Consider the following 72,089-nt stretch of genomic DNA (forward strand, 5'->3'; position numbering starts at 1 on the left):
CAGCAAGACAGAGTAAACAAGCAGACCTGGAAATCTGTTGTCTAGTTGCACAAAATCTCTGTGAAGTATAAGAACAGAAAAACTAATCTTTCTCTTGAATGAGGACATCATGAAAAGATTTGTCCTACAACCTGCCTTCTTTGGAATCTACAGCTGAAACTGAATAAAATGCACTCCTATCATCTTAAAGGGCAAATTGATCTCCCAAGCCTTCCAACCTAGCATTTGGGAAATGCCAAATGATGATGATTGCTGCCAGAAAATTGGGATGGACTTCTTGGAGAGGTTCTATGCTCCCCTTTTCCAATCTTCCTAGTTTTCAAGGGACTAAAATGGTTTAGTTGTGACCTAGCTCAGATAGATTCAAGGAACTTTCAATGGTGTCTCCAGGTCCACTGACCTAACTAAATGTTATTTGCAAAAGAAAATCCTGTTTGGAAGGAAGTATGGGCAATTCATGCTTTAAACATAGGTTATCAGGGACCTTCTATTACACCAAGTAAGTTAAGCTGGGAATTTTTGCACTTGCTTGAAATTCAAGTTATAAATGACCACATATCTGGTAAAAGTGATAAAAGGGTTGAAAAAAGGTGAGTTTTAAATGAAACCGTGTAGATATTTTCTGAGAACTAAACACCCTTAGAACCTCAGGTTTCATGGGGCCTCCAAGCTCATTTAGTTCAAACTGTACATCCAATTGCTCCAAATCATCTTGGATAATGTTTAGTAGGCAGGCTTCTCTTCCCATTGAGGAACACAAGTTCATCTGTAGGACGTCTACAGTTTACATATTACCCAGAATTCAGCCTTACTCAATAAAGAGAATGCTACCACACTAAGTCTTGATCATTTAGTTAAAAGAACAGAAAACTAGTCAGTTTAAATCCTTTTTTAAAGACTTTATTGGAGGGAAGTGTAGGTTTCACGGGACTAGGAGGACATTCATGGTTTCCCTCTCTTCCCTTTCCTCATTGTCTACAGTCTCTGATTCTCTCTACAATTAGCAACTCTCTATTGCTTTTTCAGCTTCTACTTAATGACTTTTTGGGTTTAATAGTGGACACCTTTTAAAAAAACAATTTATCCTTATTTTTGTCATCATACCCTATCTTCTCTGTGGAGAACCAGCCATGGTGATTGATTTGGCAATGGACCTGATGTGTCCAGAGCCACCAAGGTATAATGAGATTTTCACAGAGACTTCTAAGATAGAGACCTGAATGGGGAGAGCATCTTAGGCTGGAGTTGCCAACACCACCCTACCTCTGTGAAGCCCAGACAAATGCCATCACAGCAGATAGAACAAAGGGATAAAAAGAAGCTAAACTGAAATGGCCATTTTTGCAACCTGAATCCCAGCTATACATACGCGCAACCACTCCTGCTCTTCAGTTTCATGAGCCAATAACTTTCTTTCTTGCTTAAGTCATTTATGAATCAGGTGCTCTGTCATGCATAACCCCCAAAGTCCCAAACTGATAGAGCTGGGATAGATCAGTAGGATTCCCACTGAGCCATCCCCACTCCTCCACAGGACTTTGTGGCTCTAGTCTTCTGATTAGCCTAGTTAAGAAGGGCAAAGTTGTGGACAAGTGGACCTTAACACAGTATGTAGGACTATTCTTTTCAGATCTAAAGGTGGGGCAGAGGGAGACGAAATAATTAACCTTTTGCATTTATATTCATTAATTAGTCTTTGATCTGATAATTAGCCTAATCATATTTTTGTCTTGTCATTAAGGTCATGAACTTCAAAATATAAAGCATAATATGCAGCAATTACTTTCAATTTCATAAATGCCTGTGATATTTTCATATGCAAGTGTAATGGAAATTTAGAAAATGACTATTTCATTGTTATCTGTTATGGGCATGCTAACAACATTTAAAATTTTTTTAAGTATGTTGATTTTAACTTTAAACTTGAAGAAAATAGTGGCTTAGAGGTTTAAATTTGTCATAAATTAAAAATGTATTATCATATTTCATTACGAGAATATTTAACCCAATTCCTTGATTTAAAAATATCTGCATTTTAATGCTATGATGCAAATAATCCTTCCCTAAACCTCTTATTTTAAGATATCCAATTTATTTCATCAAAAAATAATGATATTCAGGCTCAGAACATATGAGCTCAGAATATATGATATTCACATATACAGAACTGACTTTATACCTCTATATTATATTTACCCCTTAGCTTAAATGGGGTAAGTAAATGAGGTGGTATATGTAAAGCAAATAATAGATACTCAATGCTATTTACCAGCTGTTATTTAAGGTAACAAATAATTGTCCTTCATAACACATTCATAATTCATAAATGTTCATTACCTACAAGTTGTCAACATTGCCATACATCTTCTATAGCTATAAAGTTAAATTACATTTTTTCATGAATTGAAATGTTAATGTCCCATTAGAGCTACTAAAAATGTCTCTTTCTGCCACTAATTGGCATTGTGACCACAGATAAACACTTAACCAATGTGAGTTTTACTTCTGCATTTGTAAAATGACAAGACTGGACAGCCCTAGGTGAATTTAGGGTCCCTTCCAGTTCTACCATTCTTCTCTGTGAAGCTCATAATTCAGTTAAGTGGCTATGTTATACATGTAAATTTGGGCGTGATGATATCCTGATTCTAAATGAGTCCATGTTCTTCTCAGAAGAATAACTGCTGCAATTTAAAACAAGTCTCCCAAACAAATATCAGCCTCAGGGAAAAGAAGACAGAGAAAATAGCACAAGAGTTCATATGCTCAGGTTTTGTAACTTGGGAAATCTCTAAAAATTTTATCTAAAAATTTGAAGATGAATTTGGTGACATAAAGAGAGTTTTAAAAAAGTGTGTTGTACATGGATGGAACTGGAAAGCATTATGCTGAGGAAAATAGGCCAGGTGCTGAAAGACAAATACCATATGATCTCACCTTTAACAGGAAGCTAAACAACAAAACAAACAAGCAAGCAGAATAAAAACAAAGACACTGAAATAGAGAACAGGGGGACAGTGAGCAGAAGGGAGAGGGGAGGGAATTTCAGGGGAAAAAGGGGAGGGATTTGGAGGAACAAATAGGAAGGACACAGGGATGAGAACTAACAGGGGTGGAAATGGGAGGGAGGTGGGGAGCAAGGGGCGGGGGAGGCTGGGATGGGAGAAATAGACAAAAAAACTCTACGTGAAAAATAACTAAATAAAATTTTTTTTAAAAGTGTGTTGCAGGGGATGACAGAAACTTATCCATTAGGTTTGCAATTTACTGCTCCACACACAAAGTTCCAAGTCCAAGTTGTCTTAGTTATTAGAAATCCTAATGACTGGTATACTTCTATTTTTCTGAAACTACAAAACAGACTTATCTAATTAACCATCCCTTTCCTATTTATTTTGAAACCAGCCACACATTCCTTGGCCTCTTCATATACAAATGATGCCAACTCCTATGCAGTTCCACAGAATTCTTATACAGTTCTCATTCTGCTCATTTTTTAAAAAATCTTTCCACTTATTACCTCATAAATGTTGGACATTTCAGAAATAATGATCCCATCAGAAAGAGGTGTCTACATGTTTGTCCACAAGGCACTGGAGAAAAAAATTTAAAAGATGCCTTCACACAAAATTAGAAAAAAAAAGTACACAAATTTCTAATGGACAGCAACAGAAGAAAATGCTGCATGTGAAGAGCCAAGACTCCCTCTAACAGATGGCAGGCAGTGCACGCTGCTGGCTGGGCAGTGTGCAGAGGCTTGCTCCATTGCAAATGCAGAAACAATAAAAATGCTTATTGATTTTTTGAAGAGATCTGTAATTAAGTGTGGCATTCTAACAGATGAAGGTATACCAAGGCACACAGATAGGCTTTAAGGGGTCTTCAACTGAGATACTATTAAATTGATACACGTCATTCCTAGAATGGCAAAACTTCAAGAGCTCCAACTTGTGTGTGTGCACATTTGTGTGTTCACATCTGTGAGTATAAAACATATGCACAATTAGATCTAAAGTTTTAAGTGGTATGTGCCCACCTGAAATTTTGTTGAGTTTAGAAAAGCAAAGGTCACAACCCTTACATTAAGTTGCTGTGGGCAAGCAAGAAAAATACCCACCCATTAAGACCCAGGTCTCACTGTTAAGGGTGGAGTTGAGCAATGCCCTCTGAATGCCTTCAAGTCAACATTATCTATGACAGAAGCAAGATTATTTAACGGTAGCGACAAATGTCAAAAACAAACTGTGCCTGGCGTTTTGACAAGGTACTATTGAAAGAAAACCACTTTTTCAGCACTTGTGTAACCAAGGAGGAGAACTTGACAACAATGTTCTGAGGTCTTGTAATAGGATTTGTAGGCTGCTTGGTGGTTTCCTCCTGACACACATGAAAGAAGTAGGCAAGTGGTGGGAATCCAAAATGCTGAGGCCTAAAGAAAAGAACTGACACGTTAGAAATCAGGTACCTTATGGCTAATTAAAATGTAATTCTTCATTAGGAAATTGCACTCTCACAGAGGTGACACTGTAAAGTATGAGAACAGAGCCATCATCCCTAGGCAAAAATAAGATACTAAAACCTAGCTCCTATTTCCCACGTCCTTCCTTTCCTCTGGTGTCTTCATGCCATCCTGCAGCACCTTGCCTTTCCCTTCCTGGAAAACACCCCAGCTGCACCTGGCCAAACCTCCAACCCACCAATCAATTACTCAAGATAAAAACTAGCCAGTTTGCTACTGTACCTCCTTAGGAACCTGCTCCATTAACTAAACCTGAAGAGAGAAGCTGTGTATAGTGGATTCATGCACTAAACTTTCTTTCATTTTGACAGAATCATTAGAAAAGTACCCTAATGCAAAGGAAATGCTAATGTACTGCCTCATACCCATACTCTGAAGTGAAGAAATAGGGGAAAGGAAGAAACTAATATTTCATTGATGTCCATTTACACATTGCATTTAATGTTAACAGGCCTCAAAGAAAGGTGATCATGTATCTCCATTTTACAGATGAAAAACTGAAGGTTAAAAAGCTTGGGAGACTTCTCCAGGATCCCAGTGTTCAAGTTAGAGCTGTCTGATCCCAGCGCTCTTTCCCGACTGCCACACTTCAGGACCACATTGTCATCAGCCTCGGAACATTATTTTTCAGTGAAAGTCTGATAATGATGTTAATAAGGGTAATGTGACGAACTGTGGTAATGAGGCAGTCTCAGTTTGTAGGCTTCCTGAATCTTAGGCACCCTGCCTAAGTGGAAGTATATCTGCTTCTAGGCTTCATGGGAGTCACTTAAATCCCCAAAGAGAAGTAAATCCCTGCTGTTAAGTCCTACCTCCCACCACTTTCTCCCCTGCAATCTTTACTACTTCCAGACTGAACCACAGATTCTTCAATACATTTACCTGTCTTTGTGGTTTTCCTGTCCATCCCATGCCAAAGAGAAATGCCCTTAGGTCCTCAAGCTGAGTCTGATTCTTCCTTCAAACCCAGCCAAGTACCTGTGCCCAACCTTTCAGAGGCCTTTCATGCCCACCACATTAGCATCTGTTCTTCCTCTTACAGACAGTACCATCTATACAACCCATTTGCATGGATCCCACAAGGCCCATACTTATGTATTACAGGGCACATCGAAAACTATACCAACCAGCACAATAATTCACAGATTTCTCTCACATTGAACTTTTAAAAGGTCAGAAGTCAAAACCTGTTCAAAGAATTTATCTCCTTATGTTCTGTCAGATTTCCATATGGGACTGTGCCTATGGAAGCTGCAGCAGAACATCTGTTATTGAGAGGCTTGAAGTCCAAGTCCAAGCATTCGCTGAGGGCTGAAGTCATTAGGCTATTTCAAAGAAGGCTTATATTAACTCTTGAAAGAACCCAGATTCCAAAGTGAAGTAACATATTAAACATGTCTATGAAGTCAAGTGTGCATTCACATCGGCAATACCTATAGTGCTAAGTCAACTTAGTTGAAATAATGGCTTTAGAAATATGCTGGAAATGCATATAAAGAACCACGTGCAGGAACTTGCAGACAGTACTATGTGGTAGAAAGTCCTAGGCCTTTGGAGTGAAGTCATAACAGGGTTTGAAACCTGGTCCTGCCATTCAGAGAAACAGGGACACTGGCAGCTGTAAACTGGCCAACATCTGCAGGAGTGTGGCAAAGATGTTCATGGGAGACACAATGACAAAGCTTGAATCATTCCTGCCCCCTCACTTCTCCTTTCAGATGATGAAAAAAGACAAAAGCAAACACTTTTCTTCTTTCCCACATTTCAAGGATTTGAATACAGAGTTTGTATTTTATGTATTTTAAAGACTGTACTTTTAATTTACCACCAAAAACTATATTTTATTTTCTTAAAGTGGTGTTCACTATGAATCACCTAGGAGGAAGAATATTCTGGTAGTAAAGAGAGTGCTACAAAACACTTCATTCCAACTGTGTTAGCCCGTGATATTAGCAGTGATAGCCCGTACTTGGTGCTCCTGCCCCTCAGAAGAGGCCTCACACATCCCAGTCCCCTTGCAGTTAATTGGGGCCATAAGACCAGAATTAATCCTAACAAACTTTTAAGGATCACTAGTTTATTTTTTCTGGGATAAAAAGCTGAACCTGACTTAACTTCATTATATATTTTATATATACCTTGGAAGGAGTTGCTTCAACATATACTGCTTTGCTTTCTCTTGCACAGGCATATTGACACACACTAGGTCTCAGGCATAGAAAATCTCACTAAGATCTGTCTTTAAACACAACTTTAAACTTCATCTGCCATGTGCCAGTCTGCATGCTTCCCAGGCCGAGTGTGCAGAGACTGCGCAGCAGCTGCATCCAGCTGATCCTAAGATGAAGGGGAAGCACTTTGTCTGTCTACAATGTCCTGCTGGAAATTCTCAAGCTTTTATAAAAGCAGAAAGACTTGTTTCAAAACAGAACTGCTACCATCATACTTTGGTTGAGCAGACATTCCTGGAAAATCTAGGAGTGACATGTGATCACTCCTATCAAGGGAACAGAAATGCATTTTGTTCAATAGCAGAAATTCCCAGGTAATGTATTTTAGAAACTTCTAAAACAAACAGATACAGCCCTTGAATTCCTTCTTTCCTTTGTCTACTCAATTGCTCACCACAGTGAAATCGGTCCATGATCACATTCTATAAAAGTTTCCTCAAGAAATGTTTCTGGAAGAGACAAATCTTGAAAATGGAACAATCTCATGGAAACACAGCAGAGCTGGATGCATTTGTTCTCAGAACGGTAATAAAACAGGACTGTTTTTATTTATTTATTTTTAAATATTTTATTTATTTATCTTTAGAAGGGAAGGGAAGGAGAGAGGGAGAGAAACATCAATGTATGATTGCGTTGCATGCGTCCCCTGCTGGGAACTGGCCTGCAACCCAGGCATGTGCCCTGACTGGGAATCGAACCGCGATTGTCTGGTTCACAGGCCCACGCTCAATCCACTGAGCTACACCAGCCAGGGCCTAAAACAGGACTGTTTTTAAAAGGCAATACTTTTCTTAACAGGATGCTCATTACTTTTGAAGCACACCTTTGGGGAAGCCACAGGACATCAGTAGTCACAAATCCTGGCATGGGAAAGCAGAATAGGACACAGTTGTACGAGCACAGAATTTCAATGTGGAATCAAAACTGCACCTTGTTTGTGACACCATTAAAGTCCTAGAGGAGAGCATTGGCAGGAAAATCTCAGATATTTCACGCAGCAACATTTTTACTGATATGGCCCCTAGAGCAAGGAATATAAAGGAAAGAATAAACAAATGGGATCTCATCAAAATAAAAAGCTTCTGCATGGCTAAAGAAAACAGTATTAAAATAAAAAGACAACCAACTGTATGGGAAAACATATTTGCCAATGATACCTCAGACAAAGGTTTAATCTCCAAAATATACAAAGAACTCACATGACTCCACTCTAAGAAGACAAGCAACCCAATTAAAAAGTGGGCAAAGGACTTGAACAGACACTTCTCCAAGGAGGACATATAGAGGATCCAGAGACACATGAAAAGATGCTCAATATTGCTAGCTATCAGAGAGATGCAAATTAAAACCACAATGAAATACCACTTTACACCAGTCAGAACGGTTATCTTAAACAAAGCAACAAACAACAAATGTTGGAGAGGTTGTGGGGAAAAGGGGACCCTAGTTCACTGTTGGTGGGATTGCAGACTGGTACAACCATTATGGAAAACAGTATGGAATTTTCTCAGAAAAATAAAAATGGACCTGCCTTTTGACCCAGCAATTCCACTGCTAGGAGTATATCCTAAGAACCCTAAAAAACCAATTCAAAAGAACCTATGCACCCCAGTGTTCATAGTAGTACAATTTACAATAGCCAAGAGTTGGAAGCAACCTAGGTGCCCGTCAGTAAATGAATGGATCAAAAAATTGTGGTACATATACACAATGAAATTCTATGCAGCAGAAAGAAAGGAGCCCCTACCCTTTGCAACAGCATGGATGGAACTGGAGGACATTACGCTGAGTGAAATAAGCCAAGTGTTGAAAGACAAATGCCATATGATCTCACCTTTAACAGGAAGCTAAACAATAAAACAAACGAGCAAGCAAAATAAAAACAAAGACACTGAAATAGAGAACAGGGGGACAGAGACAAGAGTGGAGAGGGGAGGGAATTTCAGGGAGAAAAGGGGAAGGATTTACAGGAACTAGTATAAAGGAAACATGGACAACTAAGGGGGTGGAAATTGGGAGGGAGGTAGAGAGCACAGGAGAGGGGGTGGGTTGGGATGGGAGTAAAAGACAGAAAACTGTATTTGAAAAAAATTTTAAATAAATAAAATATTTTTCTAAAAACTGCACCTTGTTGATGAAAATCCTCAGAGATGTACCAGAGAAACAGTGAGAGGGAAAATTGTCCATATATGGTGATCGTTTTGACACACAGCTCATCAATAGCCCAGTCTTTCTCAGGCACATCATTATCTATCAAATCTGCCAAATTTGATATTTAACAATATTGTCTTCAGAACAGCTGACATACCCTGGAAAGTCTGTGTTGTAAATCACAAAGAAAAATGACAGGTTTCGCAGATTCCATCAGTGATAAAAAAAGAAAAGAGGCATACATAAAAAACAGACACTATACTTCCTGGCACAATGAACTCAATGAACTAAATGTATTTCAAGGGAGAAAAATCTCTATGCCCCAATTTTTACTGAATCCAAGTAAGAAACCATAGACTTCCTCTATTTACCTGAGCTCTCAACTAAACTATGTTTCTGAAATGTAAAGACAAATGATCAGGCAGATGACACGATTATGTGGTATAAAATAATGGTGGGGAAGGCTGAATCAGGGCAACAGACTAGTCAAGCTGTAGCTCCTGTCTCCTTCCCAAATCCATAGAAAAAAAACGCAAGAAAATAGATTTTTAAAAAGAAGTCCACAACTGTTGGGAACCACTCTCCCTGGTTTCAGGAGCTCTAACTGTCCCCCATGGATAAGTCTGAGTGAGCCTTATCCAGACTGTGAGCCACTAAGGAGACAAAGCTTATCTCCCTGGCAGGAGCACTGCTTCTGCTTCATCCATCTCTGGCCCCCAATGCTTGGTCAGTTAGTCAATGATGAGTAATACCCCTCAAGGGAGGGCAACCTATGCCAGACACAATCTCTTGGGCAGTCTTCAAGGAAGGACTCGGGGGGGCTGCAACAAAGAGGGAGTGATGGACCCTTGCTCCCTGGCTATTCTGATATAGCCTAAGTCCCCATTTCCATCTGGGAGAAGTGCTTCCTGGCTCTAATCCACTTAAGCCTAAAAACTTATGATGGGGAAGGCAGTGTAGTCCTCTGCTGGCTAGAATGGGATCCAGGGTGACTGGGCATAAGAAAGAATTCACAAAGTTCTGTGAAGCCTGCTTTGCTAAGAGCATTTTCATTCATATGATAAGGGTCCGAGCAGGAAACGAGTGTCTCCCAAAGTTTTTACAACCCCCTTACCTGACAGACACTGACTCAGATTAAGCCCTCAGATTTCTTTGAAATGTTACCTACTGTTTGATCCTTGCTGTCTGACATTGATTGATGAGCTTTACCTGCATTCCTGTGTATTACAAACCTATAAAAGCCATTGAGGAAGGGGTTCTTGGTCCTTCTCTGAGAGATTGACCACCTTTCCTCCACAAGCAGATCATGTCTTGGTAGTTTCACTTTCATCCGTGGCAGACGAGGGGACTTGCACGCAAAGTTTCCCCCATACACAACTATTCTGCCAAATATGGAAAAGTATCCTCCATTGATTTGACACTACGAGAAATCCCTGAAAGCAAGAAAACATTGAGAGCAGATAGATGGAGAGAAACTGAAGCCCAAAACACTCACAAGAAGACTTGCTAAATGTCCCTTGATTGTCCCTTGAAACCAGGGACATTCAAAGCTGAAAGGTGGTTGATGCCCAGAGCTGGAAATGACAAAAGCAAATGATCTGACAGGTTTGAGCAGCCTCCGGCAGAAGCAACTATCTGGTCAACTTCTCACACTTCTACTGACCCACCTTGGACTCAGCAGACAATATAGTATCTGCCTGCAGATGCGAGTGTAAGTGTGAGCATTAGGTCAAAGGGGATGGCAGTGTGCCCAAGGCAAACCAGGGAGCCTTCACATCCAGAAATAAGACTGTTCTGGTTCATCTTTCCCTTCCCTACAATCATTCTTTAAAAGAGTGTAGAAATCTAGAAGAATACCTCAGAAGATACAAGAATGACAACATACTTCCACACTAACAAAAAAAAGAGAAATCTTAGAAATTAAATTTGTGATCAATGAAATTAAAAATTCAACTCATGGTCTGAACAATGAATGGATAAAGTTGAAGAGCAACTTCTGGAGCCAGAAGATCCACTTAAGTAATCCCTAGAATGTGGCACAACAGAGAAAAGCTAAGGGATAGACAGAAAAAAGAAATAAAAGTCCAAAGATCTCTTGAATAAAGAAATTTTAGAAGGACAAAAGGTGAACAAAGGAATAATAAAAGCAAAGACAAAAATTTAATTGCCCAGAATTAAAGAGATGTCTGACCAAACAGGATTAACAGGAAAAGATCTACTCCTAAACAATCTATGGGAAAATTTCAGAACACAATGAAAAAACCCTAAAAATAAATAAAAGGATGTGACTAGAAACTGTAATGAAAACCCCAACACAGGCATACCTCATTTTATTGTACTTCACTTTATTGTGCTTTACAGATGCTGAATTTTCATCAACACTGAGGCAAGACCCTCTACCAGCAAAAAGATTATGACTTGCTGAAGAGCTATAATGGTTAGCATTTTTTTAGCAAAAAAGCATTTTTAAAGTAAAGCTGGCACCATTTTTAAACATGATGCTATTGCACACTTCACAGACTACAGTCTAGTATAAACATAACTTATAAGTACTGAGAAACCAAAATATTCACGTGACTTACTCTGATACTGGCTTTATTATGGTGGTTGGGAACCAAACCCATAATGCCTGCAAGGTATGCCTGTACAATCAAGGCATCTAGATAAGTATATTTCATTTAAACGGTCATGAGACTATAGATGAGACCCTTCCATCTGACCTCTGGATCATCCCAAGAAATACTTGTACTGGTATTCACAGTTAGTAATACAGGCCTTTGAACTCCACTCCACTGCTGTTCATCTCCATCCACTTCAGTAAACTATAAAAACAGTTATGACCACTCCCTGGACCTCAAGATCTGGAAATGCTGCACTGAATTCTTCTGTGACTATAGAACTCCAAACCTATCACCCTTCCTATTAAAGAGGTTTTTAATCTTAAGACTTGCTGCCCTTTTACCTCACCCTATTCTTTCATGCTGTCAGATCAGCTCTGCTGATTCAACTTCCTTCTCCAATTTGCCTGAATCCCACAATAAATGTCTTGATCTTCAGTTGGATCCTCCACTAATTTTTCACATAGCCTTGCGCCACATCTACCAAGGAATGAATCCCCAACTACAACCTATCAACTTCAACACAATTGGCCTAAATTCCTCAGTTACTGAGCCCACTTAGACAGGCACAGTCTTATCAATTGGCTCCAAATTGATCTGATCTCTAGTTTCACTTAGGAGGTTTCATCTGATGGCCTCAAAACTGTACGGCAATTCTTTCATCTCTATTCATTTCCTGTGTCCTTTCTTCACAGATGTTGTCCAAATCTCCACCATTCTTTCAAAATCTCTAGCTACCCCCAGTTCCTCTCACTCACAAAAAATGAGTATATCAGCCTTTTCTTAAATATATTTTGTAAGCTATTAATTTATAAGGTAAAACAGTTTAGAAAAAGCATTTTCAACATAAAACACCAGATACTGATGCAGATCCTGGCCGGCAGGATCCATGTGTTATGGCCATGAGACAAATACACACAGACTACAGAAATCCTGTGGAGAAAAAGGGATGGCATGGTCACCCTTTGAGAGAGCAAGAGGGCCCCGGCCCCTGCCTGGACAGGCTTTAATTGCTTCTCTGGGTACATTACATCAAGGAGGGTCCTCATTTACTATGCACAGGTTCCTGCAGGTGATTACCTTTTACGGATAACAAAGGAAAGAATGTTGCTAATTATTTTGAAGAGAAGGATGTTACATACCAAGGGGAAAAGTGGTTGAACCAGTTACACTCCATACTTGGGAGGTTTAGCACAGACTTCAGGAAGTTACAGTAAGCACTTTTGCCTCAATGCAGGGTGAAGGAGTTTTAGCAAGAGCAAGTCTCACAGGTACAACACAGGCCTGATTCCCCACAGGAAAACTTCTCTGTGAGTGTGGTCCTGTGTGCCACGTACTCCCTACTGGTTCTCCATGTGGGTGCTAAGCTACAGTTCCACACCATGGGAAACGGTTCCCTACAAGATATCACCTCCTTTATCTCTAAGGTTAATTATTCCAATGGTACTTCCTGCTATCAGTTAGCTTTTGCTTGAAACTCTCTCCTGCTTTAGCTTCATCCATAGCACTCTTCTGTTTTTCCTCTTACTCCTGACCATGCCTCCTTTATTTCCTTCACCAGTTCTTCTGCCAACAAGCCAGTATGGCTCAGATCTCGTCTCTTTTCACTGTAACATGCGCCCTACATTTATTTTTGCCAAATGCTGATAACTCAAATACCTAACTTGTTATGACTCATCTTTACCAGATGTCTCCTACATATCTCAACTTCAACATAAACTCAACTCAATAACTTTACCCATTCACCTACTTCTCTGCATACTTCTTTCGTCTTTATGGAAATACCAGTAGGAAATACCTACTTTCCCAAGAAAGAAAAATTAAGTTACCTTTGATAGTTCTTTATCCTTAACCTTCACATTCAAGTCACTAAGTTCAGATGATTCAATCCAAAATTTAGCTCAATGTGTCTCTCATTCTTTGTTTCCAAAGTCACTACTCTCTCACCCTTCACCTTTCCTTACATGTATCTACACCAGTAATTGGCAACGTGAAATGCACATTAGAATCACCTGGGGAACTTCTGTAACTCCAAGACTCTCAATTATATGAGAGTCTCTGGGGATTTGAGCTGGGAATCTGTATAGGTTCCCATATGATTCAAAGATGCAGCCAGATTTAAGAATCTTCTCAAATTGAAGACATAAGTCCACAGATTGAAAGTGCATAATAAATACCAAGCAAGAAAACTAAAAACAAACCTACAATTTAAAGTGGAAATGAATAACCTTGGAAATAAAAAGGAAATCATATGAAGTTCTTGGAGAGAAAAGAAAAACTATCTACAAAGGGAAGAAAATCACACCAATAGTAGACTTGTCATTTGCAACATTAAATGACAAGACAAAGAGTTAAAAATCTTCAAAGTGATGGCAGTAGAGAAGATGCTGTGAACCTAGAATTCTTTGGCCTGCTAAACTGTTCCTCAAGAATGAAATACTGGACTTCCAGCCAAGATAGAGACATAGGTAGACATACTGTGCCTCCTCACACAATCAAAATAAGGACAAATATAATTTAGAAACAAAAAACAACCAGTGTTGACAGAATATTGAACTGTATGGAAGTCCAACAACCAAAGAGTTAAAGTAGACACATGTTGGGAACCGCCCTGCCTGGTTTCAGGAGCTGTAAACCCCCAATGGCTAAGGCTGAGTGAGTGACCTTCAGACTATAAGCCACTTAAGGAGACAAAGCTTATTTTCCTGGCAGGAGCACCACTTCTGCTCCTTCATCCATAACTGGCCCCCAATGCTTGATTAGTTAGCCAATGATGGGTAAGATTCCCCAAGGGGGGGAACGACCTAAGACAGGCATGATCACACAGAGGCACCAGGGAAGGACCTGGAGTGGGGGGGGCTATAGTGAAAGGGTGTGATGGACCCTCGCCCGTTTGACAAAGCCTGACTCCCCTGAGTCCATGAGAAGTCTCTGAAAATTCCTTGGCTATCTGCCTCCTCTGCCCGACTTAAGCCTGAAACAATGACAGAGGGCGGTGCAACCCTGTGCCAGAAAGGGCAAGCTCCCTAGGTGATCAGGCCTGAGAAAGGATAGGTAAAATCCTGTGAAGCCTGCTTTGCTATGAATGCTCTTAATTAAATGATAAATGTCCGAGCAGGAAATAAGTTTGTTTCCCAAAGTTTTGTAGCCTCTTAGCTGATAGATCCTGACCAGAAGAAGCACTAATAGTTCTTTGTATGCTATCTACTGTTTGATCCGTACTGCCTGACAATGATTAATGAGCTGTACCTGTAGTCCTGCACAAATTAGACCCAATAAAAGCCTGTCTAGGCAAGGGTCTGGGCTCTCTCCCCTTGAGAGAGTAGCCATGCTGTCCCTTTTCTTCCACAGGACTTGGTAGTCCATGTGAATTTGTCTCATGTCTCATTCATGATGCCACAGGCACTGCGGGCCAGTGCATGCATCAGCTGGCACCCAGAACAGGGACCTGAGGATTCGGGACCTGCTTCAACCCAAAGGGTACGAGCCATCGTTATGGACAACACACCAACTTGGTGGGAGTTTGTGCACCTCAGCCCAGGTACAGGCTGACAACCCTAAGTGCTTTTCAGGAATGTTGTAGGGTGTGTTGGATTACAGAGGAATGGGGTTTTCTTCCTAGGTCGCCCTCTCCTGGGACCACTTTATGACTGTACCTTCTTTAGTAAGCAGGAGCCTTGGTCCCTCTCCCAAGCATTTGCTAATTAGGTTTAGGTTTGGGAGAATAAGAAAAGACTTTCCCTTTATCAGCTTTAAGAACAGTAACTAGTTACAAGGCTACCTACAAGCATATCAGCAAATTGTTTCTTTCAAGCCGCTTCGATTTTTCTCTCCATCTGCCTGCATAAGGAAAAGCGGATAGTGAATGAGTATTTCGGTTTCGACCAGACTCTGCAGATCGCTTTCCAGAAGATTTAGTGTTAGTCCTAGGTTTTATATGAGAGCTTTTGGCATTTGCGGAGCTCCGAAGACAAAAGGCACTTCTTCCCCTCAGCTCGAGAAATCGAGTGTTCCTACCTGAGTTGGAACCTCGCAAGGGTGTCTGGGATCAATTCCCGAGATGTACAGGGGCCTTACAGGGACCTCCAACACCACCTAATCTAACTTCTGGCTCATCCAGGGAATTGCAACATGATGGTTGGTCGCCTAGAGCCTCAAGCCCCCCTCGCAGTCTTAAACACTTTTGAGGGAGAACCTGAAAACCATAAGTGGGGTAGGGGTTTGGGGAAAGTCCACCCCCTTCCTGACTGTCTTACACCAACAGCACCTTTCTGACCTACTATAAGAAGTAGCTATTCTTTTCACTAGCAAGAATTAGGATTTAAAGGTGCAGATGGAGTGAAAGCAAAACTAAAACTAGTTTGGTAATTGCCACACTTGTGGTGGGAAGAATTTCAGAAAAAAGTAATTTATTTGTTATGAAATTTTTTTAAAGGTTTCTAAGAGTCCTCAACCAGGGGGAACAAGCTTTCTAAAGGACTACGAACAATGTTTTAAGCTAGTTCAGCAGTTATGGGGATGCTGAATGTCTCCCTGATAAGGGATCTTTAGACTTAGTTATTTAGGAAAAAGTTGGGCAGAAGTTGAAATTGCACCAAGTGGTGTGGGTAAGATTCTAAGGTTAATGTCTCACTCTCTCTTTTAGAGGATTTAATTTGAAAATACTGGTTTGCTTGAATTTTGTTTTTTAGTTTTAAAAGGAATGGCTCGGTTTCAGAATATTTTGCTAAACCTCAGGTAAATAGAATAAGATCTCTAATGTTCTTACAGCATAAGGATTCTATTCAGAAAGAATTTAAATTGATGGTTTAAAGAAGGAAAAAAGATCTCACTTCCCTCAGACACTAAAAAGCACAGGAAGGAAAATAATGAGAAAACGTGTCTTTTAACCACTCTAAATCCTCCTTCTGGAGGCCCAGAGACTGCTTTAGTCCTAAGAACAAGGCGTGTGGAGCTTAGCATCTCCCCACTTGCAGTAATCAATAAGAATTCATACAAAAGCAAAGGTATTTGCCAATGGAGAAAAAACTTTCTAAAAGTTATGAATGTGTTCATAAGTTTGTCAATCTAAAGCTTGATAAAAGTGAGATAGGGAGTGTGATGTGTTAAAGAAATATTAAAAATCTTCCATGTTTATGCCAGAGCCGTGACCCTTTATTGCAAAAATGAAATTTAGTTGTACTATCTCCTGGGGAGAACTAGCCCTTCTCCACAGAAGACTAAGTACCACTTTTTAACTCAGTACCTGTAAATTACTCAGTACTGATTATTTCCTTGGGGAAGAACTGACTATTTTCCCAGAAGAAACAATTAGTCAGTCGAGTCACAAAACGCCCTTGGTGTGTAACCATTTTTCAAATTATAAAAGAATGCCCTAATTGCCAAGCCCTTAGCAAGGGACCCCCATTTATAGGAATTAATCCTCAAAAAGTTTGGTAAACAGATGTCACTCATTATACTCTCTTTAGAAAATTCAAATATGTTCATATTTCTATTGATACCAACTTGATGCCCTACATGCATCTGCTTTAACAAGAGAATCTGCTAAAAATATACAAGCCCATTGGCTTGGGGCCTTTAGTCATTTAGGGTAGCCTCAACAAATTAAAACTGATAATGGCCCTGGATACCTTGCCCATTCTGCTCGAGTTTTTTTTTCAGTGTTGGAATATCCAACATAAAACAGGAATTATTTTACAGTCCAACTGATCAAGCATTTGGGGGCCAGTTATGGGAAAAGGAGCAGAAGCAGAGCTCCTGCCAGGAGATAAGCTTTGTCTCCTTAGTGGCTGATGGTCCGAAGGTTGCTCACTCAGCCTTAGCCATGGGGGGTTTACAGCTCCTGAAACCAGGCAGGGGAGTTCCCAACAGACACTGTTTCTATAACTTTAATGTTGGCGGTTCCCTACATTCATCCAGACTGGTAGGAGGGGTGGAGCAGCGCGGAGAGGGGTCGCAGGAAACCGGTAGCTAGCAGATCCCAAGTGCACAAGACAGCAGCTGGCAAACCCCAGGCGGTCCCACATTTATGGGCAGATAAACCAAGTGAAACTGGGGTGCGAGACAGACTGAGCAACCCAGGGTCCCAGCACCAGGAAATAAAACCTCAAAGCACTGACTGAAAACACTTGTGGGGTTGAGGTGCAGAGAGAAACTCCCAGCCTCACAGCCGAGTTCACTGGAGGGTCCTAGAATGTACACAAACCCACCCACCTGGGAACCAGCACCAGAAAGGCCCGATTTGCTTGGGGGAAGCAGGGAAAGGGACTGAAATCCAGCAGAGAGCAGAGCAAGCGCCATTGTTCCCTCTCAGACCCCTTACCCACATACAGCGTCACAACCCAGCAACTGGGTTGCCCTGCCCAGGTGAACACTTAAGGCTCGACCTCTCACTACGTAACAGGCACGTCGAGACAAAAAAAAAAAAAATGAAAGAACAGATCAAAGCAAAATATACTAAGCAATAAAAAGATAGCCAACCTATTAGATGCAGAGTTCAAAACACTGGTAACCAGGATGCTCAACCAGAATTGGTTGAATTTGGTTGAAAATTAGATGAAAAAAATGAAGGCTACACTAAGTGAAATAAAGAAAAATGTACAAGGAATCAATAGTGATGGGAAGGAAACTGAGACTCAACTCAATGGAGTGGACCAGAAGGAAGAAAGAAACAACCAACCAAACAGAAGAAAATAAAGAAACAAGAATTCAAAAAAATGAGGAGAGGCTTAGGAACCTCCAGGACATCTTTGAACATTCCAACATCCGAACTATAGGGATACCAGAAGGAAAAGGGAAAGAGCAAGTGGAAATCTTATTTGAACAAATAATAAAGGAGAATTGCCCCAATCTGGAAAAGAAAATAGACTTCCAGGAAATCCAGGAAGCTCAGAAAGTCCCAAAGAAGTTGGACCCAAGAAGGAACACACCAAGGCACATCATAATTACATTAGCCAAGATTAAAATGAAGGAGAGAATCCTAGAAGCAGCAAGAGATAAGGGGACAGTTACCTACAAAGGAGTGCCCATCAGACTGTCAGCTGATTTCTCAAGAGAGACCTTACAGGCAAGAAGGGGCTGGAAAGAAGTATTCCAAGTCATGAAATCCAAAGACCTACATCCAAGATTGCTCTATCCAGCAAAGCTTTCATTTAGAATGGAAGGACAGATAAAATGTTCCTCAGATAAGATCAAATTCAAAGAATTCATCATCACCAAGCTATTATTATATGAAATGTTAAAGGGACTTACCTAAGAAAAAGAAGATAAAAAGATGAACAGTGAAAGGACAGCAAACGCACAGTTATTAAGAACCACACCTAAAACAAAAGCAAGCTAAGAGGACAGCTAGATCAGGAGCAGAACCATAGAAATGAAGATCACATGGAGGGTTAGCAACAGGGGAGTGGGAGGAGAAGGGGGGAGAAGGTACAGAAAATAAGCAGCATAGACGGTAGGTAGAAAATAGGGGGGAGGGCAAGAATAGTAGGAGAAATATATAATCTAAAGAACTTGAGACATGTGGTCATAAACTAAAGGGGGGGAATGGTGGGGGAGGGGTGTGCAGGGTGGAAGGGAATGAAGGGGGGAAATAGAACTATAATGGCATAATTAATAAAATATATTTTTTAAAATAAATAAATAAATTACAAAAAAAAAAGATCAAATTCAAGGAGTTCATCATCACCAAACCCTTATTATATGAAATGTTAAAGGGACTTATCTAAGAAAAAGAAGATAAAAATCATTTACAGTGAAATGACAGCAAACTCACAATTATTAACAGCCACACTGAAAACAAAAACAAGAACAAACTAAGCCAACAACTAGAACAGGAACAGGACCACAGAAGTGGAGATGGCATGGAGGGTTAGCAACAGGGGAGTGGGAGGAGGAGAGAGGGGGAAAAGGTACAGAGAATAAGCAGCATAGATGGTAGGTAGAAAATAGACAGGTAGAGGGTAAGAATAGTATGGGAAATGTAGAAGCCAAAGAACTTATATGTATGACCCATGGACATAAACTAAAGTGGGAGAATGCTCGTGGCAGGGGTGTGCAAGGCAGAGGGGAATAAAATGGGGTAAATGGCACAACTGTAATAGCATAATCAATAAAATATATTTAAAAATAAAATAAAGAATGAAATACCATTATTTTGTCATGTATAATGTATACCCACATTTTTGTGTGCATTATACACAAGATTATTATATCCATTATTTTACCCATGGTAGGCAATCATTATACCCATGTATAATGCGCACCCTTATTTTCCCCTCAAAAATTTGGACAAAAATGTGAGCACTGTACATGGCAAAATATGGTAGACTTTTTCAGACACATGAATGTAAGACTCTACTTTTCAAAAACCACCAGTGAAAGAATTGCCTTACAAACAATATACTTCATTATGCAGGTAAGTGAGCCAAGAAAACCAGAGAGGTATTTAAAAATGTTGAACAAGTCTGGATTCTATCTAGAAAATGCAAGATGTGTGAAGTCTATGCACCACTCAGGTTTCAACAACATTAGAGATGTTAAAATAGTTCATCACAATATTTTATAGGAATATTAGCAGGGTTTTGGCTAGTTAATTTTAATTGTATTCTTGTGTTTTTGTAGAATTTAGTCTCAGTTTCAACCCCCTGATTTCTATAACTTAAAATAATAAAGCAAGAAAGCACTGCCAGTGTAACAATATTAAAACATTTTACTACTTACTTTCACTGCAAAATAAAGATGTAATAATTTATATACTTATAAAAATATCAAAACAATGTTGTTTTTGATATTTTCACATTTTCTAGATAATCTAAAAATAATTTAAGAACACTCAAAATGACATCATTCAATTCCTGTAATACTAAACGTAATATCCTTCCATATCTTAGTAAATTCAACCATAAATGTTAATATCAATTAAATGAATTCTCAGGACTATATTCTACAACTTAACATGAAAAAGAGAAAGACTCTTAACCAAGAATATAATTATATATTTAATACACTTTGCTTTTAACAGCAATTTTCAAAGTAAACACATCATAGACCATATAACTTATTAAAAATTTATACTGCTTACAAAGTTGATTCTAAAAATATACCTTATTTGGTCTACATGAATAACATTATCTGGAAGACAGAATAATAAATTATAGCAATATATTTATCACCACTATAGTCTTGAATGTGCACATATATTCAATATAAAATGCTCTTAGGACTTTACCACTTTCATCCTTAAAATGTAAAAAGCACATTAAAGTTTGACTACAAGACCTCAGTCTGACAGCAATGGTTTTAAAACCAAAAAACAAATATATAGTTAACATGTTAAGAGAACATAGGCACATCACATCCAAGTACACATATACATTCTCTCTCACTGAATTCAGCACATACACACACAAACACACACACAGTAAGCAGATGCCATTCACCCTTGAGTATCTGATAATTGCCATCAATTTCAAAAATAAAAAGTGGGGAAAAATTAATTAAAAATATATTCAAGCATATTTAAATGACTCTAGTTGTTGAAAAGACAAGCACAAAATTGTTATCAAGATCTCTAACATGTACAATATGCCATCTCAATACATTCTTAAACAGGTTTGAACTACTCACTAATGGGCATAGGAATACATAAGAAATTAAGTACTCATCCATTCCACAGATGGCATTCCTCTGACAACCAGTCATATGAGGCAGCCCAACCAAAGTAATTTAATTTATGCAAACCAACAGGTTTCACAATCTATTGAACAGAACCCAATAGAATTAGAAACTTCATTTAGATCTATTTGTTAGGTGTTCCTTGTGCAAAAGCAGCAGGTTTCTATATTGCAAATGACAGTTATTATGACTTAACACTTTGTAGCACTGAAGGTCATTTTGTATTTCTAAAACTAAAGTCCCCAGGGGTCCTTAGTTTTAATTATATAGGTTTAGGTTTAGACTAAAAACAATTTAGTGCTGACAACCTTTCCCATTTATCACTTTTACCTCCAGTAAAACCTGTCAAAAGAAGAATTACTCTCTGAACTCTCCCCAGTAATGCAAGTTTGAACAATGTTCTATGGAAGTTCATTTGTATCACATTTTAATTAAAACATCCAAAGTTCTCTGAAACAACATTAAAATACAGGGTAGGGTAAAAGCAGGTTTACAGTTGCATGTGAAACATAGTTATTCTTGTATTATCTATTATTGTATTATTTTCCATATGAGCAACTGTAAACCTACTTTTGTCCCACCCTGTGGACACTAACTACACATTAGGGCACTCATAGTCATACTGTTGTAATTAGAAAAATAAACAGGCACAACAGTAAGCAAAGAGAATACACCAGCTTTTCATTTCCTTTTTTTTTTTTTTTTGGCTTTCCTCTTATTTTATTACACTAAGTTTATAAACTGTTCAAAGCATTCTTATACTCTGATTGACAGTAACAATATTTTGGCACATCAACATTGTCATACAATATATGGTATGTTTAAAAAATCAGTTAAAAATTTCATTTATTAATCTACATTTTTAATGTAGTGCATGTATATTTTACAGTTATTTAAGTCAAATACATAAAGGTTCATAACAATTTACAGGTGAAGCAATCACAGATTGCAGTAATATATGCATATATATGTGTGTGTGTATATATATATATATATATACACACACATGCATATATATATATATATATATATATATATATATATATATATATATAAAAACAATCAAGGTAAAAACTGCATCCTGGCAATTTTAGAGTCCATAGTTTCATTGGTATATCTATCATTTACATGCCCTTTTCGACTTGTTTTTCTGTACAAAAAATACATTTTTGCCTTCTTCATTCCTGATGAGATTTTTCTGCGATAACTTTACATTCATACTGCAAAATTGAAAAGGTTAAAAGGTTAACAGATAAAAGTTTATTTTGAATAGCAATTTAAACTAAAATTTTTTTTAATACTTTATTAATCTATGCTCACTTTATTCCTCAGACTATCAGAGTTACACAACTATTAGGATTAAATGACAAATGTGATAGGGCAAAAAAAAATCATATTCTAGAAGTGAAAGAGCCATAGCCAACAGCAGAAGATGAAGTTTTTGCATTACAAGCAAATAGTGACAGTTTATGATTCAGATCAGTCCTAGAATATGAAAGTAGGTTTCTTTGAGTGCTCAGTAAGGTCAATCAACAAAGGAAAGGTTACAAAGTTAAGGACAAGACTTATACAGTGAATTCAGATAATTTATTTTCAAATCACTTTACAATTTAAAGGAAAATATTACATTAGCAAAAGCTTCTATTCAAAACAATACTTTAAAAGTACAATAAAAATGTACACCCACAATTCAAGGAAACAAATATACTTAGAATAATTGGGTACCTAGATTATCAAAAAGAAAGCAACATATACCACCCAATTTCCCTACTCATTAAAATGGTAAAAGTGGTAACACTTATTCTTGAAACTGGTGTGGCCTCGGAATGTTGCTCCCCAATCTTTGCCACTCACGATTGGGATTGTAAACAATGTCCTTTCTTTCTCAACTAAAATGATGAAACATCTTGATTTACTGGAGATAGTTCTAATTTATATCTATTGTTGCAATGTCATTATTAATAGAGCCTCTTTTCACTTTTAAAATTGTTCCCTTTGAGGAGTAGAAACCTATAAAATCAGTTTTAAAAAGAGGGGGAATAAATCCTATCACCCTATTCATAACCCATTTTAGCTTTCCTATCCAGTGGTTCCTTCAACTTTTAATACACTTGTGATTAAATTCTTCCAAATAGTTTATTAGAATTGCAGAGAAATCAAAGAATGCTGTCTTCACAAATTGCTTTCTCTTATAAAGTGGCTATCATTTAGAGAAAATTTGTCTTACATTTCGATAAAAGTGATTAAATAAGCATTAGCTTACCATTGCCAGTTGTCGTCCAATATTTCCCATTGTTATGCCTCCAGCAAAAAATATACATGGTAACCAAGAACGAACATAGAGAAAATCTGGAGATGTGTATCTAGAATAGAAATATTTTTAACTGTTCAATGGCACTTATTAAAATAACTACAATAAGAATAAGTTACTTTTCAGATTAACCTGGCTAAGCCAATTTTAAAATCTCAATTCTGAATTCAGTTATCATTGATCTCTTTTATCAAACAAGCACCAAAAAGAATACTTACTGATAAACACCATTGTAGACTAGCAGTTGAGTGACCAATGTTGCCAAAAAAGCAATTCCTACTCCGAGGCCAAAACCAGTTCTAGATCTATCAAAAGTCCACCACAGTCCAATGGATAATGCAGCCAGTGTGAGAGACAACTGTATGTTGTTATCAAAGTCTACTTTCTGAGGTCAATGTTAAAGAGTCATCTTAAAATTTATAACCAAGTAATATCACCCATTCATTTTTTTTCTAAAAGAAGAGATGTTACTGTTAAAAAGGAAATTAATTGCTTATTCTAAAATGCATTCAATCTTTTAATACAATGTCTGAGATTAGATGGGATTAAAAGTCTCTGGCGTTTATTTAAGACACACACAGGGCATAGCATTTCATTAATAGATCCTAAAAACCTGTAATTCCTAAAACAAAACAAAAACACTCTATACACACTGCCAATTATAAGAGCAGACTCATTATTTAAGAACCGCTTTCTTTGCTAAAAGTGTTAACAGGAAGCCTCAGAACACAAGTTCTGCTAAAGAAACACTTTTGCGAAAAAAAATCCAATATTACTTCTTAAACAGGTTGAGAATTAGCTGAGAATCATACAGAAACTTGAAAATAGAAGAGCTGACAGCTATTTAACAGGGTCTACATTCTCTATATGATTTACTGACAGACACATTTTATAATAATGCAGTTTGGAAACAAGAGTACCAAGGACACAGTATCCCTTTCTATTATGTCAACTGCTCTAGTTTTAATTTGTTGAGGATAAAGCCTTGAAGTGAACATTATCTTGCAACCTGTCAAGTTATTTTGGTGCCTCAGACATTCTGGTATAGTACAGTTTGCTCAAATGATGTTTCATTTCCATCACCTACTTAAGCATCTATTCACAAATGTACAGCCCTTTTCTATTCCAAAATCTCTGAGCAAAACGAAGCTTTATACATTCAGTTTTCTCATTTCTTTGCTAGAGAATTACACTAAAGGAATTAATTTCAAGTATCACTAAAAGGACATTATCTATGCCCCAAAGCCCACATCGTGGTTTTATATCTAGCTCTCCAGCAGAAACTACGTATCTCACCAAACTAGTCAAGCTGCAACTACAGAGAAGAGAATAATAGAAGTGCAAAAAAAGATAGGAAACCACTCCCTACTTCATTTAACCCTGTTGTTTACCACCACTCCCCCTCCCCTAACCAACCAGCTAGTATCCTGAACACCCATTATGCTTACTTCTCAGCTATGGGCCACTCCTCCAAGGTCATTCCTGGCTGAGGCCTGATTTATCCAAAAACCTATAGTTTATGGGTATGCTTTCAGAAAAAGCTTTTCTTATTCTTTCACTCTGCAGGACAACACTCCAACCAGCCGAGCCACACACTGGTCAGGGCCAGTTTTTTTTATTCTTTAAATGGCATTAATAACCTAAAACTTCACAAAGAGCTTGTGAACTCTAATTTCTCTATGCAATAAACAATCTTGTAAATGTGGAAGAAAAAGGGCCACATACTAAACCTGACAAATCAGAGGAGGCCTGCATGGTAGCCTTACAAACTCAGAGACCAAAAGCAACCACAGAGTAGTCTGAAATTAAAAACTTTTAACTAAAAGCAAGTTATACTGGACAGTCACTGCCCTAAGCTAGAATATTCCCCAACAAAAGTCAATCTTGACCTTAACTGGGCATGTCTGTTGTCTTTTTGCATGCCAACCATTCTTCTTCTGGACCCCTCAAAACGTAGGCACTGGACGAAGATAAACCACGAGTGTCCTTACCGTTAATGTTATCATGTTAATTGTTAACTGGTAACTATCCTCTACTCACCTGTGTAAAAGTATGTGTCTATCATTTTACCTTTTATTCAATCCCAGAGGTTTTCCCCACTTTGCTTTCTCCTGCCTCCCTAATCTATCATCACTAGATTTTATGTAACCCCCTTATGTCTTCTCTTTTGATTCTGATGTATAAAATAAGGTGCAAAAATGCCATTTTCCGGAGCACTTTCTCAATCTATTGAGATTTTTTTCCTCCAGCGATTGTCGTCAGTTTGACTCAAATAAACTCATAAAAATTCTTACAAGTTTGACTTCCGCAAAGATGGAGGCATAGGTGGAAACACTGTTACCTCTCACACAACCAAGTTTAAAAACAACAAAGTTTTAGCAACAAAAACACAGCCAAACCACAGAAAACTGAACTATATGGAAGTCTGACAACAATGAACCTTTCAGCCAGATCGGTAAGAGGGGTGAAGCCAGCAGCGGTCGGGTAGGAAAGATCCACTGGACCAACCCAGGCATGTGACCCAGGCGCGCAGACAGCCGTGGGCGGATCCCAGGTGTGGAGTAGCAGTGGGCAGACCCACTGAGGGCACAGGGCAGCAGGCTAACCGCGGTCACACATTCGCTCGCAAATAAACCGGCAAAAGAGTGAGCAGTGAGACGGACCACACAGGCCCCAGCAGCGGGAAGCAGCAGAGGGAACCGCCATTGCCCCCCTTTAACCCTGCCCCCCACATATAGCATCACAACCCAGCAACCTGGGCAGCCCTACCCAGGTGAACACCTAAGGCTCCTCTCCTCATACCTAACAGGTGCGAACAGAGCAAAACATTATGGCTCAAGAAGAACTCAAAGCCCTAGAGCCCATAACTCTAAGCGACCAAGAAATAGCCAAACTTTCAGATGCACAGTTCAAAACACTGGTGATCAGGATGCTTACAGAACTCATTGATTTTGGTCACAAATTAGAGGAACATATGAAGGATAAACTAATTGAAATCAAGGGAAATGCACAGGGAACCAATATTGATGGAAAGAAAACTGGGACTCAAATCAAGGGAGTGGACCAGAAGGAAGAAAAACACGACCAAACAGAAAAATATGAAGAAACAAGAATTCAGAAAAATGAGGAGAGGCTTAGGAACCTCCAGGACATCTTTAAACATTCCAACATCTGAATTATAGGGGTACCAGAAGGGGAAGAGGAACAGCCACCAGTGGAAAACTTATTTGAACAAATAATAAAGGAGAATTTCTCCAATCTGGAAAAGAAAATAGACTTCCAGGAAATCCAGGAAGCTCAGAGAGTCCCAAAGAAGTTGAACCCAAGAAGAAACACACCAAGGCACATCATCATTACATTAGCCAAGATTAAAATGAAGGAGAGAATCTTAGAAGCAGCAAGAGAGAAGGGGACTGTCACCTACGAAGGAGTGCCCATCAGACTGTCAGCTGATTTCTCGAAAGAGACCTTGCAGGCAAGAAGGGGCTGGAAAGAAGTATTCCAAGTCATGAAATCCAAAGACCTACAACCAAGATTGCTCTATCCAGCAAAGCTTTCATTTAGAATGGAAGGGCAGATAAAGTGCTTCTCAGATAAGATCAAATTCAAGGAGTTCATCATCACCAAGCCCTTATTATATGAAATATTAAAGGGATTTATCTAAGAAAAAGAAGATAAAAAAGATGAACAGTGAAAGGACAGCAAACTCACAGTTATTAAGAACCACACCTAAAACAAAAGCAAGCTAAGAGGACAGCTAGATCAGGAGCAGAACCATAGAAATGAAGATCACATGGAGGGTTAGCAACAGGGGAGTGGGAGGAGAAGGGGGGAGAAGGTACAGAAAATAAGCAGCATAGACAGTAGGTAGAAAATAGGGGGGAGGGCAAGAATAGTAGGAGAAATATATAATCTAAAGAACTTGAGACATGTGGTCATAAACTAAAGGGGGGGGAATGGTGGGGGAGGGGGTGTGCAGGGTGGAGGGGAGTAAAGGGGGGGAAATAGAACAACCATAATGGCATAATCAATAAAATATATTTTAAAAAATTCTTAAAGGTTTGGACATTTCTTATGTTGACGTAAAGAGTAGACTTTGACATTAACTGGGTACTATCTTTGCTAACTAAATTAACTTCATTAAGAGTCATTGCAAAATAAGGAAGCTTCTAGAGTAAACAAGTAAAACATCAGTCTTAAAAATAGTACCATGTGATTTTAAGAAGTCAAATTAACTGAATGTTACAAATTTATAAAAACTTTGGATTTTGCTTAAAGGATGTCCACCCAAGACCGTCATACTTTTAAGTATGAGATTGAAATACTTTAAGTATTGAGAAGACAAAGCAAAGCATTTAGACATATAAACATTGAGAAGAAAAAGAAAGACCAAAGCAAAGAACTTAGATATATAAACATTTTTAAATTCCAGAAAAAGGCTATTTAAATTTCTCAACTTAAAAATAGCTAAAATGCCTTGGCTGGTGTGGCTCTGTGGATTGAGTGACAGCCTGTGAACCAAAGGGTTAATGGTTTGATTCCCAGTCAGAGCACATGCCTGGGTTGGAGGCCAGGTACCCTGTAGGGGATATGCAAGAAGCAACGACATACTGAGGTTTCTCCCCTTCTCTTTCTCCCTCCCTTACCCTCTCTAAAAATAAGTAAATAAAATATTTTTAAAAAATAGCTAAAGTGTCTGAGAAAGAATGGTGTAATCTACCACATAGAGAAAATTTACACACTTGTGGGGCTCCTGGGTCGGAGAGTAAACATTCCTAGATTACAGTCAGGATCTCTGGGGTCTGGTCCCAGCTTTGGCAGAGCCTTGCAAAGTACCTAAGCTCTCTAGGTTTTATTTGTCTTATTGTCTTTATAAAGAAAATATGGTAGTAGGTGATTTCTAAGTTTTCTTCTAGATATAATATTCTATGAGCCAATCTTTTTAAGTCCTCTTAACCACTGGATTTGTTCATTATAAACTCTTAAATATCAGAGATTTCCCCAAACTAAAGATGTTAGGTAATTGTTTCATACAAAAGGAAATGAAAAACCAACATAGTAATGGCCTCTGAGGGCCTTCCAAATCCACAGATATCCAAGGACCACACACAATGGGAACAGAAAGGCAGATGTGTTCTCAGCATATAAGACCCTGCCTCTTCCCCAAGCTTCTTCAAAACATGTCAGTACTTTCTGTAAAAGGCACAGCAATCTACTTGCCACATGACTACCCTATCTCCAACTGAATGCCAGCCCTAAGCCCAGTGCAGAGTTACAAGAGGAAACATTGGGTAGCCTGAGTCAGACTTCCTGCTCTTACCAATACCAAAGACTCTCACCACATCTCTAAGCCACCCCTTGTAGAAAAGGGAAGACTGAACTGGCATTGCCCAGATCCTTTTCTACAAAGGAAAGTTGGGGGTGAGAGAGAAGAAAGTAGGGAGGATGACAGAATTAAAACCTTATGAGAGCAAAAACTTTTGTTCTGAGAGTAGACTTTTTTTTCTGAGAGGCAGATGATAGAAGGGGAGAAGGGAGTAGAGGGAGGCCACCTTGTCCTCCTAGCTATAAAAATGATCATTAATCACTAACTCAAACATCAGAATCCTTAAATGACCAAACTATAAAAATATGTACCTTAGAGAAAAAAGTTGTTTTTAACCAAGGTCTAAGCTAGATATTTCTACTATGCCACCTTTAAGAACATTTATATGGTTTGCTGGTGTTAATTAAAACCAACAAATGACAGTATGTCAGGGGTGGAGGGCGGTATTTATAGGTTCTTGAAATTAAAAACAAAAAAACCAGCACCTGAAGCCACCATATGTCCTTCGTGGCAAATATTAAATGAAGAGGAATGAAATCCTTTGAAAACTTACCTGTTTCAATGCGAGAGTTACAAAACCTGTATGTAAGTAGTTTACTGACCTAATTTTTAAAAAAAATGTGTCAAACATGCAAATTTTCTAAGTTATATTGAAAAAATAATATTCAAATGAAAGGCTAAACCCCACTAAGTAGCAGCATCATACAGATGCTATTGTGATGTTTCAACAATTGGACACACATTCTTTTTATGACTAAATGGGCATAATCACAATTTGACAATAGTGAAGTTGCAAGGGACCAGTTAACCTTTGGTTTGTTGGGAGCCGCTTTCTTATTATACATTTCATTATGGCAAAAGGATACAGCGCTGGCATGATTTATACCAACAAAGACAGCTACGCACCGCATTACACTGGACCACTCTCTTTTAAATTTATGTGGTTCTCCTAGATGCCTGTCAATACAGGGGTATAATAACCCAATCGCAGCTGCAGATAAAAAGAGAAGAAAAAATTAAGTCATTTCCAATGCTATACTCTCAAAACTTAAAGCTAAGAGTCACTACAATCACCATAAGCATTTGAAAGATTCTTTTAAAAAGTTCTGTAAATTAATGGCAACTGCGATTTTAAACTTACCTTCCAAAAGGAATAAAAACTGAGAACACCACTGAAGAAAGTACTGTAAATGATTACAACAGTATTCTAAATTATAAAGTACAACATTATTTCAGCCTATGATTCACAATTTAGCAGACTGGACTCGATGATTCATGATACTTTTCTACTACTAGTATCTCTGAGACCTGAAAAGCATCAAACCAGTTAGCAGTTAAGCCATGTTCTAAGTATGTAACCATGAAACATTGTATTAAATGCCATAAATCTAAAGAAAAGCTAGGAGCTAAACATACAATAAGTTCATCATACACACAATATGCAGATGGCTATGGCTATCCTGTTATATAGATCATCTTTGCCCCTCCACCTTCTTTTCTCAGTCTCCTGCTTCTACTGGCTTGATCTGACACTCCCTCCCACTCTGGCACTCTAATGAGACTAGGTCACACTGGCAAAGCAGAAAAACTTGCAACACGAATCTACATATAAGACTCAATCTACACATAGAAAAATATGGAGGAAACATGGTCTACATAAGAATTCTAAATTTTTGGTAAAAATTTAAATTCACTTAAAATATATTATTTCGGTACATTTCTTACTTTTGGAAAGAACATCTTGACTGCTAATGTGTAACTAATTATGAAAAAGTATATGCAAAATATCTATAATTAATACTCAAAATATTCTCAATTTTTTTAAATTCTTTTATTATTATTCAAGTAGAGTTGTCTCCATTTCCCCCCATTACTCTCCCCTGCCCCACCCATCCCTGCCTCGCACCCTCAATCCTACCCCCTTTGGCTTTGTCCATGTGTCTTTTATACATGTTCCTTCCTCCTTGTTCCTTTATACATGGCTACCCTTCCTCTATTTCCCCCCAGTATCCTTCTCCCCCCTCCCCTGTGGTTACTGTCAGTTTGTTCTTTCTTTTAGTGTCTCTGGCTCTATTTTGCTTGTTTGTTTTGTTGATTAGGTTCCACTTATAGATGAGATCATATGGTATTTGTCTTTCACTCCCTGGCTTATTTCACTTAGCATAACGCTCTCCAGTTCCATCCATGCTGTCGGGAAGGGTAGGAGCTCCTTCTTTCTTTCTGCTGCATAGTAGTCCATTGTGTAAATGTACCAGAGTTTTTTGATCCACTCATTTACTAATGGGCACTTAGGTTGCCTCCAACACTTGGAACAATGCTATGAAGATTGGGGTGTATAGATCCTTTGTAATTGGTATTTCAGGATTCTTAGGGTACAATCCCAGCAGTGGAATTGTTGGGTCAAAAGGGAGTTCCAATTTAGTTTTCTGAGGAAATTCCATACTGTTTTTCGCAGTGGCTATAATAGTCTGCATTCCCACCAACAGTACACTAGGGTTCCTTTTTCTCCACAACCGCACTAGCACTTGTTGTTTATTGATTTGTTTATGATGGCCATTCTGACTGGTATAAAGTGGTATCTCACTGTGGTTTTAATTTGCATCTCTCTGATGGCTAGTGATGCTGGGCATCCTTTCATATGTCTCTGGGTCCTCTGTATGTCCTCCTTGGAGAAGTGTCTGTTCAAGTCCTTTGCCCATTTTCTACTTCGGTTGTTTATCTTCCTGGAGTGGACTCCTGTGAGTTCTTTATATATTTTGGAGATCAAACCCTTGTCTGAGTTATCATTTGCAAACATATGTTCCCATATAGTTGGTTCCCTTTTCATTTTCCTGATGTTTTCTTTAGCCAATGCAGAAGCTTTTTATTTTGATGAAGTCCCATTTGTTTATTCTTTCTTTTATGTCCCTTGCTCTAAGGGAACATATAAGTCTCATGCAATTTTTAACTTAAATACTTGTCAATCCTCAACTTTTCATTCATTTAGTTGGAGAAGATTAAAAATGCTCAGTCATAAAAAAATAGACGAATGAACCAAAACTTTCTTCAACAAGTTATAAGGAAAATGTATTTTCACAGATTAAATTTAGCAAATCAAAGCTGCCTAGCTATTTCCTATTAATCTTCCTAAAAACAGAATGGTTATGCTCCCATTACGAAACAAGGACACAACTGTCACATCATTTGAAAAGCATGTCTAAAACACCCAATATTACCTATGACATATCATGAAACTATTGCACCAAACTCTATGTGCCTGAGGGTCAGAAGTTTCTGCCTGGCCTGATTCTATTCTATACCTCACAAACAATGCATTCCATCTTCAAGGAAAATGGAAATCCATTAATATAAAAAAATCACAGGCTACAAGACCATTGCAGCAGCATGAAAGATAGGATATAGGGCAACCTTCCATCTGGAGGTGAGATACTGCAATGATGTATGCATTTTCTAATCCACAAAACACTTGAATATGCTCTTTTGAGTTAGGCTTTGGCTTTATATAGGTTCACAGACTATCATGAGATTAACAAGAAACTTCAGTAATGCAGAGCTCCAAAGACCACCAGTAAATTTTAAAGTTTTACATTACAACAGGTCCTTGAATAAGGTCACTTCATTCACTGCCATTTCATTACAACTCTGTAGGAACTTAAGCTCTTGTTTATACCAATTAGCCTGTGACAAAACTGCCTTTGTTAAAACTGCCTTTGTTATCTGCTATTTCAATTAAAGTTGCAGGACGTACTGAAGACTTTGAATGAGAATTTACTGTATATTCCTATTTAAAAGGCTATTCTCTAAAATCGTGTAAAATCACTGACAGCATTTACAAATTTCTACAAAATTAAAGTGTCAACAAGCATGTCTAGAGTGGCAGTATATCTAAATGAACATTACCTCTTTTTTTAAAAAATGGGTCATAAAAGTAACAGCTCACATGTCATTCCTCACTCTCATTCTTGCCCTCTCTCTCCTCCCTTTGTCTGTTGCTAAGTAAAACCAATTAAGATCAGGTATTCCAAGCAATTTACCTCAAAATTGGGGAAATTTTACCTATGATATCAGCAGTTGATACCATACGTAAAAAACTATCACATAGATGGATGTTGTACCTTATCAAAAGCTTTTTCTGAATCTATTGATATGATCATGTGATTTTTTTCTTTGCTTTAGTTTATGTGATGTATTACATTTACTGATTTATGAATATTGAACCATCCTTGCATCCCTGGGATGAATCCCACTTGGACATGGTGTATGATCTTTTTAATGTATTGTTGGATGCAGTTTGCCAATATTTTGTTGAGGATTTTAGTGTTTATGTTCATCGGCGATATTGGCCTGAAGTTTTCTTTCTTTGTTGTGTCTTTATCTGGTTTTGGAATTAGGATGATGCTGGCTTCATAAAAAGAGTTTAGGAGTCTTCCATCATTTTGGATTTTTTGGAATAGTCTATGAAGAACAAGGGTTAGCTCTTCCTTAAATGCTTTGTAGAATTCTCCTGTGAAACCATCTGGTCCAGAATTTTGGAAAGGAGGAAACAAAACTGTCATTGTTTGCAGATGACATGACAGTGTACACAGAAAATCCTATACATCTACCCAAAAACTGCTCGACCTAATAAAATGAATTTGGCAAAACAGCGGGATTCAAAGTCAATATCCAGAAATCAAAAGCATTTTGTATACCAACAATGAATCAGCAGAAGCAGAAATCAAGAAAAAAATTCCATTCCATATAGCAAAAAGAAAAATAAAACATTTGGGAATAAATCTAACCAAGGAGGTAAAAGACCTATATACAGAAAACTACACAACAGTGAAGAAAGAAATCAAGGAACACACAAACAAATCAAAACATACTGTGTTCATGGATTGGAAGAATTAACATCATCAAAATGTCCATACTACCCAAAGCAATTTACAGATTCAATGCAATACCTATTAAAGTACCAATGGCATATTTCACAGACATAGAATAAACACTTCAAAAATTTATATGGAACCATAAATGACCTTGAATAGCTGCTGCAATTCTGAGAAAGAAGGACAAAGTAGGAGGGATCACGATACCAGATACCAATCTGTATTACAAGGCCACTGCAATCAAATCAGTCTGGTACTGGCATAAAAACAGATACATGGACCAGTGGAACAGAACAGAGAGCCCAGCAATAAACCAAAGTCTCTACGGTCAATTAATATTTGACAAAGGGGGCAGCAACATAAAATGGTGTAAAAATAGCCTCTTCAACAAATAGTGTTGGGAGAATGGACAGCTACGTGCAAAAAAATGAAACTCGAGCACCAACTTACACCATACACAGAAAGAAATTCAAGGTGGATAAAAGACTTAAATATAAGCTGTGACACCATTAAAGTCCTAGAGGAGAACATTGGCAGGAAAATCTCAGAGGTTTCACACAGCAACATTTTTATTGATATGTCCCCTAGAGCAAGGGACATAAAGGAAAGAATAAATGGGATCTCAAATAAATAAATAAATAAATAAATAAATAAATAAATAAATAAATAAAATGGGATCTCATCAATGGAATTCCATGTAGCAGAAAGAAAGAAGGAGCTCCTACCCTTTGCAACAGCATGGATGGAACTGGAAAGTATTATGCTGAGTGAAATAAGCCAGGCATTGAAATACCATATAATCTCACCTTTAACAGAAAGCTAAACAACAAAACAAATAAGCAAGCAAAATATAACCAAAGACACTGAAACAGAGAACAGGCTGACAGGAACCAGAGGGGAGAGGGGAGGGGATTTCAGGGGGAAAGGGGGAAGGATTTACAGGAACAAGTATAAAGGAAACATGGACAACTAAGGGGGGTGGAAATGGAAGGGAGGTGGGGAGCTGGGGGGGTGGGCTGGGATGGGAGTAAAAAACAGAAAACTGTACTTAACAACAATTAAACATAAATAAATAAATAAATAAATAATAAAGATTATGAGGGAAAAAAGTGGGCAAAGGACTTGAACAGATACTTCTCCAAGAACATACAGAGACACATGAAAAGATGCTCAATATCGCTAGCTATCAGAGAGATGCAAAGTAAAACCACAATGAGATACCACTTCACACTGATCCAAATGGCCATCATAAACAAAGCAACAAACAAGTGTTGGAGAGGTTGTAGGGAAAGAGGGACCCTAGTTCACTGTTGGTGGGATTGCAGACTAGTACAACTATGGAAAACAGTGTGGGATTTTCTCAGAAAACTAAAAATGAATCTGCCTTTTGACCCAGCAATTCCACTGCTAGGATTATATCCTAAGAACCCTGAAACACCAATCCAAAAGAACCTATGCACCCCAGTGTTCATAGTGGCACAATTTACAATAGCCAAGAGTTGGAAGCAACCTAGGTGCCCAGCAGTAAATGAATGGATCCAAAAACTATGGTACATTCACACAATAGAATTCTATGCAGCAGAGAAAGAAAGAAGGAGCTCCTACCCTTTACAACAGCATGGATGGAACTGGAAAGAATTATGCTGAGTGAAATAAGCCAGGCATTGAACGACAAATACCATATAATCTCACCTTTAACAGGACGCTAAACAATGAAACAAATAAGCAAGCAAAATATAACCAAAGACACTAAAATAGAAAACAGGCTGACAGAAACTAGAGGGAGAGGGGAGGAAATTTCAGGGGAAAAAGGGAAGGATTTACAGGAACAAGTACAAGGGACACATGGACAAAAACAGGGGGATAGAAATGGGAGGAAGGTGGGGAGCACTGTGAAGGAGGGTTGGGATGGGAGTAAAAGACAGAAAACTGTATTTGAACAATAATTAAATTTTAAAAAAAAGAGAACTATCACATAGAGAGGACTGACATGTGCAAAGATATAAAGAAGTAAAATTGACTATATTTTTATGCATTTGCTATGACTCGCAAGTGAGAGACAACTGAGGAGAGAAAGCAAAAACACAAAAGGAATTTAAACTGCCATGCTGCCGACCTTGGGATCTGCCAATAAAAGTCAAATCTATTGAGTGCACGGTTCTCCAATGCTCACTGAGAGGAAGATTTTGAGGAAGCTTGTCACTTCCCATTAAATGTCTTCTCTTTTCCCTTTAAATAAAAGCAAGGCAGAGCAGTATCTACAGCACAGTGAAGCTCTCCTGTTTACAAGCTCAGCACAGGTATGTTTGGTCTTCTTTTCCTTTCTCTACTTTCTTATTTCAACAAGAAAGACTGTTATAAACATGCCTGTGTAAAATCATATGCAAACAAATCCTGGTTAATTAGATGGTTCTCTGATGCAAAAATCACATTTCTTGGGATACCCACATACCTTATGTTTTTATGCTTTGTGTTATTGAGCATTGCAGATATTGGATGATTTTTACCAACTGAAGGAAAAAGATCACAACTTACTGCAAGCTCAGATGATAGTTGGCATTTTTTAGCTAGTATTGTTTTTTTTAAATAAAGGTATGTACATTGTTTTTTTAGACATAGTGCTATTTAAACATAATTTCTATATGCACTAGGAAACCAAAATATTCATGTGACTCACTTTATTGCAATATTTGCTTTTTGTAGTAGTCTGGAATCAAACCCACAATATCTCCCAAGTACACCTGTATATTTATTTTCCAGTGACTAGTGACAGCCTACCAAGGCTATAAGCAAAAAAAGTTTGTAAAACATCAATATTGTCATCTTTTTCATGGTAATGTGTTTAATGGAGTGATACACTAAAAGGAACAGTTAAATCAACCATTTTGCCAGAAAAAAGGACTGAAAAAACAAAACTACTTAATGAGATGTACTTCCATGGAAAACTATGGAATATTATAGGATAGGCAATGTTTTCATTCAACAAATACTTAAGCTTCCAAAGTGATCACAGAAAAAATTAAATACAGTAATGTGTTAGGGATAACGCTGACAGGGCCCAGTGAAGTCCCAGGCTCCTCCCGGCTTGTGCTAAGGAGAGGTGTCAGAACAGCGTCACAGAGGGGATGCTTCAGGCAGGAGCATTCATCAGATAAGTGGTATAGAAGGAGCTTTCTAACCAAAGTGAAGCATTTGGGAACAGAAAATACCCAGTATTGCCTAGAGATTGTAAGCATTAGGCAGAAAGGGAGCTCGGGATCCAGAAAGACTCTGAAAAAGATAAGAAAAGGCAAGAGCCATATCACAGAGATTTCACCCTATAGATGCTGGGGAGCCAGGAAAATACTGCCATCACACCTGTATCAAATGGAAAGGCAAACGTTCTTACATGGGAAGCTGAAGGATAGTACAAAATTAGAGGTAGAAAAAGAAAAAGCTGAAAATTCTAAGCAGAGTAGTTGAGGGCCTAGCCTAAGAAAGAGAGGGAGGAAAGATGTAAAACTTGGAAAAGGAATGTGGGAGTTAGAGATGCAGGAGTTTTGCAGGGCTCTCCAGAAACTGGGTAACTGACTACATACATGGCTAAACAAGAAAGGCTTGGTTTTTTTTTTTGTCTTTTTAAAGACATTGGTTTCATAGGTATGAATACCATCTGGTAGAACTTGTGATTTTTTTTAACCAACTTCTCTACTTATTTTGCACTACAATTATAGTTGTCTTTTTCTTTCTATTTATTCTTCAAAAAGGTTTCTTTAGAGGTAGGTCCTCAATAACACTGAAGAGGTTTCTAATGCCAATTCTAATGTACTGCACATAAAGAAATAAATCAATTTGAAACACTAGTCATTATTAAACTAAAAATAGAGAACTAAGAAAAGGAAAATCGTATCAAAAGCAATTTACCAAAGTTCTTTACTAGCTGTCTCTCCAAAAGCACCCATAGCAAATTCCCCAGCCCTGCCTGTTATACAGAAAGGTAGCAGATAATCAGGGGCCCTTCTGTTCACATATAGAAAGTGGTTATTGTGTGGTTATCATAGAGACCCTCTAAGAGGTAGCTGCTCAGTCTATCAATATTAGTTGGACAGGAAAATCAAAGGACAATCACCGTTTTTTTTTATTTAACATGGTGAGAGCTTAGAAAGTTTTGAAAATGTATACCAACGCACCCAGAAAAAATATGCATACTACATATGCGCAAACTTGTACACATTGTTTCTTACATCATTTATTTTTCCTTGATATTTTCCTTAAAACTAAGGGTTGGGGAAGCAGCAATTATGCAAGAATTCATTTCCCATCTTTGGCCACAAATCTGTTATCTTCATCCTCATCTACTAAACAACATGAATTATCCAAAATAAATCAGTAGCTCAGGTGAATGAACTCTAGATCTCCTAATGCCTCTTAATTTCTTTTGCCCAGGTGTATCATGGATTACACTGCTTTCGGAAGAAACAGTTAAGCAAGAAATGCAAATCCCCAAATAAAAAGGTATGATGTTAAGTTTGCAAGTATGAGAAACCTAGTGGCTGGGAAAAGGAAGGAAAATAGTGACAAAGTAACTAACATTAATATTCAGAATATTCCTTCCTAATCGTGAGTTTATGGCAGAAGTGCCCACAACACCCTGTTCATATCTGCAATGAAGCTACAATATAACCTCAGTTAAGTTCTCTTACCCCAGCCCAGATGTGCAACCCATGAGAGTGCATTCCATCCAAGCCTCCCTCACATTAGGCCAGAGGTGTTGAAAAGACACACCAGGAGTAGAGTAGCTTCCTCTTTCCCATTCACCAGCATGAGACATTTGACCTAGCCACACGATTCACTGACTCTGGGACCCTGGATTCATTAATATCCTCTCGCCATTTTGGGACTTCCAGCCAAGATGGAGGTATAGGTAGATATGCTTTGCCTCCTCATACAACCAAAAGGACAACAACAAATTTTTAAAAATAATAATAATAACTAGAACGGCTAGAAAATCAAACTGCATGGAAGTCCAACAACCAAGTTGTTAAAGAAGAAACATTCATCCCGAGGGGTACAAGGGGCAGAGATGGGCAGCCAGGGTAGAGAGGACTCACAGCAAGGCAGCAGCTAGAGGACAGAGTAGGCAAAGTGGCTCCTGGTGGAGCAGGTGGTCCCACATTTGCATGCAGATAAATCAGAACAACTGGGGAGCCACAGAGACCACGCAACCCAGGGCTCCAGTGCAGGGAAATAAAGCCTCAAAACCTCTGAAAAACCTGTGAGGTGTTGGGGGGCAAGAGAAACTCCCAGCATCACAGTAGAGTTTGTTGGAAGAGACTCACAGGGTCCTAGAATGTATACAAACCACCCACCTGGGAATTAGAACCACGAGGGCCCAATTTGTTTGTGGGTAGCAGAGGCAGTGACTGAAAGCCTGCAGAAATCTCAGCAAGTGGCACTGTTCCCTCTCAGACCCCTCCCCCACATACGGAACCACAGCACAGTGACCTGGGTTGCCCTGCCCTGGCTAATACCTAAGGCTCTGCCTCTTACTATTAACAGGCATGCTGAGACAAAAAATATGACCCAAATGAAAGAACAGATCGAAGCTTCAGAAAAAATACAACTAAGCAATGAAGATAGTCAACCTATCAGAGGCAGAGGTCAAAACACTGGTAATCCAGATGCACACAGAAATGGTTCAGTGTGGTTGAAAAATGCAGAAAAGAGAGAAGACTATAAAAAGTGAATTAAAGGAAAACGCAAAGGGAACCAACAGTGATGGGAAAGAAACAGGGATTCATATCAAATTTGGAGCAGAAGGAAGATTACACTCAACCAAACAGAATGAAGAAACAAGAATTCAAAAACATGAGGAGAGGCTTAGGAACTGCCAGGAAAACTTTTGGTGTTCCAAAATCCGAATCATAGGAGTGCCAGAAGGAGAAAAAGAAGAGCAAATAACTGCAAACTTAATGAAGAAGAACTTCCCTAATCTAGCAAAGGAAATAGACTTCCAGGAAGCTCAGAGCCCCAAAGAAGTTGGACTCAAGGACACACAAACCAAGACACATCATAATTACATTACCCAAGATGAAAGAGAAGATCTTAAAAGCGGCATGAGAAAAGGCGACAGTTACCTACAAAGGAGTTCCCATATGACTATCAGCTGATTTCTCAAAAGAAACCTTATAGGCAAGAAGGGGCTGGAAAGAAGTATTCCAAGTCATGAAAATCAAAGACCTACATCCAAGATTGCTCTATCCAGCAAAGCTTTCATTTAGAATGGAAGGGCAGATAAAGTGTTTCTCAGTAAGGTCAAGTTAAAGGAGTTCATCATCACTGAGCCCTTATTATATGAAATGCTAAAGGGACTCATTTAAGAAAAAGAAGATCAAAAACACAAACATAAAATGACAAGAAACCCAGAACTTTCAACCGAACCTAAAAAAAACAAAAATAAACTAAGCAAACAACTAGAACCAGAAGAGATTCACAGAAATAGAGATCACGTAGATTTTCAGTGGGGGTGAGGAGAGGCGGGAGAATGGGGGAAACGGTACAGGGATAAGAAGCATAAATGGTAGGTACAAAATAGAAAGAGGTAGGTTAAGAATAATATGAAAAATGTAGAAGGCAAAGAACTTATATGTATGACCTATGGACACGAACAAAGGTGGGGGACTGATGGTGGGAGGGGAGTAAAGGGCGGAGGGGAATAAAGAAGAGAAAAAAATGGCCCTGGCTGGTATAGCTCAGTGGATTGAGCATGGGTCTACGAACCAAAAGATTCCAGTTCGAATCCCCATCAGGGCACATGCCTGGGTTACAGGCCAGTTCCCATTAAGGGCCAGTTCCCAGCAGGGGATGCACCAGAAGCAACCATACATTGATATTTCTCTCCTTCTCTTCCCTTCTAAAGATAAATAAATTAAATTTTTTTAAAAAGAGGAGAAAAAATGGAACTGTAATAGCATAGTCAATAAAATATATTAAAATTAAAAATAAAAAAATATCCTTTCATCATTTCAGGTTCCACATTCCTGCAAAATGGGCCATATTTCTGACTCCCAAAATTGCCCTGCAGATCCTTGGGGTTAAGGACTGTGGCCTAGCACATGAGTAGACATTTAGGTAAGTAATTATTTCCCTCCTCTGAACTTCCATTTGTCTATTCTTAAAAGACATGTTTTTCCAAGCCACCAGAAGTTTCTATTGGTAGCCAGACAGCAGTTATACTGCAGTAGAAAATAAAGAAAGAACTAGAAGAAGTTGTTGGGAAAACTTTTCCTCTTTTCCAAATTAAAATTAAAAAAAGGAAAGTACATGCTACAACAGACAATGATAAATTATCATTTATGCTGTCTAGTCTTTGTTTGGACTATTCTCTCAGAGAATAATAACCCTGTGGAAACTAAGAATCATCACCTTTATAACTTCTCTTGATGTGAATATTTTAATAGTGAGACATCAACATATAAACTACACTGAAACCTTACCATGAAAACTACCATCCAAGCAATGGAATTATGTAATTGTCCAGTAGGTTTTACGAGGTTAGTCAAAACATCTCACAACTAACTCCTTACCCTTTGACCTCCAGCTCTAGGATATAAGTCAAAAAGGATCTACATTATACTGTAAATTATTCATGTATATTAAGTAGGAGACACCGAACAGAAATTCAAATGAGCAATTTCCTCCCTCATCAGGATTCCTTTCTACCACACAAGTATGGCTTCCATTACTTTATTGTACAAAATATTATTAATCTATTGGTCTCAGTCACTAGAAAAAGCTAGAGCTACCCATTATGAAAGATCAGCATTATCAACAGGGCTTCTGAAATGCACAACTTTATCCACTACATACTGTGCACCAAAAAAGGATCTAAAGTATCTAATAAGATTGTAATGATTTTAAGCAAAGAGAATTTAGCTTATTGATCTCTTTAAGCACTCATTATTCGTAAGGTACATTTAAAAACATGATGCTGAAGAAAGAAACATACAAAAACCTAAAAAATAACAACATGAAGCTGTAAACTTGAACTATTCTACTTTCAAATTTTTATCTACTTCAAGACCATGATACACCCTTAAAAACAAACACTTCAAACAAAACAGTGGTGGTCATCAACATAACTTAAAATAAGACTTACATGAGATGGGTTGAAGATAGAACAAAATTAAGAGGTTGAAAGCATCATCCCTAAGGGAATCAGGTTTTTAGGATTATATTTTTTAAAGTCACAGGTCAGACAGATATCAGACACAAAAGAGTACATACTCCATGATTCCACTGATATCACATTTTATAACAGGCAAAAATAAAGTCATCATAGAAAAATCAGTAAAAGCCTGGAATTGGGGGTGATAAGTAGACTATAAGAGGGCACAAGAGAATCTGTGGGTAATGGAAATGTCCCATCAATGGATTGTGGTGGTAGCTAGATTACTATATACATTTGTTCTAACTCATCAAATTGTTCATTTAAAACAGGTACATTTGCTCTGGCTGGTGTGGCTCAGTGGACTGAGTGCCAGTCTGTGAACCAAAGGGTCACTGGTTCAATTCCCAATCAAGGCATATGCCTGGATTGCAGGCCAGGCCCCCCGTTGGGGGCACATGAGAAGCAACCACACATTGGTGTTTCTCTTCCTTCCTTCCCCTCTCTCTAAAATAAATAAATAAAATCTTTAAAAAATAAAAATGGTACATTTATCACATTTAAATTATACCTCAATAAAGTTAATTTTTTAACAAAGTGTTGCTGTGACAACATCCACACTCACCCCACTTTCTTTCTAAGCATTACAGAAATAACCTACACATACCTGAAGCTGTACCACAGCATGGTGGTACCCACCATGCTGAAGAAAAGATGCTTGCAATCACATCAGGTGGAAAAAGCGTCACATTTCTCTGAATCTGAAGTAAATTTAACACTAATGCCAGAAATACTCCAATAAAAAAAAGCACTACTCCTCGAATCATCAAATTTACACTCCGGCTAGTCACAGATGAGATATAGGGGCCACGCTTTTTGGGCCCAGATGACTTTGTCTCCCCTTCTGCCATGGTTTCATAGGTTCAGTAAGTTGGGGTGGGGGTGGGGGGGGGAAGGCTTCCCAGCTGAAAAGGTAAGTATCTGTGAATCAAAGTAGACTGGCGTTTCAATAGTACCACATCTTGTCCTAAAAATAGGACCTACCAGAAATCCTGCAAGAGATAAGAAAAAAAAAATCAATGTGGGTCTAATACTAAATAAATGATTATATAATTTTCCCAAGTTCAATACTAATTCATTTAAAAGAACAAATAATGAATTAACAATCATATAGTTATTTAAATTAGTTACTAAACAAAACAATTTAAACCTCTCTGAGGCTTAAAACAATTTCTATATGAATGATGTAATTTTTTAAAAGTGTAACACTTAACATTTACTACAACGGAATAAGTAACTTAAGAGACAAAAGCAACAATAATAATAAGAACAACTTCCCCCACCTCAGAGAAAAGTAGAACAGGATATATGAGACACTTCCATTAGAATCTGAAAGATGAAAATTCAAATTTCTGTTTCTTATACCTAGAGCTTTATACTTTACAGAAAATAAATTTATATTTTATAGAAAATTAACACATTCTGACTGAAATGTTGAATTGTTCACAATAAATTATGACTTGCTCATGAGGATAACCTTTAGTGGAGGACAAAATGATATGTTTTAGTGTTTAATGCGTATATATTTGAATTTCTGTACAAAGTGTCTTACCAAAAGTAGACCACCACTCAGTCACCTACACAAATACCAAGCACAGAAACCAGACCTGACCTGATCTCTCCAGAGCCACAGCTGTGTGCCAACCCTGCCTTGACTCAATCCACCCTTGTTGTAATTATGCGAGCTTTTGTGAGAAAGCTGGAGTAGGAAGCAGAAGAAAGGAAGCTAAGGAAATGAAGAATAACTTAGATTCTAATGAAGAGCTAGATTCAAATGAATTTTATCCACATAGATCCTGACTTCTAAAAGCTAGAACTTTGCTAGTATAATCAGTGTAGGTATTTGTTCACTCCTCTAACCAAAGTAATCTTTCTTTTTTGTTTAAGACAACATTTGAGGCTTTCTATGAGCTGTTGAAAGCACTTGACATATGGTCACTCATAGAACTCACAATAACTCTAAAAGGTAAATGCGATTATTATGTCCATTTTATAGGTGAGGCAAGAAAGCCAAAACAGTTAAGTCATTTAACCAAGTTTACACCCCTAATAAGAGGCTATGCTAGAATCCAAACCCATGCCATCTCGCTCCAAAGCCCTCATTCTAATCATGAAATTCCTCCCAAAGTGTGTTTTCTATAAGTATTATCATTTTAATGGGAAAATACTATATACACTATTTTGTAATTTATGTTTATCCCACCCAACAATAACATATCTTGGATATTATCACAAGTCAGCACATAAGTGATGCTTCCCTTGAATCTCAAAGCAGTTTATTTAAAAGGTTGGCATGGCACTTCTAATAGCTATCTTATAACAATATGTGTAGTGCTTCATGAATTATTAACTTTTTATACAGGTCCTATTCACTACTAAGTCTCCACTGTGCCTATGTATCCAGAAAGGTGCCTGCCTAGACCACAGTGGGAGCTCCGTATATTCATACTTGTTTAAAGAAATTGGGTTAATTCTTTTTGAATCAAACTCCCTGGGCTAAACTGGCCTTTTGGAAAGTAAACTGAGCACTTGATCATCATTTAAAATACTGTATTTTGCCATGTATAATGCACACTTTTTTGCCCTAATTTTTAAGGGAAAAATAAGGATGTTCATTCTACATGGGTAGTACTGATTCATGTGCATTATACATGTGCAGTGCTAAAACCGTGGGTGCATATTATACACACTGGACATTATACACAGGAAAGTACAGTACATTTCCTCTTGAGTTTCCAAGTTTCAAGTTACCTTATAAATGAACTTTAGAACAAAACCCATATGTGAATTGGCAGGAAGGGGTGCCTTCAGAAATAATCGGCATGAAAAAAAATCTGTTAAGTACTAGCAATTTTCACAGCCTATCAGTTTCATATAAAAACAGACAACACACTTTTTTACTAAGCCTCTGCCACACCCAAAGCTCTGTATTCAACAATCAGTGGAGGAATTCTGTCCTTAGTCCAGTCCTCACAAACCTACTTAGTCTATAGCATAACTAAGCTCTCAGCAGGGGTGTTCAATCTGTGGCCTGCAGGCTGCATGAGGCTAAGGGTGGCTAGGGATGTGGCCCAATACAAAATCATAAATTTACTTAAAACACTGTAAGACTTTTTTGTGATTATGTGTCACAATGTATTTAATTCATGACCCAAGACAACTCTTCTTCTACTGTGGCCTAGAAACACCAAAATATCGGATACCCCTGCACAGGTTAGAGGACTAGAGAAAATGGTACACATTACAGCTGATTCATGGGAAAACAGACTCTGAACACCATCTGAAAATGCCCAGAAAACATCTCCTCCTGACCTGGTCTCACACACTGTTCCTTGCTGTCCTATGCAGCATGTCAGCAAGTCATGTGTCCTAGTCACTTAAGCAAGCTGTTCAGTAGCTAAAGAATTCTTCTTTATCTTCATTATCATCATCATCATCACTATTGATATAGTACCCATTTACAGAGGGCCTAGTCCATGCCAGACAACTTCAAAATAACCCTAAATATAAGTATTATCATCCTTATTTTATAAATGATGGTATTAAGTCAAAGAGATTTAGCAACTTGCTTATGGTCACATGATATGCAATATTAAAACTGAGATTTTTCCTCACATCTGACTGATTCCAAAGCCCTTCCTCTCCCCTCTAAACCTTGAGTCTCCTTCCAGCCTAACTCCTCAGGCACCTGGGTCTATAGAAGAGGATTTGGTTACTGAAAAGATGGATATGAAGCAGGGTAGTAAGAAGCTAGGAAGATTCCCTGGCCATTGAAATGAGGAAACTAAGACAGAAGCTGATTTTTTTTAAGGTTTTAAAAAAAAATTAGAAATATTTTATTTACTTATTTTTAGAGAAAAGGGAAGAGAGAGAGAAAGAGAGGGAGAGAAACCTCAATGTGTGGTCAATGTGTGGTTGCCTCTCGCACACCCCTGACTCAGGTACCTGGTCTGCAACCCAGGCATGCACCCTGACTGGAGATCGAAGCAGGCTGGCACTCAATCCACTGAGCCACACTAGCCAGGGCAGAAGCTGATTCAAGCTGGCCACATTCAAAACATTTATCCACCTGCCTCCTTCTCCCTTGCAGGACCACTCCCTTAAGCATTAAGCCCACAGAACAAGGAGGTTCTGAGAAGCATCAAATAATCTTAGGAACAAAGCCTTGAGTCTGTTGACAAAAACTCTGTCTCTGTGGCCACAGCTGTATTTCAGTTCCAGGCCCAGAAAAACAACAAAACAAGATAAAGCAACACCATGAATGACATGGCCATTCATGTCAGGACCAAATGCAATGACTAATGAAACCTACCCCAGAACTGACCAATTAGTAGAGAGCACGATCCTGAAAAAACACACCTAGAAAGTTGATAAATATTCTATTGAGGTCTTCCCCTGATATCTCCCCTGAAATTCCCACCTTTAGAAAACATATAAAAACCCCTAAGACAAAGAACCCAGTGTATGCTCTCTCTCTGGGGCAAGTCCATGCCTCCCCTCCACCACTTTCTTACCTCAGGTGTGTGTACCTTTGCTTTCTTTCTTCTAAGATCCAGGGGCCCTTCTTTTGCCTCTGTAACTTATTTCCTGAGTCCATGCAGCCCAGCTGGCTCACTTCTTCTACCTCTGTGACTTTCTAAATAATCTTTTTGCACTAGAGTTCTTGGCTCTGAATTCTTTCTTTGCTGAACTCATGAACCAAGGTCTAACACTGCTGCTAACAGGTAGACATTAGAAAACAATCTCAACTATAATACATTCTCGAGGTACTTAATGCCAATATAAGTAGGCAACTATATAATAACACAAAGACCATGAGAATAAATGTACAAACATCTTGAAATTTTCTTTCAGTCTGCAGGCCAGCACTCAGTCCACTCTGAGCCACACTGGCCAAGGCAAAATTTTCTTTAAATGTACTAGATCAAGGAGTTAAAAAATAAATAAAATGTTTTAAAGAAAAAAATCATATTGCCAACTTTATAGACTGCATTAGACCAACAGTAGACTCTTACTTTCCAAACTGCCAGTAGACACAGTAAACCCCCTTTTTTGCTATTAACACAATTTGTTTACCCTTGTACAACACAGGGGTTAGGGGTACTGTACTTGGAGTTCAAAGTCTGTGTATAATTTATGACTCTCCAAAAAACTTAACCATAGTTGACTCTCAGTATCCACAAGAGATTGGTTCTAGGACTGCCCACAGATATCTAAATCTGCAGATGTTCACATTCCTTACATAATATGGCATCCAGCAAAGCATACAGTCAGTTCTCACATCTGTGGATTCCCAAACAAAGATTGGAAATACCATTTTCAATCCATGGTTGATTGAATCTGTGGATGGGAAACCCACAGTATCAAAGGCTAAATGACTTTTACTTGGGGGGGGGATCTGAATCTGAATGGGCTCACACAGTTCGAGCCCATGTTGTTTGAGGGTGAACTGTATATACATTTTAAGTTACCCAAACTGCTCTAGTAAATCATTTTTTCATGCAGTTATTTCAGTTGTGATAGGCCTCATCTCACAATCACTCACCAGTGGCTGTCAAAAGCTTTGTAATTTGGGGCTGGATGATTCCTTGTTGTGTGAAACCTTCCTAAACATTGCAAAACCACTAGGCATCCCTGGCTTGTGCCCACTAGATGCCACTACATGCCTCTTCCCCAATTTGAGACAATTAAAAATGTCCCTGCAGATTTCCAAATGCCCCCAGAGATGCAATACTCTCCACTGAGAACCACTGATTGCTAGAGACTCTTTCCTCATTCTACTTCAGTGCTGCTAGAGACTTTCTAAACTGTTTATGTTATTCTGCCACAGCTGTTTATTCAACCTTTGCTAGCAGTGCTTGTTTATAGTTTCCTCCTTCACCCCAAAAGTTTACTTTAAAAATAGCATGACATTTCTTTGATGTTAATTTGAATGAATTTTTAAAGGATTTTTTAAAAGTCTAAAAACCTAATTTTCTGACCACATAATAGTATATAATTACTGTAGACGAAAATAAAAGTTAAATGCTTTAGAATCACAGTATCCTAAAATTTAAGAAATGACAGTGAAATGGGTGATCATCCATTCCAAGGGGTATGTGAGCCTAATGTAGTACAAAAACAAACAAAAAGTTGTACGTATGTGCATTGTTCTGGGAAGAGAGTTTTGCAGGGTATATCAAGTACTCAAAAAATCCACAATCCAAAAGAAGTTAAGAACCAGTGATCTGACTGTTCTCTCATTTTATTGGCAAAGCAAATGAGACCCAATGTGGTCATGTGAAATGCCAAGATCAGGACTGTGTTCTATTGGATCTCGCTACCACAAACATGTAAAGTGAATTCTTGGAAATGGCCATACTCATCAAAGGGATAAGAAATTCTACTAGACCATTCATTCTCTACTGTGGAACAATTAAGTTACTGAAAAAGAAAATTGTTTATAATATTAGTCATACACTAGGGGAGTGGGTTATTTTATTTTGTTTTTGTCTCCTCTACTCTTTATCTATTATTATAATTTTGTGAGTATACACACTTAAAATTTAGCTAAACAGTAGATTTTGTTAAATAATGATATAGTCTTGGCTCTCTGGAACTTCACTTCAAATATTCAGATAAGAGACTATTATAGGGCTTCTTTGAGCCAGCTGCCTGGTACTAACTGGTACTAACCACTGTGATGGGAAAGGGACTATAGCTGGCTTAGTTAGGAGCAGGTGAGCATCCCTAACACAAAATTCTCTAGAAAAATATTCAGTCATATTACAATTATAGGATGTGGATTTTTTAAATAAATATATGTGATGCAGTTACCATAGTATTTTTTTTTGTGGTGAGACTGGTTGAGGGGGACAAAGTGGGAGAAAATTGGGACAGCTGTAATAGCGTCAATGATTAAAAATAAAGGTGTGGATTATTTTAAAGTGAAAGCTCTTAGAATAAGTATTCCCTAATTTGTTTGTTTTAAAGTTTGATTTTCTGATTACGTGTTGAAATTATTTTCTTTAAACAAAGCATACGTATAGCTTTAAATATTACTTAAATCAATGATAAATTTGACTCTCCACAATTAAAAAATAACTATATTTGAAAATTTTGGATTACTCAAGAAATACTTTGCTGATCAGGAAAGAAGTCTCTGGTATAAAGACACCCTTTAGAGGATATTATCTCAATAGATCCTCAACAATAATCTTAGTAAGAAGGCAGGTGTTTTTTAATGCCCACTTTATAAAATAAAATAGGTTAAGTAACTTTCTGAGACCATAAAATTGTTACTAGTTAGTATCAGTATTAGCCTCAAGCATTCTGGTTCCATGTCCAGAGCACTTCCCATTTCATTTCCTTGCCTTCATCTACAAACACCACACAAAAACAATTTAAGCGCTACACAAGAAACAGTTTTTAAAGTCATGCTGATAAACTATTGTTAATACCAAAATAAGCTTTTTTTCAACTGACAAAGAAAAACTTCCAGAGGACATAAAAATCCTACCTTGAGCCCTACATTACTGAACAAAAAGAAAAACAGCTCAAATAGTTTGGATAAACAATAAATCATCAAAACTGGAAAGACATTATTCCAGGTACATGACTACCTGTTAGTGGATTGACATTAATTACTTCTAGATAAATAAATGAGCATTACGAGTGATTCTGCACTTTGTGAATGAGAATCAAAATTTGGCATTTGCCACTAAAATAATTTCAGGCAATAAGCTATTGAAAACAAACACACAAACAAAATCTCCTAGTGACCTTATGACCCAGTTGCATCTAACAATTCCAACAACCCCTAAAATCAAACAAAATCACTCACTACCCAATGACTGGTAGTCACAGAAGTATGTTTGCTCCCTCTGATTACCCTGTCTGTTCAGGTGCTTAGGTCACAGAGGCTACTCAATAGTTAAATTAAATTACTACCTCACATCCTTTTCATCATACATCTCTTAATTAGAATGGCATTCTCAAAATAGACTAAGCATTAACATTAGGAAAAACACACTTAAATCAATGAAAAAATTTAACTCTTCTTAAATATAAGCACACATATGTGAATCATAGGCTACACATACTAAAAACTCCCAGGAAGAAAAATGTTTGCCTTGAAGACATTGAAACTCACCTTTCCTCTTCACATTAAAATCCGAACACAGAAAACATTAACCAAGCAGCATTAACATTCCATTCCTGCTTTTAAATGTCAAATTTCACTCTCTAAAAATATTCCTACACCATTTGGGAATAATGTTTTGATAACAATGAAAACAAGCTGTCTTTAAACTTCTGAGTTACATTTTATTTTTTCCTTTTCAGCCCACCATATGTAAAAGCAACAGCTGTCAGTTTAAAAAAGAATCAACCTCTTTCCCAAATGTACCCAATTCACAGCCTGGTCACTTTATATCAAATATTGACTGAGAACTCTAACAAAACACACTACTGGACATAATGTCCAGAGAAAGAATGACAGTGGAAAAGCAGAAAGACTACATAGTTATTTTTTTTCCTGTGGGAGCCCTATTAGTGCCAGCATCCTCTTCATTTTCACAAAGTGGCTTATATCAAGTCCAAACCCAAAGGCAAGGAAACACTAACTACTGCTTGGCTGCCTTCATTCTTCCTACATCCAAGATTGGAGCGTGCCTTCCCTGCAATCCTCAGCTCCACTGCAATACTGATCTGGGTCATTTCCAGTGACCCAGATGTCAAGTCTATCAATTCCTTTTTAAAGCATTTCTTCTTCAATCCTACAAAACAGCAAGCTCTTCATGGTATATTTTCAGACCTAGCTAACACTTTAATAACTGCTTTCCAACACTAACTGGGCATTTGTCCTTGTCACTTTTAGCACCCTCTCCCCGTCCTCCATCGTCCACACCGCCTTCCTTTTCCAGCTATTCTCCATTGACCAACTTTAAAATAGTGCAGTGAGAGTTATCACCAACCGACTTCTGGGTCTCGGAGAGAATCCTCTTTGGCATACCCACACCCAAAGGTTTCCAATTCCAACCCTAAATGCCAAAGCCCCACTCCTGAACCCAATGTCAACAATGCCGTCTTGTAGATTCCAAACCTACTGCAATATCTACCTTTTTGGATCCATCACCCTCCCAAACCTGAGTCTCCTTGGCTACAAGCCTCCCAAGTCCTGACAGCTCTATGCTAGACAGCTCACCAACCTTCTCCGCCCCCATCAGATCTCCAGGGTAGCCCTTCCCGCCGTCCTCCAGCCTTCTTTCCTCTACGACAGTGAAATGTCTGGGGAGCCTCGGCTACTCCCATTACCTCCCCCCAACCCCGCTGTCCCCTTGAACCTCGCCGACCAGTCTCCAGGTGAGTGGAACTCCTCGGCCTTCAGGCCCCATCTGTAGTCCTGGTTCCCCGCCCTTGGCAGCAGAGTTCCTACAATGCAAAATCACCAGCAGTTCCTCTTCCCGGAGGCCACCCACTTCCTCGGACCACTTCTCTCACGATCAAATCGCGGGCACTTTGTAGGAAGACCCGAACTCACCCCCGCCTCCGCCATCTTCTCGGGCCGGTCCCGCCCCCCCTCCGCCTCTTCCTTTTCTCCTCACACAAGCCTCCTTCCTTTTCTCCCCTGAGCTCCGCCTGAGCTCTACTGCGCCTGTGCAGTCGACGCGCCCCGAAGATTGGGGCAAAAAAGCTTCCGGTTCTGACTTGCGGCGTTGATAGTCCCCAGAATCCAGGCCAAAGGGTTTCCGTCCCCGCGAAGTTGGCGGTTGGTGGTAGGCGTAGACGGTCTAGAGAACGGAGGGTGCCAGATCAGCTATTACTTGCTGACTAGGCCGTCGTGGTTTGTGACGAGTGTCCAGACCTTGTGGGAGGTGTAAGGTAATGCGCACTGACACACGCATGCTCTTTCGAAGGCGACCCTGTCAGCATTTCCCTCTCCTCGGAGCTGAATGGAGGGCTCTGGAGTGCTGGCCGCCGGGTTCACCCACTAAGGATGCAGACTGTACCTTTGTGCTTTTGCTGGGCTCTGCTGTTTACCTTTTTTCCTTCCTCAAGACCGTTGTAATCTGGCCACATCCATATTAATATACTCCTGATAAATAGGTTATAATTTCTGTATTTTCCTTACTTTGCTGTAAACCTCTCAAACTGTTCCTATGAAAACCATGTTACCTGGTCGAATCTGCTTAGTGATTGTCAGTAAATCCTTATAAGGTGATGTGGAATGAATGTGGTCAGGTTACAGTGGGCTGAGGAAAGTTTTAGATGAAATTTGGGCCTAGAATAATTGCTTAAAAGCTTTGCAAAGTAGTGTCAATCGGTGAAATTCCTTTATTGTTTTTACTTTGAACTGGTGAGTGATAACATGGATTTTTATGTTTCTGACCTTTTTAGTGGTACATTTATTTATAAAATTGAAGGAGAAATTAAATTTATATTACTTTGTTTCTGTAATGTTTCCTGTAGCTCTTAAATATCCCTTTTGTAGGAAATTTTTATTTATTTATTTATTTATTTCACTACCAGTTAAAAATAAATAAATTAATTAAATCTAAGCTGATCACATACTAAATAGATGAGGAATTTAAAAGAATCACCCTGAAAAGACACAACTTAATGGAAACATTAAAATCTCAAATTAATCGATGACAGAATGTAAATTGACTAAGAACTTTGAGAAATCACCACTACTTTGGATTACGTTGAAGTTAGTGTAATATGGTCAATAGAACATTGATGAAGGATTCTTAAAACCTGGTGCTGTGACAGCAAGTGCATATTCGTGTACAGTAAGTTCATTTTTAGGATTCCTTTCTCATTTATAAAATAAAGAATTAGTCTAGATTATTTCTAGAGCCCTTTTCAGAGGCAAAGTTATCAACAATTTGATAAATCTGTGACTTCAGAGAAAGTTTTTTCTCTTAACCTTACACGTGTGGTCTTCCAATTGAGTAGGCAAAGAGGTAAACTAGAAAACAAACCAAAAAAACTCTACTTAGCTAATACAAACACCCACGTGTTTATTTGCCTTGTTGAAGTAAGATATTGTTAGACTAACATAATTGCACAAGGGTTAATTACTAAGCCTTTAGTAAGCTTCTAAGAATCCTGGATTTGGATGGATGCCTAACTCAAAAACAGGATAAAAAAGCATGGAGATATTTATCATTTTTGTAGCACCTGTCACGATTTAAAATTATACATTACATATTAACTGTTTACTGCATGTTTCCCCAACTAGACTGCAAACTGCAAGAGTAGAAACCTTGTTTTGCTTTGCTTAGGAGGTCCAGTACCAAGTGTATGGATGTGCTAGGTGTTCAGGTGATAGCTTTTGAGGGATGAATAGATTAATAAATGATCCTCCTGTAACCTCTAAAAGACAAAATCCCTTGACTACTTTTGTGTACCCGTCAGTATGGATGCCCTCATCAGAACACCACAACAAAGACCAAAAACCAAATAAGTAGGATTAAGAGTAGTGTTTGCGATTCTACTATGGTTACAAAAATATTTTTATGAAGCCTTCTTTAACAACCAATATTTGTCCTACAGTATCATAAATAAATTTGTCTTAGAATCTGCACTGTCCAGTAGGGCAGGCCCTAGCCACGTGCAGCTTATTTATATTAATTAGAACAAAATAAATTTAAAATTCAATTCCTCAGTCACACTAGCCACATAACAAGTGTGCAAAAGCCCCACATGGACACTTCTATCATCACATGAAGTTTTACTGGAAAGCACTTTATGATTTATAGAAATCATCTATAATGTAAATCATTATAGATTTATATAAATTTAGCTTTCTCAAAATGCTGACCAGGTTAGAAAAAAATCAAGAAATGGAGGTGAAATGAAATCATTACCTACCAACAATCAGGCCACCTAAAATTTACAAGGTCTTTTAGCATATTGGAGACAGAATTAGGTAATGCAAAGGAGTTCAGTAGTTTTAGTTTTACTTTGGGAAAAGTTTGAGTTAGGGTAATCTTAAGTTATACCTGGAACTAACCTCTTCCAGAGGGATGTGTCAATTTCAAAAGCCAGTTTGGTTTTTCAACAAAAATCACGAGTATGTGGCCTATAGAAAGTCTGGCATATAATGTGGCACAGGTTATAAAGAAAAACCCTCGTGCTGAAAACAAAACTGTTTGTTGGAATATATTTTAAGTATCGTCCAAGGGCTGAAAAAGTGAAGAGGGATTATGAAGACAAATCTAAGGGGAAAAGCAAGGAAGGCATTCCTACCATGAAGTTTTTTACTGACTGGAAAATATTGAAATTCTGCTTTGACAGATTTTTTCAGACAAGAAAACAAATATAAAATTGTTGGGCCTGCTAAACTTGGGATTCAGAGGCCTCAAATTTAAAAGGCAGGACCCCAAAGTACAGCACCATTAGAGTAATATGAAGTATACCGCTCCCACAGCATAGAATGACCAGAGCTGAGAGAAATAAAAGCATAAAAAAATAAGTACCTGTGGAAACATGGTCACAAGCTGGACCTGGATATTTGCATTGCAAATTCACACATAAGCTCGGTAAATACAAAAACTTCCTGTCTTTAATTTTGTTTAAAATGGTGTTAAGACTGATAGGGTCCAAAATGCCTGTGAAGTGAACCCTTCTAAATATTGTGTCCAGTCTTACACAAATATCTAGCTCAGGGTTAATACGTATGCATGTTTCTTTTGTAACATTCACCTTAACCGGGTCTCCATAGCTTTTAACTTATTTGTCATAGACATAAAACTGCTCTTTTATATTTTCAGTTCATCAATTTACAATTTTGTATTACAATATGTAATTATAAGGATACAACTGGCAACAATCACAACAGACTCTTAATAAACACACAACTTAGTTTCTGGGCTGCAAGTGCATGGGGTAACTAGCTCCAGGAATAGATTCCAGCAGGGAAAAGAGGCTGCTGTTTTAAGCACAGGACCATCTTACATCTTATGTCAGTGATGTCAGATAGACACTAGAGGCTCACAGAGAGGAAGGGTTTGCCCAGGGTTTACTAGTAGTTGGGTCAAAATAGATATAAGATGTTTTGATTCCTAATCCAGTGATTTTTTTTTTACAAAGGACCATGTTTTAAATCATAGATTGTGTAAAATAAAATTTTTTCTGTTGTATTAATTTAATGGACTCTGAGATGGTAATGGATAATTCTTGGTATATTTGTAGATAAAGCTTTTATACATTTCCTTGATAATATACCCATAATATTCAGTATTACTTATCATCTTGTAACTCTATACTGAGGTCACCACCATTCAGTAGTAGTTAACAAATGTGAGGCAGTTTCTTGGATGTAAATTCATTAAATGTTTTCTGCTATTACTGACCTGATTTTAATTTTTAAATCATAGACAAACTCTATACCACATTCAAACAAACTGAAAAAAAAAGCGAGGGGAGTGACAGAGGTGCTTATAAATCAATCTAGTCACAAGCAGGCAAACTAACCTGAATTGTCACGGTTGCATTGCTGCAATCTGTGATTATCAGTAAGATCAATGCTGGTTTCAGGGGGGGAAAAAAACATGGCCAAAGGCAGGGACTTGCTGTGGCTGGATGGGGAATACAGCAGGTTGAACCTCCACAGCTCTGAAAAAAGACAGCAGTTGAAAAGGGCATTCACCTTTAAAGGGTGACCTTGGTGCACCCCTTTCAGGGTGCTTTTTGAGTTTGTAAGGAAGCCGTGATGACTAAAGTCAATAAATTGAATGTATATAAAGTCAGTGGTCCCTGTAAGGCTTGGTATGTATTGTCAGGCAACAAATAAACTAAATAAAGCCCAAACAAGGTCACCATGGATGAGCAAGCAAATGCAGACCAGCTCTAAGACAGAGTCCCTGAGGTATGAGAAGACAACTGGAAAGATTATAGACTAAAAACTATTGTTAGAGAGGCGATAATAGGGACCAAGGATAAAGAGGCAACGCTATCTATTATTATTACAAGGGCCCCCACAATTTGAGGTCAGAAAATATAAGGTGTTCTTTAAAAGACTTTTCTCATGCTAATTCAGCTTGGTGACTCATTCTGATTGAATTTCCTCAGATTTGCCAACTCTGTGTGTGAGTGTGTGTGTAGAGAGAGAGGTTCACAAAGCAGAGGATTTTATCTGATAATAGATGGAGGACCCAAAATATCCAATAGTTAAAAACTTTCCAAGAGACATATGTATAGGGCTAGGTGATATAATAGACATAAAACATACTTATAGAAACTGTCGGGCTTGAATTTATTTTCTTCTGGGACTCAGATTTGCCAAAAGCAAAAGAATTTTCCATAGAAATAAAGCATTTGAAATGATTTAAAATTTAATTTCTTTGGAATTTGAGGATTGATTTTTTAAAGGCTAGGAATTAATGCTCTGATAATGATTAAAGAGAATTTTAAAAACTTAAAACTTTTCAGAAGCAGATCTTAGATTTGTAAAATTAATTTTAATATTAAAGTAAGATAGAACCATACAAGACATTCCAAACTGAGACACAGTATTTGTAGCTAAATGATGGCTTGGAGAGTCCTAGTGATGCTTACTAATTTCAGAGGGTTTATCAGACACTTAAGCTCCAGTAGATCCAGTAGCTCTTCTGTTAGCTGAAAGACTGATACAGTGTCCTCTTCTAGAGCTCAGTTCTATTTTAGGAAGGCTGGGGAAGTGGGAAAGGATGCCCTGTTTAGAATGAGGCAGACCTGGTTTCCAGTCTTTGCTCTCTGTTAATGTGCTGGGCAAGCTACTTCTCTGAGCCTTCATTTCCTCATCGTTAAAGTACTTTTTGTTACAGGAAATACATCTGATGAAATCAAAACAGGTTGTAGTTTTGTGGCTATTATTAATCACTTTGATACTCTTCTTGGCAAATGACCTTCTTATTTCTGTTGAATACCTCCAACATCACTAGGAATTCATCACCTCTTGGGGTAACTATTTTCATCTTTACATAACTCCAGATATGAGGAAGTTTTTCCTAGGGTTCATCTGTACTCAGCTCCTTTATGGCACCCACCCCTTGATTCCATTTCACATGATGACCCTTAAAGTTCTTTAATCTTCCTCCCACAGTGCACTCACCAGAGATTATTGTCCTGGCTAAATATACCCTGTTTCTTTTGTCATTTTCCATATAAAGGGTTCTCTTATCCTCTGACCATAATTGTAGTTTTCTTATGGATATACTTTAATCTGACAATATCCCCTCCCTACAGTCACTTCCAGAGAAAACAGCTGCATCATCACATCCCTTGTTCTGGATCCTCCTTTTAACACATCCATTTACTGTAGCACTTTTGGCAGCTACGTCTCATTATTAAATTGTTTTAAGTTGTTAAATTTAAAAAACCTTAAATATTCTTCATGTGCACAAACCACATTTTCTCATTCTGTTCTTTTATAGTTGTGGGTTTAATTTTGGGGTGTTTGGATTTTTCCATGTTTTCCACTGAGGTTGAGGAGTGCATGCCTATGTAAGAGGGTCTGTGATTTTCCTATTTCATTTCTTCCTTTTAAACCATGTCCATAGTTACTGCCTGTCGACGACTCTTTGGTACAAATTCGACCATTCTACCTAGTGATGAGTCCTCTCAGCTTTGTGTTACCTTCAGCCTACATCCACATGCCATCATGTCATCAAAATTTTATTCCAAGTCCTTAATAAGCATTTTGGGTAATACGGTGCCAAGCACAGAGGCCTATGGTGAGCTCTAGAGGCAGTCCTACCTTTTGCTCGACATAAATCAGTTCATCAAGAAGAACTCTTTGTTTACTATATACCCAGCTCATATTCAGAGTGTTATCATTAGAGATTAGTAACTTGAAATAGAAATTCAAGCTAACCATTTCATCTTCACTAACTTACACTGACTTCTTTGCTGGCTTGAAAATCATGTCTTTAATGATTTGTTCTAGAAGATTTCCTAGCTATTAAGTCCATCTCCTAGAGTTTACAGTATTCACCTTTGTTTTGAGAATAAGACATTTATCAATTTTCAGTCTTCCTTAATTCTTAAGACGTCTCAAAAATGATTGATGAGAATTCGTCTGTTTTACCCCAGAGTTCATTCAGTGTCCAAGAAATGTTCCTTATTTTTAAAAAACTGACATTAGTGCTGCCCTTCCCTTTCTGACAGTCTTTCAGCTGAGAAAAAAAAAAGCCGTAGGAATTAAAGCAGTTAGGGGACCCTACTGTTACAGAACAATAAGGGCCAAGGTTCGTTATGTCTGCCACCCTATAGGAAAGACATCTCTCAATGCCAGAGATTCGTGAAAAGGAAAGGAAATATTTATCTAATGCTATACAGACTTAAAGTTATGACCTAACATCTTCATTAAAATATCAGTCCTTTAGGATACCCACAGACGCCCACAGTGCTTCCTTCTCCCCCAGCTCTAGTTCAGGGTACTGTAACTCAGGAAAAGAATCACACATCGGGTGTTCCAGGCCACTGGCACCGTCAGCTGTATCACCATCTAGGCAAGATCTCTGATTAATCCAAAGCCATGTGGCACCTTCTCATGGTCTACTGGCAAGAGTTCTTTGTTGTATCCATTTTCCAGGCAAAGTCTCTCCTGCTTCCCAGGCCACATGGGCAAAGGGAGCACCCCAAAGCCATGTGGTCCTCATCTGCCAAAGCTAAGAGGGGGTCCTCACTCTGCAAAGCCATGTGGCCTTCCCCGCGATGGCTGCCATGACCGGGTTTAAATCCCTGCACCAGTCTTCCTCTGTACCCCCATTTCCGACTCTTCCTACAATCAGTAACACCTGCCAGCATTCCTGTATTATTCCAGGGTTTCTGGGCTGCCATTGTGAGTCTGTGCAGGTATGGTCCCATGTCATGGAGCCAATCTTCAACCTCCCATGCAGGTGCTGTAACTTGGGGGACATGCCCCCAAGTTAGATTTTGGGAGATAGTGACTTCCATCCCCCCTGACTCCAAGCATGGCCATGGCTATTTAACATATCTAAGCAACCCACCAAAGGCTATAGATATGTTAAATATCTATATTTTTAACCATGCCATGGGTTAGCGGCAAGGCTGTGGCTGTAGAAAACAGCCCTGTAAGTTCCTGCTCCATGTGTCCCTTCCCCCAACTCACACCTGTGGGAGAAGGGGTGAGGACATCTTATATGTCTCTCTAATATTTCCTAGACACCTTGAGTTCTGGACCCCATTTCAAATCCCTATTTGGGGTCCCCCTCTTGGCTGCACCCTGTATCACTACTTTCCTGCTCTTCTGTTTTAGGATTATAAGTATAAGGCGCTCCTTAAACTCTAGTTAGATTACTGTGCAACCTGTGAAAATGTGTCTTGTGTGACTCACCACGTCAGTCCCAAACCACTTACATTTGTATTGTTCATAACTTCAGTCCTGCATTCTTGCACTCCACAGTCTGACCTGTTTCCAGTCTGATCCTATGATTTATTTTCATCTTTCAATCTACTTCCCTCCTTAGACCTGATACTTCTCATACTTTGACTTTTCTCTTAGCTCAATCCTTGCCTGTATTGCTTTGGTCTTTCAATGGTGAATGTCCCACTTCAGCAAATGGGTTATTTCCTTTGGGTGATACACTTTAGTTTGACATTCTCACCAGGTGTTCATTCTAGTTATCCACTGCTGCATATCAAACCAGGTAGCAGCTGCATCACGTTTAAGTCACATGGTGTCACTTCTGCCCTGCAGTTGGTCAGCTGATTACTAAATTCTGCCCAGATTCAAAGACTTAATTTGCAGACAAGTTTTAAAAACACCACATGATTAGTGGAGCCCAATGAACAGAGCCCAGGCACCAAGCAACAAAGGCATCTGCTACTTATTCTTTCTTCTCTACTTAAGTGTACAAGTATTGTAGATTACTTAAATTGTTCATGTATCTTCCTTCATTCTGGACATTTAATGTCTAACATTCTTACAAACTTGTATTGCTATTTAATCTTTGAACATGATTGCTTGTCTGTTTTCTGTTTGAATTCATCAAAGAGCTTCTTCTGGACTACATCAGTTTATTAGGAGCTCTTCCAGTGCTTGCACCCCATTGTATTGCCAAAAATTAAACTTTGAGAATACTGAATTCATTTTTAGCTTCCCTATAAATAGAGTGCTACCAATCCCTTTCTTCTGTCTGCCTAACCCACTTTAACATATACACATATACACACTAGGTATTTGCTTCTTGTTAAGCTTGTCATCCCTTCCTTAAGGTAGGGAAGGACAACGGCATGTTTAAGAGCCATGCAGACCAGGCTTTTAATGCCCTTTCTCCCTTACTAGCTATCAGTGTAATCTGAAGAACATTGCTTTACTTCTTTAAAACTTAGTAAATTTCAAGTGTTTAATGGGATGACAGTGGGATTAAATGAAAGAATATGTGTAAAGAATTTAGCACATAGTAGGCACTCATTAAATAGTAGCTCTTAATATTTTTCATCTCTTATCCTTTTAACTGAAAACTGCAACAGTCCTCCATTCCGTACTCTAGTTCTTCATAAAACATCACCTGTATATACTAAACACTCTGGCATTTGACTTTTATCATCTCACATGTTGTTTGTGAGCTGTTACATACATTTTCTCCGGGTTTTATCAGCAATTTTATCAAGATCCACTAGAGTCATGGTCACCCTATTTTTCTCTTCTTTTGTAACCCTTCGAACCTCTAGCTCAGGCCTGAACTACAAGGTCCAGAGGTGCATCCCAGATTATATAAGCTGTCCCTATATTGGACAATTGAACATCAGAGTCAGGACTTGCCCCAAATCTCTCTGCAAATAACTCTAAAACACCTTCCTACAAAGAAACCTAATGTAGAGAAATGCTGCTTGTCCAGAATGATTGCAGTGTTTGCTGGTGTATAATTAGTCACTAGTCACTGTGTAAATGCTCTGTAAATTGCTTTATTTGTTAATGTGAAAAGCTCTGCAGAAATACAAGGTATTATAGGAACCAGGGCTGAACATAGGAGATAAGGTATTGTGGAGAGAGAACAAGTGAGTGAGGTTTCAGTGTGTGTCATGTATCCCTCTGAGGGGACGAAGCTTACAGGTTCTCCCCCCTCCTCGCTTTCTAAGAACACCGACTCCCCTGGGTGAATAATTTAAAGGACAAATTACCACTCTTCTGGGTACCAAAGCCAGCTATAAGATGAAATTAAATTAAATCATAAAGCCCTACAAGAAACTGAGGGAAGAGTCAGAAATATAAAACCAAGGGAATCCAGAGCTAAGCATGAAATATTAGTCAGTACAATGTCCTTGCCTTCCTGTGCTGATGAAGGGAAAAACTGAAAACCACCCTGGTACAGACTTAAAGGACCACCATCAAATATCCATTGTTAAGTACTTGGCAGTGGCTATTGCAATGATTTCAATTCCAATGGGGTATTGGAGGGAGGTAGGAGAAAGAACACTAGATCAACTTCAAGTCCTGGCACTTCAGCTAAGCAGCTGGGTGACCTTGAGCTAGTCACTACCTAATCTGTGCCTTAGTTTCCTTTGTCTGTGAATTGAAAAAGATAAAATCAGAATTTGTGTTTCTAAAATATTTTTTCTAAAGTATTTTTATTAACTAAAGATCATAGTGCTTAGTAAAAACATGTATGAAATTTGTCTGTTAAAATATAGAAAGCTTATTTTTTTCATAGCCCTAGTATCTAGTATCACCATTAAAAATCCCTTAGTAAGGGGCCAGGAGACACGGGGAGCAACTTGAGAAACATGAAACCATATAGTTTTACACTAAAATACTGTCCCCACACTTACTTTCTATTCAGGGAAATGGATGTTTACCTGGTGGCTTAAAGAGGTGGACAACTCTCTGGGCAGGGAGTTAGGCATCACTTAAATTCTCCAGATTGGCTTCTGAGAAAAGAACTCATCCTATCTGTACTACAGTAAAAATCCAATAATCTAGTAATTCTACATCAAGAGTGAGAAAGATCATGATAGAGTTCCTTTATTCAATCCATACAAAGTACAAGTTGACAAGAAGAACTGGGAGCTCTTCTGCTGCCAACGTGGCATGTAGCTCTAAAGTAACAGTCTACAAAGCAGATGGATTTTTTCCAGGGTGCTATCATCGTTGAAAGACCCAGACTATATCCTAGGTCCAGCATATCAAGGTTAATTAAATCTATCATTATCGCCACTAAGCCTTACCAGGATTTACTGCCAGGACAGTATCACAAGAACAGGGAAATGAAACCCTAAAATGTAGTGCTGCTTTCCCTAGTTATAAAGCTATTATATGTGACCTCTTGGCCCACCTGGGTAAGGGCTGTAAAGGCCAAATACCAGGAATGGTCACCTAAGTGGTGGTGCCCAGGACTTTGAATTTCATGATCCAGTAAAATTTCAAAGAGAAAGTCCATGATATGAAGGACAGATTTGATGCCATTACTTCACAAAATAAAAATATCTACTATTCATGGCCAGCATAATTTTATAAAAGGATATTTTAACAGTAAAATGAAGGGAAGACACAGTCTCAAAGAACAGTCCTTTAAATTGCTTATATTTCATTTTCAGACATACTTAACTATATTGCTCTTAATTTTTTTAATAGTTATGTATCAGTGTAAATTTCAACCTGGACCAGAATGGTTCTTAGACCTGCATTTGGGAAGTCCTGCACTTTGTACAATATCATTAAAACTAAAAAGCCTCTTTCTCTAACAATTTCACTCTGAAATTTCCCCAAAGCCAAACTTTAAGCCCCATAGAAATTTTCCTGGAAGTTTTTCTGATTACCTATGATGATTATGGTGATACTGTCCTCTGAATTTTTATAGCACTTGTTATTTTAATATATAATCTAGCACTTTCATTTTGTGGAAAAGTTTTTTGAAATTTAGAATGTTTTGTACATGAAAGTTTTATTTTTACCTAAAAACTTTAGGAGTTTTACTATAAACTGAGAGAACCACAAGTTAGACATCTCTGAAGAAGATCCCAGCTTAGGAAAGAAAAAATATATAGGATCTAGAAGAGATGAATCCTTTGTTACTCAAATGCATCTGAAGTTGGCTGAAGCCTTTTAAGGTTGACAGTATAGAATCCAATATATTTTGATCAGTAAACTGGTGTGTTGAAATGCTCTAATATTATATTAAGAAAGAGTTACTAAACCTTTGATTTAAATACTCTCCCTTTTCTTCACCATGCTAAGTAAGCATCAGGACAGTTGCTCCCCTATTTCTACTACCAAATGATCCTATAGTCTCATTTAAATAGAATAACTGAATTATATATAATAGAAAATTTTATTAGAGATTATCTAGTTCATCCTCTTGATTAACAAATGGGTTATCTAAGGCCCAGGTAAGCAAAGTAACTGGTCCCACATCCTGAGCAGATCAGTATTAGAGTTAGGATTTCTACTATGATGTATGTTCTTGTTGGTACTTAGAATATAATAGTCTCATGTCCCCATATCTCCTGTTTCCTGGAAATAACCACATATAGGCAGTAGCATACATTGAAAGTCAGCCAAGCTCTTCAGTGTTGGAGCCCTGCTTTCCTTTGCCTTAGTGCAATTACCACAGTCCTAGTAGATATTTAGTAATATTAGTAAATCTGTATGATCACATAAGGGACCCTTCTTCATTTTCTTTTTTTGGGACTGATGTTTTCTTCTTTTCCTAAAATGAAAGGCTTAACCTTTCCACTTAAAGAGATTTTTAACATACTTTACACATTTTTAGATGTTATCAAAACTACTACTCCAAACCTAGAAATAAAGACCCCCATTTCCAGAACTTATACCACCTGACCTTCGCCAGTTCTCTAAATTCTTCTAGCCACAAGTTTTCATGTTTGTGACCCAGAAAAAAATTGTTCTGAATAGAGACTGAGTTATTAGAGGATTGAGATCACACCTTTTAATCTTCCTTTTATTACCATATAAAGCCTTGTCTCAGGCTTTGCCCATGCAGATGCTCAGGAAACACTTGCTAACTAAAGATTTTTATGTTCGCTTATAAAAAGACAGCATAAATGCAAAACAGTTTTCTCTTGCCCCAAGTTACCCAGGAGCATCATTCTCATTCAGAGATGACCACATTTCAGAAAGTGGATCTCATAAAACATACAATTTAATGATGCCATCTGGGAAGATGATTGTCATATAAATGCAAGATATTGATATTATCTGGCTACTTGGGGAAATACCATGTAAATGAAGGTACAACCCAGCTCCATAATTCAAATCAAGTATTGATGTACAAGGTCTTTAGATAATGGACTTTGAAGATTGATATTTCTCACATGTGAGACTACTTTTCTCCCCTCCTTTACATTTTTGCAGTAAGATTTTATTTTAATTTTTGGAGAACATTTGTGGGGTTGTTTCTTTTAACAGGAATGCATCAGTGTCAACTGGGATTCTTGAAACAGGAATTTTACATCTAGCCCTGGCTGGTGTGGTTTAATGCATTGAGTATTGGCCTGCAAACCAAAGGGTCACTGGTTCGATTCCCAGTCAAGGCAACATGCCTAAGTTGCAGGCCAGGTCCTTGGCTGGGGTTGCATGAGAGGCAACCACACACTGCTGTCTCTCTCCCTCTCAATTCCTCCCTTCCCTTTTCTCTAAAAATAAATAAAATCTTTTTTCAAAAGTTTACATCTGTCTTTATCAGGTTTTTTAGCTTCTCTTCTACTGAAGCAAGAAATGATGCAAACAACATTGGCATTTCTCTTTTGCTTCAATAATTATGTAGAATGTTGTTCAGTGATTCAGCATCCCAATTGACTCAGCTGCTTTCTTTTCTGATTCTTCTAGCAGGATGATGTGTTCTACTCCTGATATTATGCTGAAGACTCTTCTGGATGAAATCACTCAATGATCTGTACTCCTTTTTAACCAGTATTGCCTCCTTTCTCTGAAACATAATTGCTGAAGCAATACCAAGCTCAGTCATGCCAGAAATCACAAGATGAACATACAGCTAGCTTTGGCACTGTCAGTCTTTCATGTGGTCAGGGAGGGGATAGAGCATTTCTTTGACACTTATGATCTGCCTTACTACCTCTGCTGAAGGAATTACTCCTAGCATTGAGGCAGCAGGTACCCCACTGTGTAAACCAAAGTTCCTCTGGGCTTGTCACCGGCTTTGCAGCAAAAAAAAAAAAAAATGGAATCCAGTATTTGTGTCCACTTTCCAGAAACCTGAGTGCATTTGGTCCTGGCTATCCCTACCCAACCACACCCTCACCAAATAATACATAAATACATTTAATCACAACACTCTTCCTGGAGGTGGCTGGGTTTCATGGACATTGTCTGGATATCTATGTGGTACATTACTGGTCCCAGCATCTGCTCATCTAGTGACTGCATGGTGGTAGAGGGTAAGGAGGTGATAGAAGCAGAATGGTGGTTCTATATGCTTCGACTGACTGATGACTAGGGTGGGGTAAATAGTTCCTTGATCTCATATCCTTTTATAATCACTAAAGAATCTCATCCCACTGCTCATCTTCCATACCTAAATCACAGCCTAAAAGCAAGAGTGCCCAAAGTTAAGGGCCAAAACACTTGCATGCCCTACATCCCAGGGACAAATTCACATAGAAGTGAAATTAGAAGAATCTGCCAGCCCTCTTTCTCCTAGTTCTCTGCCAAGCACTGTCACTTCCCATCCCCAGTGGAAAAAGAATATTCTGAGCTTTAGCTTAATAAGGCTGATGGGAGGTCTAGAGTCTTGGGAACTATACCAGTAAGTTCATTTAGTAAGTGCTATAGGCCAGATCATGCAGAGGTTGTACAAGAAAGAAAACCCAGTTTGTGCCCTCAGAGTTCTCAGTTTAGTGGGAAGCTCATAATAAATTTGACTATGTGGATCTGTTAATATTCCCAACATTATTCTCAGTTTTAAGAGCCTCCTAATGTATTTTTCATGTTATAAAACATGAAATTGCTAAGGTGATGGTTAAAATAGTCTGAACATTCCAAGGAACTAGAACTCTGACTGCAGAGATAGCAAGTAGAGAAACCATACCATCCAAGTAGCTGATGGTAACATAGCAACAATAAATATATTGAGATGAACAGCAGATTTGCAGTAAATAAGAAACGTACTGGGAAAAAGCCTTTTAATTTCTCATAAAATATTAGACAATTATGGGAACAAAATATTTATTTTAAAGAAGTATCTTTACATAGAAAATTAGTCTTCAGATAACTACATTATTTTCTTGGCATTGAGAGAGAGGTATCATAACATGAGAAGACAAGGAAATGTGACACAGTCTTTTCCTTGGGTCATAATATTGGTGAGAAGATGAGGTTTTGCACATGGAAAAATTAAAGGGACATTGATTTACACTGTAAAATACTTTCAAAATCCTTTGCCTGATACCTGAAAATTCTATGAAAGAAAATTATGTATGACCATAACCAAGAAGTAAAAAATTGAATTTAGAGGCTTTTTGTACTTAATGGGGAGGGGGAGGGGGAGATACAATAACAAAGGACTTGAGGTTAGAAATCTGGGAAGAGCTATTAGACTGTTTTTTTCTGTGCAAACAAAAAGCGAAACCCTTTCTAATGATTTTCCCCAAGTGACTTTCTGAAAGAACAGAGGCATAAGGCCAACAGGGTTTCTTTCTTTTTTTTTTTTTTTAATTTCTTGTTGTTCATTTATAGTTGTCTCACCTTTTTCCTGTTTGGTCACCTCAACTCTACTCCCCCCAACTCCCACAATCTCCCCACTCTGTTGTCCTTGGCCATCAGTCCTGTATTCTTGTTCCTTTGCTTGTCCCTTCCCCTTCCGTCCTCTTATTCCCCTCACCTCTCCCCTGTGGTTACTATCAGTTTGTTCTTTATTTCAATGTCTCTGGTTCTATTTTGCTTGCTTGTTTTGTTGATTAGGTTCCACTTATAGGTAAGGTCATATGGTATTTGTCTTTCACTGCCTGGCGTATTTCACTTTGCATAATGCTCTCCAGTTCCATCAATGCTGTTGTGAAGGGTAGGAGTTCTTTATTTTTGCTGCATAGTATTCCACTGTGTAAATGTGCCACAGGAAATTCTAAGTCAAATATAGATTTGTTTAAAAATAGATATTGTTTTCTGATTATTTTTTCTTCATAGCAAAACATATAGTTTGGCAATAAAGAAAAGCAAAAAACACCTATAGTCCTGCTACACAAATATAACCAATATTAACATTTTGATGTATACTCTTCTAAACATTTTTCTATGCATGTATACATAGAAAAAGAAACTTGTTTTTTAATAAAAATGAAGTAGTATACATAGTTCTTTATAGTGGATTTTTAATTAATATCTAATTTTTCATCTCAATCAATATAGTTTTAAATAAGTATGGTGAGTTGAGCAGTATCCCCCCAAATTAATGTACACACAAAACCTCAAAATGTGACTTTATTGGGAAATGTGACTTTTTTTAAGATTTTATTTATTTACTTTTAGAGAGCAAGGGAGGGGGAAAGAGGGAGAGAAACATCAATGTCTGCCCCAACTGGGAATTGAATCAGCAACCCTTTGGTCCACTCAATCCACTGAGCAACAGCCGGCCGGGGGGGGGAGGAGTGACTATAAAATTTAAGATACTAGAGATAAAATCATACTGGATTTAGGCTGGGTCCTAAATCCAATGACTGGTGTTTGTCTTAGAAAAAGGAGAGGAAGATTTAAGTAGAGAGGGCTGTGCAAATGTGAGACAGATTGAAATGGTGCTGCTACAAACCAAGGAATACCTGGAGACGCCAGAGGCTGAAGGGGGCAAGGAAGGATTCTCCATTACAGTCTCCAGAGAGATTTTGGCCTTCCTGACACCTTTGAAACAACATAGGGGCTTGGGCCCAGAAATGGAAAATACCTGGTGGTCAGGAAGCCAAGTTAAAACCAGGTAGCTAGAAGGAACACAGAATCATCAACGCCCCTCTACTGCCTACTCAAAAACACAGAAGTGGCTGTTTTTATCTTCTATCTGTGCTTAAACTAATGAACCACACACAGTTGATCAAGGTTTAACCTCTATAGGATCTTGCTAAGGTGGTAGTAATGTGTAAGCCATCATCTTCTCCCTGCAAACAGGCAGGAAGTAGTTACCAGGCCGCTACAATTGAGAAAGGAAGTCACTGGACCCTGAAATGGAAAATTGCAAAAGCTTCCTTTTTCAAAAATCCCACCTTTTCACACAAACCTATCTTTTCAGCAAGCCTACTTTGTCCCCAGCTTGTAAAAGCAGTTAAGCAGAGCCAGCCCCCACCCTAACCAATTAAGAGGGCCTTTCATTCTTCTGTGCTGCCTCCCTTGTGCTGGAGAATAAGCTTAATAAAATCTGTCTGGAAATTTCTCTGGACTTTTCCCTCAACTTACATCTTGGGGAACCCAGGAACTATAACCCTGATAACAGACTGATTTTGGACCTCTGGCCTTTAGAACAGTGAAAAAATAAATTCCTGTTGTTTTAAGCCACCAAGTAGGTGATAATTTGTTATGGCAGCCCTAGGCAACCAATACAATTAGCCTTTTTATTGGCTGCATAGCATTTATTGTATTCCATTCCACATGGATGTACCATAGGGAATGTAATACAATGATGGCATTGTTGATGGACATTTAGGTTCCTTCCAGTTTTTCACTATTACAGACACTACAGTAACCATTCTTGTTCAGAAAACTGTATGCTGTTTTATGGAGAGGGAATGTAGCTTAATGGTTAACAGCATGGATTCCAAAGCCAAAATCAGACTGCCCGGATTCAGATTTTGGCTCCATTACTTAACTATTACCCTGAATAGTAACTTAACTGGAGACTTGCTGTTATGTGGAAGTATTTTTTCCAGTGTCTGACATATGGTAAATACTAAATAAATGTTTTCTTATTTATGATAAATTATCAAAGATGAGTAATTCTTTCAAAATCAAACATACATTTTCAAAAATCAAATGCAATTATAAACGACAGGAATAAATTTAATAAGCATCACAGTTCACTTTTATTTACAGGCATATATATTTTCATAGAAAAATTATACTGTGAAAGGCTATGGGTACCTAATTTCTATCTTTAACAAAACAAAAAGAGCCCACTAGTTATTTACATAGACTTTGAAAAGACAATTGTTAAATGTTCAACACATTGGCATTTACATAGTGCTATATCTCATTTAAATCCTGGTTTGCCACTCTTTAATCTGCGGAAAATTACCAAATTTTTATGCTCCTCAGCTTCTCAATCATATACTGGGATAGCTATCTCAATCTCATTTAGACTATTATAATAGTTAACTGAGGTACTTTATACAAAGTGCCTAGTACGGAGCCTGGAACATAGTAGAGACATAAAATAGTGTGTTATTATTACTAAAAATGTCTGAGAAAACCCTGAGGAATAATTATTGAATAAAGAAAATCAAACTTAAGTACTTACAATTACTTCATAGATAAGTAATGAATACATGTGGCTTACAAAGGTTTTTGATCTTGTACCCCAAAAGTAAAAGCAATTTGTGCCATGCAGACCAAATATATGTGCTTATAAATTATAAACACCTATCATGGTATTAATATGTATATTATAAAACCATTATATTTTATTATATATTATATGTTAAAGATATATTATATATTATAGATATATATCTATGAAATATAGAAAATGCAAAGGGATGAAATAAAATTTTCAAAGTTCTGATATTTTTTGTTTACACTGTAGTGAATCATTTGAACATGTCCCACCATGGGTTCACATACTCCACTTTGAAAATTTCTGATGATACAATATTCTCAAATACAAAAGGGTTAGGGGTGAGATGGGCTCAAGGGTTTGCTGATCACCCACATGTGTAAGGAACTAACCAGCAAAATATTTCTGGAGGATGTGAATGTCTATCTGTCTGGTAATATGCCCACTTGCTCATTTTTCCAGATTTGGTTCCCTGCATGAAGCTTATCCTGACATTTCTGGGTAGAACTGACAACTGCTTCCCTTGTGTTCCCATATCTTTATAGCATTTATAACATTTGATTGCATTAATTAGCTTTGGTGACTCCCCATCTTGACTATCAACTTCTCAAAGGCAGGGGTCATTTCTTAATTAGTTTGCTCGTTCTTGTTACTTAATAAATACCTATGAGATGAACAAACTGATCAAAATTAGATAGCAATACAGTGGTATAAAAATTAGGATGTCTATAAAGAAGAAAATGCTATAAAATGCCAACCAGTGCCTTTTCAACATAGAATTATATTTAATTAGATGGTAAAGTCTGACTTGTTTACAGCATTTCCCAGTGAATTCTCCAGATACTGCAATAGAAATCTTGGTTGCTTCACTCCTCTGCACAGCTCTGCCTCTATTCTACAGAGAAGGAGAGTTAGCCTGGATGGGGATGTTTATGTACTTGCAGGGCACACATTTGTTTTCCTTAGCTCAGTTCTGCCTGCTAAGAATAGCTCAGGATGACAGTCATTTTTGTGCTTTCAGTCAAACAAAGCTCCAGAAGGACACGGATGAAGGGATCTAAGCCAGAAGTGTAACATCAACAACAAGGAAAAGAAGAAATTAAGTTTAAATATTTCAGTCAAGATGGCAGCATGGGCTCACCTCCTCACACAACCACATGAAAATGACAACTAAACTACAGAACAGCCATCGCTCAGAAACATCAGAAATCAAGTTGAATGGAAGTTTGACAACTACAGAATTAAAGAGACCACATCCATCCAGATTGGTAGAAAGGGCGGAGATGTGGAATGAGCAGGTCCCATATCCACATGTGGTGGATAAAATTTGGGAGGGATATCTCAAGAGTAAGGAGTCCCAGGCCCATACCAGGCATCCCAGCCCAGGGTTCCAGTGCCAGGAAAATTAGTCCCCATAACTTCCGGCTGCAAAAACCAGCTGTAATTGATATGGTAGAAGTAACTACTGGAGTCCCAAGCAGTTCCCCTTAACCCACACATTAACTTATTCAGACTCACTCCATCTGAGCTCTAGTACTCCGGTAACAGCTTGAAAGGTACCAGTGGCATACAGGGAGGAACTGAAGGGTTCAGCCTTCCCCCAACAGAGTCACAGAGGCTGGCAGGCAAATGCCATATCTGAGACCATCAACCTGCTTAACATTTTTTGCCCAGCCCTGGAGGTCCCCTGAGACTCTTTCCCATCAAACTGTTAACCATGACTTTTCTATATGGATGACTGGTCTTAGTTCATGCTTCCTGACTTCCTAAATCCTATCAAAGAAGCGACAGCCTCTTTAGAGAGCCCCCGGCCCCCATATCTCTTGCTAAGTGGCCCCAGGCCTGGACTAGCAGTGGCCAGCCTAGATTTACAGCTTGGGTGATAAAGAAGGCTCTGCTACTAGACCCTACAGGACACCTACTACCTTAGGACACACTACCAAGACATGGAGCCAAAGCAGCTCTACCTAGTACATAGAAACAAACTCAGGGAGGCTGCCAAATGAGAAGAGAAAGGAACATGGCCCAAATAAGAGAACAGATCAGAGCTCCAGAAAAAGAACTAAGCAAAGTGGAGATAAGCAATCTATCAGATGCAGAGTTCAAAAAACTGATTATAACGATACTCAAGGAACCTAGTGAAGACCTTAACAGCGTAAAAAAGATCCAGTCAGAAACAAAGGATACACTAATTGAACTAAAGAAAAAATTACAAGGAAACAACTGTAGAATGGATGAAGCCGAGAATCAAATTCATGATTTGGAACATAAGGAAGCAAAGAAAAAAAACAAAAAACAGGAAAAAAATCCAAAAACAAAAAACAAAAAAAGGATACTATAAGCAGCCTCTGGGCCAACTTCAAGTAATCCAGCACTTGCATAATAGAATGAGAAGAGAAAGAGCAAGAAATTGGAAATTTACTTGAAAAAACAAAAATTCTCTAAGTTAGTGAAGGAAATAGACATGCAAGTCCAGGAAACACAGAGAGTCCCAAAGAAGGTGGATGCAAAGAGGCCCACTCTAAAACACATCTTAATTAAAATGCTAAACATTAAAGGTAAAGAGAGAATCTTAAAAGCTGCAACAGAAAAGCAGTTAACTATAGGACTGTTTCCATAAGACTGTCAGCTGATTTCTCAAAAGAAACTTCACAGGCTAGAAGGGATGGGCAAGAAATATTCAAAGTCATGAAAAACAAGGACCTATAGCCAACATTGCTTTACCCAGCAAAGTTATCATTTAG

At 38.2% G+C, this 72,089-nt stretch overlaps 1 protein-coding gene across 7 annotated transcripts; it reads right to left on the reverse strand.

Annotated features, from left to right (window-relative positions):
• Positions 1-20,211: 20,211 nt before the first annotated feature.
• On the reverse strand, positions 20,212-51,473 carry INSIG2 (insulin induced gene 2). Of its 7 annotated transcripts, XM_037151574.2 has the most exons (7): positions 51,238-51,419; positions 43,189-43,234; positions 42,513-42,897; positions 29,698-29,822; positions 23,724-23,890; positions 23,458-23,557; positions 20,212-22,414 (listed from the first exon to the last, which is right to left on the reverse strand). In XM_037151574.2, exons 3-7 carry the CDS (start codon positions 42,754-42,756, stop codon positions 22,373-22,375), a joined length of 678 nt encoding a protein of 225 aa, XP_037007469.1. In that variant the 5' UTR covers positions 42,757-42,897; positions 43,189-43,234; positions 51,238-51,419; the 3' UTR covers positions 20,212-22,372. The 7 variants fall into 7 exon arrangements, with proteins under 7 accessions (XP_037007469.1, XP_037007468.1, XP_037007470.1 ...); XM_037151573.2 differs by lacking the exons at positions 43,189-43,234; positions 51,238-51,419 and adding an exon at positions 51,426-51,473; XM_037151575.2 differs by lacking the exon at positions 43,189-43,234.
• Positions 51,474-72,089: the final 20,616 nt, after the last annotated feature.

This window comes from Artibeus jamaicensis, unplaced genomic scaffold (assembly GCF_021234435.1).
Source record: "Artibeus jamaicensis isolate MK-2021 breed Jamaican fruit bat unplaced genomic scaffold, CSHL_Jam_final contig_513, whole genome shotgun sequence".
Lineage (NCBI taxonomy): Eukaryota > Metazoa > Chordata > Mammalia > Chiroptera > Phyllostomidae > Artibeus > Artibeus jamaicensis.

Bases quoted from the DNA above. Each gene is read 5' to 3' on its own strand.
- INSIG2 (XM_037151573.2), bottom strand. From the start codon at position 42,756: ATGGCAGAAGGGGAGACAAAGTCATCTGGGCCCAAAAAGCGTGGCCCC. The intron at 29,823-42,512 runs GTATGTGTAGGT...TTTTATCTGCAG, and splicing joins ATGCTGTGGTACAGCTTCAG to CTGCGATTGGGTTATTATAC. The intron at 23,558-23,723 runs GTAAGTATTCTT...TTTCTATTCTAG, and splicing joins GTCTACAATGGTGTTTATCA to ATACACATCTCCAGATTTTC.